Source organism: Apteryx mantelli, chromosome 1 (genome assembly GCF_036417845.1).
Source record: "Apteryx mantelli isolate bAptMan1 chromosome 1, bAptMan1.hap1, whole genome shotgun sequence".
Lineage (NCBI taxonomy): Eukaryota > Metazoa > Chordata > Aves > Apterygiformes > Apterygidae > Apteryx > Apteryx mantelli.
Window position 1 is genome coordinate 72,241,468 of NC_089978.1, and position 72,089 is coordinate 72,313,556.

The following is a 72,089-nucleotide window of genomic DNA, read 5'->3' on the forward strand; positions in this document are numbered from 1 at the left end:
TGAGTCTTAAGGAAATGTATAGTGAGCATTTAAATTCGTAGTCTCATGAACTGCTGAGATCAAAAGTTAGCAGTGGCATTATTTTTGAGATATGAATGATCTTTGTAAATCTTTTTCTAGGCTCAGGTAGTTTTGAATTGATTGAGCTTGTTGCAAGAGTTTAGGGACAGAGCTGAGAAGGGGTACAGGTGCCTCAAAATAGGACTTACCAGTGCCTAACCTGAAAACTGTGATTCTGACATCACTAGCTTAGCTGGTAGCTAACCCCTGAGGCTCATTGGTGGGATTCACCTTCGGCTTCAGGCATCTAGATTAATTTACAAAAATATAAGTGTCTATGAGTGAGATAGTGTCTAAGACCTTTTCATAGTCAGTGGGAGACCAGGACTCAACTCAGATGTCACCATACCATCTAATGACATCTAGAGTATCCAAGATATCTGGCCAAGCTTGGCAGATATGACACAGGACCTGTGGGAAACCCGTGCTCTCCTGGAGCAGTAGCAGTTGGCCAGGGAGGATATCAGGGCATCTCAAATGACACTAGATGCCTATGTTTAGGCAAAAAAATTGAGCTGTTGGTCAAAATAGCTCAGCTCACCCTAAAGAAAACACCTGCATTTGTTCTCTAGACTCAGGCAACCGTATTGACCCGATCTTGTATGACTGTGGGGGGGATTCAGTCTCTTATCTCACATGCAGACAAATACTTGTCTAGGTCCATAAGCATCAAACTTTCTAGCCTTAATGTTTCCAAAACATTTTTTTTTATTACTTTTTAAGGATCTTAGAAGCAGTTTAGTAAATTACCAGGACAAAAAAGCCCCAAACCTATCTGGTGCCTAAACCTGATCAAGATAAGATATTCCTTCAACCTCCTCTGATGAGCTAACTCTCACAAGGTCTCTCAGGATACATCTGGAGTGGGACACAATATTCAGTGACAGCTGGCTTCATTTAAAGAACAGTTGGAAAAAAAAAAAAAGTAAAACCACTGCTGTTACTATTCTCCTCTATACAATGTTCAAGAACTGTCATAGCATTCATCCAGGACTGGTAATGTCTAGGATCAGTTTTCTTATGTGACTCTGGAGCTTTAAGCCCAGATGCCTTCACTGGTATGAAATTTCAGATACATTTGGGAGCCTGCTGACAAAAAATGTAGTCAGCTCCCATTGCATCTCTAACAAATAGCTTTATTTCACCTTATCCCAAATGTCACCAACAAGACATTTCTCCAACACTTAACTCCCAGTGCATAGGAGGGCATGCTCAGGGATTCTGGTACCCAAATCATTCAGCCTAGCACCTCTGGAAGAGTGCATACTCAAGCCTTCTTTACGCAGAAACCAGGTTCACAAGGGCTAGCATAAGATCATGTCTCACCTCGATATAAAGGCTGGACCGGGGAAAGGTTTACATTTGCACTGAGGAACTGACTTGCTTTTGGGTCCTATAGCACAAATATATCCAATACATGTCCAAAACTCTGAAAGTTACATATATTTTTACTAGTTCATGAAGCCATCAAATTTGAACAACAGAGTATTTTGTCAAGGACATCATCAAGTTTCTTTCTTTGCAGTATATGATTCCATCATCCACCAAAGCAATCAGAATAATGATATGGTTCCAATGAACAGTGCTAAATGTGATATTAACGACAGCAGTCATAACTATTACAAGAGTTTTATATTTACGCTATAAAATAATACCCGGTGAACCCATTGCAATATTTTTTTACGTCACTATATCTGGTCTTTTAATAACAATTCAGAAGATGAAAAACAATGCCAGATTTCCATAAAAGATAGACATATACACATTGATAATCTACAAAGGCCTAATTAATTCAGTATCTCTGGGGTATGTCATAATTTACAGCTCTAAAATTATGGGGAATTGCCTTGTTAAAGTCCTTTGAACCTGACTACAGGTGTTCTAACAGTGTTCCAGTAAGAGACTTACTCAAATCTCATTCCCATTTCTGGTGGAATTTTTATCATTTGTGCGGCTATGTTTTGCCAACAAAAAATGAGAAAAGAGAAGACTCTGTTCACATTCATCTGTGGGGATTCAGCAATTAAATCAATTTGATTAACCAAAGACCCATTCTGCTGTGTATTTACATATTGTAATTACAAATTGGCAAATACTGGGAAAAGTGGGAGCGTGGGATAGCATGTTTTTATATCAGTTGTTCCAATACAATAACTGTTCCAATACTTCTAAATAAGCAGTCAGATCTATTCACTCTTTTAGCACCCCAAATGGGAAGGATCAAGCAATATCTTTTTAAGGGATTTGGGCTTTCTGGGGTTTCACCCAAAAACTCAGAAAATTAAAACATTCATTTATATTTAGCAAGTCTTTAAAAGTAAGTATTACAACTCCTAGGAATGGTAATGCCCATTCTTTGGACTCCAAATTTTCTTCTGACTACTGTACTACCAGTATAACAGTCAGTGTAATCTTGACTTGCCAATAATCCGGATTTGATCAAATCTGTTGTGTTTCCAGGATATTTGTCAGATGTCCAGGTTAGAGTGCAACTTTGGCTACTGAAAATCAAGTAATGCCCACATCAAAGAAAGGTGTGAGCAGACAAGCTCACAGGCTTAATCAGCATGGACTGCAGTGTGGATACCTGACTGTCAGGCTCTGACTGGGGGGCTTCCCATGTGCTTCCAGTGCAAGCTGAGCAAGAAGCACTTCAAGGGCACTGAGAGAACTATGTACTCTGTAGATTTAACAGTCCTGTGACATTTACGGGACTTGAAGAGCCAGACACAGAGATCTCCATATTTGGGTCCAAATATATTGAGCAACACTATTGGAATCTCTTCCCATCCAACTGGTTATTGATCTAGCATAACTGCTGAGAGATAAAGAAAGTTCAGAACCATCGAAGTGCTACCTTACACATTCATGTAAATGATCAATAGCTTTAAATCATACAAGAATACAAGCGTCTTGGTTAATACATGGTCTACACAGTCTCTAGAAACGTATATTTGAGCTTATTTAATTCTATATTCATCATACAAGGCAGCCTGCATTTTTAACTCTGAATTTAAATTACAATGGACACCAGTCTGAACTGATACTACTTGCCTAAGATTAATATGTAACTTCTGTATCGCCCAAGTAAAAAATGACATTTTCAGTATTTTTTTCATAAAACCCATAGCTTCTGTTTAAGTTTTAACACCTCTTTAAATATATTCAACGTCTTTACTTAAAAGACATATATCTTTAAATTAATATATTATTTCGTTACACTATGAATCAAGATACATGCCTTGATGTAAGATACAAATTACAATAAACTTTTTGATTGAAAGATTTCTCTGACAGAGAAACCACCACATCCATTTCAATGACTAATTTAATTTACTCTTATAAATCAGAGATTATTTTCAGTCTGTATTTGTGTAGCTTCAGCTCCTACTTATTACACCTTTATCTGCTAGATTAAAGACCCCATTACAAGAAATAATGTAGGTTCTTTTAGACTGTTGTCACCTCATTTCTTAACCTTTTTATACAAAAGAAATACCTTTACCCTTTTACCATAAAGTAGATTTTCCAGACCTCAAATAATTTCTTTATTTCTTTTTTGAATCCTTGCTAACTTGACAATATCCTTTTTGAAATGAAAGTAACAAAACTGGGCCCAAATCCTCCTCAGAATCTCCAGTTTTAGACTATTATTCCAGTGTCCTTGCTCTAAGTGTGGAGTATGCAACTTGTTTCTGGAAGTCTGAGCTTGTGCCAGACTGTGTTAAGTTTCTGAGTTATGTCATTCAAATGGACCCTCCACCAGCTCTGCTAATACAAGTGACTGCTTACAGTATCATACACATATCATACACATATCATTTTTGTGTCTTCTGTTAATTTTATTACAAGCAATAATTCCAGAAATTAATGAAAATACTGAATATCATTGAGTTCACAGTAGATCTCTCCAGAATCCCCCAAAGAAAATTCCCAGTTTGCATTTTCTCTAATACCTGATAGTTTGTCTTGTGCTGTGTATTTGGTTTTTTGCCTCGATTTTGAAAGCAATCTAATGTGTACCTATAAGGGAGCTGGTAGCCAGTGTTTTTCCCACTTTAGCATTTTTTTAGCCTCTATTTTTCTTTCCTTAACATTTTTTTCTGCCATATGAGTTCATGGAGGAATGTTTATGACTGTACACAGCTATTGCTGTCCTTCCCCAACGTGGTTAAGTTAATCCACAGAACTACACAAAAACCTCAACAGGAAAGCTGTTATTTTTCCAGAACAGAGTAGAAAGAAGAAAAATTACCACAGAAAGTTTTACAGAAAGCTGTCTTTCTAAAATCTGATCTTTTTGGTATAGTTGCTAAAGAAGCTCAGTCTTTTGCCTCCAAGATGTTGCAAGGTGATTCATTTTGGGAACTGAAAGGAAAAGACATTTTCCAAAGATTTTATGGGAATACTATTCCTCTGATTTAAAAGGTGAAAGATGGATAGAAAGTGTATTTATACCATTAGGCAGTCTTACCTAAAATAAAGAGTGATTCCAGTCTCATTTATGTCATACTTGCTAACATGTTGAATTTGTGTTCATGCTGAGTGTGTTAGCAAATGCTAAGGCTATTTGCACTGTTGTAGTCAGGTGTGTTTCAGTCAAGAAGTGGTTGAAGAGTTTGCCACTTCTCTAGTTTGTATCACCCCATAGGAATGTTTCCTGCCTGTGTATTCTAGCAGGTGAATTTCACCTGGTCAACTTTGCCTTGGGGCAGATTGGAAACTCTCACACTCATTTCCAAAATGGGAGGGAGGTAAGAGATCTACTCCTTAAGCTCTCAGCCCTAATTATTATCTTGCAGCAAAGACCTGGTAATTAACCCCATTCAAGCTAGCTCTGTCCCTTGCTTTTAGGGACACAGAGTGTAAAGCTCAGACTAATGATAGGAGCCTAGTGAATCTCCTCTCCTATACTACTCCACACGCTTCTACAGAAGAAGTGATTGTGGATGCACACCATTTCAGGGCTTTAGCAAGCTGTACAAACATCCCAGAACGTTCTTCATAAATCTCTCAACTGAAAGATAGTCAGTCACCAATATCTCTTCCTTGGATATCTCCACAAGGAGAATGAGCCATCTTTAGTCACTCACTGCTCAGTTTCCCTGATGAAGGGCTGAGGACAGCCTCTTCTTTGAAGATCTTGAATGTGTGGAAGCAGAGTATTTTTCTCATAACTTTGCTCATGGTCCTGCTCCAGTAAGCTCTATTACAAGCCATTTCCTAATTAGTAGCAGATACGTCGAGGATCATAGAAATCTCAAATATTTGGCCACTCTTGATTTCTGTGACTTAGGCATACCTACATCACAAGCACAAATATTTTAAAAGGGTGAAAGGGTAGCCTGATTTTCATCTGGTCATGTTTTTGGCTGGATCACTACTCATCATTATGCCTAGGACAGTGATGTTAAGCCCATAATAAGCATTTCTGATATTTCAACCCTGTTTTAGCATGTTCTCATGCCATTTGATTGGAATACAGTCACAAAAAGAGGCTGTATGGACCATATAATAGTTCAGACCCATAATTTGGAACTACATGGGCATTAATTCACAACAAAGGGAACTGGAGAAAGATGCAAATCTTTTCTCCAGGAATATTTTGTTGGAAAATTTGTGGGAGTGAAATTTCAATTTATGGAGCTAGACCTCTAACTGTATTTCCTGAGGACTGTAGCATCAAATGAACGTCTAAAATGACCTCAGCTACCAGACTGAAGTGAGGGTGAAGATGCATAAATGCACTGTGTTTAACAGGGGTAAAAATATAGAGAGAAGATCTGAAAAACAAAAAGCCAGCTTTCATGCCTGCAGATATATGCCTCTTCCTCAGTTTTTCAGAGTGTTATATGCAGTAATTTAAACAAAGCATATTCAACATTTGATTTTGAATAAATGAGTTATGTGACTAAAATGCCTTTTTTTATCAAGAGATTATCTAGGTCACTGCTCAAAAAAAGTGCATCAACAAGAAGGAGTATTTGCTGTGTTGATAGTCCTCTGAGCATCTTCAATGAGTGCCTGACTGGAGAATGAGAAACTGTTCTGTTGCCAGTTTTCTGTAACCATATGTTGTGTGTCTCCTGAATACTGACTGCAGAGAGGTGTTTTGGATCTTCTAGACACCAGTGAAAGAAAATATTTCTAGTTTCAGCAGATAAAATAAGGTAGACCTTTATCATCATGTTTAATTGCTTTGTTACCAGCAAAAAGAAAGCAGTGGATGACAAATCAACTATCCTCTTGTATCCTTGGTCAAAAACAATCTTTTTTATTAACATCTCTTTCTTCTGGACTCACCAGATTAGAATTTGATTACTTTTGTGACACTTCTGTGTGTTTTACAGAAATCTTGAATAGATACTTCCTTCTGTATCACAAACATTTTCACATGTGTCTTTTTGTGAGCTAATGTGATTGCCTCAAGGTATCTGCACCAGCTGGTCTTGAGACTCAGTGAACTGTCAACAAAGACGATTCCAACAGTTTTTTAATTTCTGTGGTCAGAGAGGTCGTAAACATAAATATATTTTAACATTACATTTTATTGTTTTACACTGAACAAGACACAAGAGTTCAAGTCCCCTCCTGTCGTGGGAAATAAAAAAAAGGACTAAAAGGCTGCTACAGATACTCTTTTTATTGCAATTGGTGACTCCTGAGGAGCTAGTCTGATGATAGAATTTGATTAGGTCTTAGAACAAACTTCATATGAAAACATAGGGCTTAGAATTTTCTTTGTATGAAGCTCATTTTGTCAGACTGGCAATATCCTCAAATGGCAGTAATCAAGTGATGTGACATAGCCAAGAACCCTAGCTGCAGCCTGTTGATCAGGAGATAGAAAACTGACCTCAAATGATTCAAAGCCTCTGATAGAAGCAGGACAAGCTAGCATCTGCTGGTCTTCAGTTCTAAAAGCTGTTACCTCTCACTGGAGAAAAATGACACAGGTTTATGCTCAGGTCCCATTGACTTTCACTTTTAAGAAAATAATTCTGTTCCTTTGAAGGGAATAATGTTTTTCCAACACATTTGTGGTTGTGAGTCCCCTCTAGGAGAGATGTGTGAATAGATGGATAGATATACACACACATGAATATATGTATAGAAATATATGTTTAGATATTCTTCTCATCAATTATCTTGCTTTTGAGACAAGCCAGAATGTTTTCTTTCTCTACCATTCTAGGAGAACTAGGAAAACTTTAAAGAAGTTTTGGCTGCAGTGACCATGAGATAGTGAAGTTCAGGATTGTGCAAGGAAGGAGCAGGGCAAAAAGCAGGATCACAACCCTGGACTTCAGGAGAGTGGACTTCAGCCTGTTCAGGGACTTGCTTGGAGGCCCTGGAGGGAAGAGGGGTCCAAGAGAACTTGCTGGCTGATATTCAAGGATCACCACCTCCAAGTTCAAAAATGATCCATCCCAACAAGGAGGAAATCAAGCAAAGAAAGCAGGAGGCTTGCATGGATGAGCAAGGAGCTCCTGACAAGACTCAGACTTAAAAAGAAAGTGTACAAGAGGTGGAAGCAGGGACAGCCGACCCAGGAGGAATATAGAGCCACTGTCAGAGCATGGAGGAGTGGGGGTGAAGACACCTAAAGCCCACCTAGAGTTGAAACTGGCAAAGGATGTTAGGGGCAACAAGAAAGGCTTCTATAGATACATAAGCAGCAAAAGGAAAGTTAAGGAAAATGTGGGCTAGGGAAAATGAGGCAGGGGCCCTGGTTACAAAGGACACAGAAAAGGCAGAGGTACTGAATGCCTTCTTTGCCTCAGTCTTTACTGATAAGACCAGCCCTCAGGAATCCCAGGCACCTGAGAGCTGAGGAGAAGTCTGGAGAAATGAAGACTTATCCTTCATGGAAGAGGAACCTGTATGGAAACACTTGAACAACCTGGACATACAGAAGTTCATGGGCCCTGATGGGATGCACCTGCAACTGCTGAGGGAGTTGCCTGATGTCATGGCAAAGTCACTCTCAATTATCTTTGAAAGGTCATGGTGCTCAGGAGAGGTTCCTGAGGACTGGAATATGTCACCCCTATCTTCAAGAAGGGCAAGAAGGAAGACCCAGGGAACTACAGGCTGGTCAGCCTCACCTTGATCCCTGTGAAGGTGAAGGAACAACTAAATCTGGATACTATTTCCAGACATGCAAAGGACAGGAAGGTTACTGGGAGCAGTCAGAATGGCTTTACAAACAGGAAATCATGCTTAACCAACCTGATAGGTTTCTATGATGAGATGACTGGCTTGGCAGGTAAGAAAAGAGCCATGGATTTTGCTTACCTTGACTTTAGTAAGGCTTTTGACACTGTCTCCCATAACATTGTCATAGACAAGCTGATGAAGTACAGGTTGGATAAGTGGTCAGTGAGGTGGATTGAAAATGGGATGAACTGCTGGACTCTGAGGGTTGTGATCAGTGGCACAAAGTCCAGCTGGAGGCCAGTCTCTAGTGGTGTCCCTCAGGGTTGATACTGAGGCCAGTACTGCTTAACGTCCTCATTAATGACCTGGATGACGACCAAATGCACCCTCAGCAGGTTCACAGATGATACAGAACGGGGAGGAGTGGCTGACACACCAGATGGTTGTGCTGCTATTCAAAGGGCTTTCAACAGGCTGCAGAAATGGACAGAGAGGAAGCTCATGAAGTTCAACAGAGGTAAGTACAAAATTCTGCTTTGGGAACGAAAAACACCATGCCCCAGTACAGGCTGGGAGCTGACCAGATGGAGACCAGCAGCTTCTCTGCAACTTTGCAGAAAAGGACCTGGGAGTCCTGGTGGACAACAAGTGGAACACGAGTCAGCAATGCGCCCTCGTGACAAAGGTGGCCAACAGCATCCTGGGCTGCATTAGGAAGAGTGTTGCCAGCAGGTCCGGGGTGGGGATCCTTCCCCTCTACTCAGCACTGGTTAGGCCACACCTGGAGTGCTGGGTCCAGGTCTGGGCTCCCCAGCATGAGAGAGTTATGGAGCTACTGGAGTGAGTCCAGCAAAGGGCTACTAAGATGATTAAGGGACTGGAGCATTTCTCATGTGAGGAGAGGCTGTGAGAGCTGGGACTGTGTAGCCTGGTGAAGAGAAGGCTCAGGGGGGATCTTATCAATGGGAGGGGGTAAAGAAGCCAGACTCTTCTCAGTGGTGCCTAGTTTGCCTAGTGACAGGATGAGAGGTAATGGGCACAAACTGAAACACAGGCAGTTCCATTTGAATATAAGATAACACTTCTTCACTGTGAGGGTGGTTGAACACTGGAAAAGGTTGCCCAGAGAGGCTGTGGAGTCTGCGTTCTTAGAGGTATTCAAACGCTGACTGGACCCAGTCCAAGGCAACCTCCTCTAGGTGATCCTACCTGGGTGGGGAATTGGATGAAATGATCTCCAGAGGTTTCTTCCAGCCTGAACTGTTCTGTGATTCTGTGAATCTATAACAGAGTGCAGTAGAAACATCTCTTGGGTTTCTACTAAGTTGTCCAGATATCTCCTCTGAGGACTTAGTTTTATCTTTTGGATTTTAAATATCTAAGTTCTCATACACTCATCCTAATTACACAGTCCTAGAATGTACAATTCCCCCATCCTAATTTTCTCTTTACCTATATTTTCTCTCATAGACACAATTTTTTCAAACATTTCTGAATTTATTATTAATCATTTCTCCCTCTAAGAATACCCACACTGATCATATTTTCAAACATCCTAGATTGGTTCAAATCTAGAAAGGCAAGAAAAATAGTCATAGCTTGCCTTTTGACTATCTTAGAGATCTCTCCACAGATGTCTCTTGAGAAAGCTTATCAGTGAGAGCTAGCTCAAAGGCTACTGTGGGCTATGCCAATTAAAAAAAAAAAAGATGTGGAAAATAATGACTCTCTATTCCTTTCAAACAGGGCAGCATCTAATTTGTGCATTTAAACTCTTTTTAGGTTCACTGTTACCAGCATAGTCAATTTTGTGTTCACTGAAAAATATTTAGAGTTCATGAGCAAGAGGTAAGTGCACAATAATCGAAGCACCACAGGTGTGGTGGGACATCTTAGTTGTAATCATTCAAAGCAAATATTTGGCTCTGTTTCTTTGGGTAATGTATCTCCTAGTCCCACTGCCAAATAGTAGCATAGTGAAACTTATACTGAAAAGGCAGAAGAAGAGGTTGATGGAGAAGTAACTCCTGCTCTGGGCTCTGGCAGTCCAACGTCATTGTCGCTAATGTCAAGCATCAAGTCTTGACACTGTATCCATGTGGCCCATGAAACAACTTAAAGGTTAAAAGCTACATTATTTTAGTCAAAGTTTTCACGCTGTGGATTAGAAGCCAGATATTGGACTCAGTTTAACTCTTTCACACTGCTTTCATAAAGCAGAGGGAATGGAACAGTCATATGACTGGACAGAGGGAAATTCCTTCAGTATGAGACTCAGCTTCTAGTCTAAAGTGAAGGTTTTTCCATCTCTCTACACTGGGTCCTCAGCACAGAGGAATGCTGTGATAGTGGTGAGAAAGAAAGGGGGAATAGCTTGCTTTCTGCTGTCCTTTTGTGCTCCCTGGGTAATGTCACGAGCACAGACGGTAGCTAGTGGAGCCTTTGGAGAAAACCGAAAGTGCCTACAACATAGGATGGCAAATCTATGCTCTGCTGCTGAGTTGGTTAAAACAGATGAAAATCCAAGTGAAAATGGTACACTTAGGAGTGGATAGTCACAAAGGCTAACTCCAGCCTTGTGAAGCTGAGCTTCCTAAATGCCCTCTACAGCCAGAAGAGACACATTCCTCTAGGCATGATTCAGAGCAGTTGTTTGAGTAGCTGTGAATCAGTCATCAGAGGAGACTGGGTTCATGAGGAGGAGCTTAGGAAGACCGAAGATTGAGTTAACTTGCTAAAGTTAAGCTTTGTGAACACTTTTCCTTGCTTCTGTTGAATGTGGCTCTTACGTGTGGAATCCCTGTTCTCTGGGCTGCGTGCCAGCTAGTTTGAACTTGGGCTCCAATACTGAGCAGACAAGTTTCCAGTGTGGGACACCTGGGATTGGACTACAGGCTAGTGCATATTAACATTTTGCTGTTACATGGAAGCCAGGTTTGTGCTGTAACTAACCTAATTTGCCCCTCTCACCCCCAAAGTGCATGCCTCTCTATTGTATCCCAACAGGCCTGATAGCCTCAGATACCCCTCCATATCTTCATGTCGTGCTCTGTATACCTCTCTCTTGTGGGGTACTAGTTTTGTACTGCACCACAGTACAAAAAGCATTGCCAGAAGACATGAAACAGTCCACTCCTTAGCATGCAGCTTAGACAAGCTATGGCACAGGCACAGAAAACTATGGCCTTGGGCTTAGAAGAAAAAGGGCTCCAGGCAACATCTCCATACCTGTAGCTTTGTCCTTGGGCAGATGTCTCAGCTTCATGCCAGAATAACCAAATATGTGCATTAAAATAAATCTAGTTATTGGAATCTATGTTTGTGTGTAAGGCAGCCAGCATCCCCAGCATGTATAAACTTTATTTGGAGCTGTGTGGGAACACCACCTGCTCACGCTGCTCCAAGAAATTCCACTTAGAACATTCAGAAGCAGCTGGGATGTGAATATTTGATTCATCTCATCAGAAGCTGAAATTAGGATTGAAAACATAGATCATGTATTCTACTAACATTCCAAGAAAATATTTATTTCTTAATATTTGCTGTTCAGTGAGATACCACAAACTGCTTATCATTTCCAGCTTGTTTATGCTATGGGTTGATGTGGTTTACATTAAACTTTGCAAATTACTAGAAGGTGGCAAATTTACAATGATTCTAGTCTGCTGACCTGCAATTAGAGTACAAAGTGCAACCAAAAATAGTTGTTCCCATTTTGATGAATAGAGGTATATCAGCTGGCTTGAGGTGTAGTATGGATAAAAATAAAATAATAAAAAAAAAGGTGTAACAGTATAAATCTGGCTGAGAGCTCAGGAGTTGCACACTCTCCAAAAGAGAGACCGAGAAGCATTTTGTTTCCTAAAACTCTCTGGCTTACTCTCAGGAAGTAAGCGCACCATTTCTTAAAAATATAAAGCAAGTAAACTCCATTACCCAAAGCAGGTACCTTGCTTCCTGGCCCTCTGCTTAATTGGGCTTTTACCTCTCTGAGGTAGAAAGCTGCAAAAAGCAAGGATTGTATTCACTGTCAGTCCGTATGTAAAAGCAAAAAAGGAGAAGAATTAATCCGCAAATCATCCCAGAACTTGACTAAATCTTCCCCTTTATTAGCATTTTTTTGTATTTCCTACCAAAAAGTCCATTTCCATGACTAAAACTAAAGCTTTTTTTCTAGATTAGCTCTTCAATGCTCTTCTCAGAGTGAAAAGTTAATACATAAACAAAGGGTAAAGATCAGTTCAATGCTAGGCGGCCTCTCGGCACAGAATGGTTACAGCACAAGAGTCTCTTCTTAGAGCGATGTGATTGCTTTTTTAGTCCCTCCACTCAAATGAACAGGATGGACTGTTTACAGCTGGCTCAGCCCAACACTGCTGTTAGCACAAACCCAGAGAGAGAATTTCCCCTCTGTTGTGCAATGCCTTAACCATTCTACCAACAGACCTGCCTACAATAGCTGTAATAATGAAATGAAACTTGAGTTCAGGCTCAGATCTGCCACTCAAGATAGTGAGAACAGTATTTTCAGAGGCAGTTGCCTGAAGTAGCAAGGTCTTTCAACAGCAAAAAAGAAAAAAATAAGTTGTATGTGAGCAAATAATTATTTATATGGCAGCTGCAAGTGCTTTATGAAACAAATTAATGACACAATTTTGCAATCTTTAGGCATATAAACCACCTTTGAGGTGCCATATAGCATTGCAGGTTGGGAAGCAATTGCCTGATTGTATATTTGTATTAGTCTTCTACTTCTGCAGTTTTAGCAAGCAACACAAGTCAGAGCAAGTTACACCTGCTGCAGGAAGGAGTAGAGTCTGTCAGGTCTCTGCAACTGGTAGCAGTAAGTCCACTGATCAGTGGCCCAAGTAATACGTTATTCTTTACCCAGACATAGGGAGAAGCAAGGTTCAACAGATACAAAGAGCTGATATGCCTGAGGCTTCTTTTGAAGTCTCACAGTTCTTGAAAAAATCTAGTTCCTATGCTATTCTGTATCTTTTTACCTTCTTCTAGTTATGCTATATACCATGTACTATTACTTATTTTCTATTCATAAATTAAAGGATTAACAATAACAATGATCTTTGGAACCATTTAACTGAAATACCAGAACAGCCAGGGGTGGATTCTCATTCTCCTGCTATTGTAATGAACAGCTACTTAGTGAAATTTACTTTAATCCTACTTGGATGTTCTCCTAAAAGAAAGAACACACCTCCTACAGCTACTAACTCTACTTGGCTGCACAGCTGATTTTGGATCAGAAAGTCTTGTTAGTTTTTCTTGAGATGGCAATAGTAAGAAAAACATCACAGATCACAAAAGTAGAAAAGCCACTTCTTTAATAATCCTGAACAGGTCATGCCACAGGGTATGAAATTATAATCTCTCCAGAAAGATTCATTTATTAACCCCTACTAGGATGGGTATCATCATTAAAAACTGTTTGTCAAGCTAACACCTGACTTCTGTCAATAAAGAAGCCATTTGCACCTCATTAGAGTAAGTGGCTCAATTTTCGTATCTCACTGGGTGAAAAATAAATGAGGAAAAGATATTAATTTTGTTTTTTTTCTTCTTCTTCTTCTGTGCATGTGTGTGTATGTATAAAGGCCTGCAGGCCTAAGTGAGTATTGTTATGTTTGGAGAGGCAGACAGACTTCTCTCTGAGGGATCAGGTGATTTTTAGCCAAAAATGAATCTTTGGAGAGTCACCAAATCTACAGAACAGTCAATGTTGGGAATACTAGGTCACCTGTTTACCTTGCTATTGGGACATTCAGCTTCCTAAATAAACTTATTCTAATCTGTATATTGAGAACGATTTTATACTACACAATCAACCTGTTCTGGATACCTTACATAGTCTGCTTGTTGCTGTGCCTGACTGCCATATACTCTACAATGTACTTATCTTCCTGGTTCCTTTAAGGCGAAGAAGTGCCATTACTCATGTCTGTACACGGAATATGGAGGTATAGACTAACCCAAATTCCTGTAGAAAGTCGATGGTGGAGCAGGGATTGACACTTGCTCCATTTGCTCTAATCTTCTTAGTGCTAACGCAAAAGCAAAGGTAAGGGTAGAGGGACCCAAAGACTATCCACACTTCAGCATAAGTAAGGAAAGAAGAGCCTTTTGCAATTATATTCCCTGGTTTATTCTCCAAGGGCACCCCTAGAGGAAAAGTGGCGGGGATGGACTGCATAACCTAAACCATAATCTAAGGCCTGAATCCCAAAGCACTTGGAAAAATTCATGCCTATCTTCTGAAATTTCCCTTGCACCAATGTAGATCCAGTTCCCTATCTACTTGTGGCCATAGTGTCATAGTTTGACCTTCAGTAGGTAAAATTAAAATCATATGCATAAGCTCAGAGAGGGTTTACAGTTTTTAGGAACTCTTTGGCATCAGATACTTCTGAAAATGCATGAAAGTCTCAGAAACCCAACAAAAAAAATCCCACAGTAACTTCCCTCCTTGATAATTATCAGTAAATTGTGACTGTTATTAGAACAGCATAAATCCATCAAGAGGTGAAAGTTGCCAGATCTCCTCAAGCCTGAATTTGAATGTGGATTCCAGGCCTCCTGTATGGAAAGCCTGCATGTGTAGTGTGTGAGTGTGCACTTCTTGATCTCTTTTAATCAAGAGAAAAATGGATAATGTAATAGCAGAGTTTTAGGAAAGAATGCAAATTGCTGCGCATTGCAATGAAATGTTTCCCCTTAGGATTAAAGTGCCTGGTAAGGCTCCTCTGCATGAGTCGTAGCTAATATATGAGGCTGTCACTTGCATAAAGGCAGATAAGTTAGAGCTCAGCTGGGCCAACCTTAGGGCTTGGTTATTTGTGCTTAATCAGGTAAAACACCTGCAGAAGTCAGAGAAGTTTGCCCCTTAACGAACATTACCTGACTAAATCTCCCTCTGCAAGGCTGGCAGTGTAATCCTGCTGTGGTAAAATGATGCATAAGGGTCCCTTAATAAAACTCTTAATTTGCTTTGACTACTTCTAGCACTTCAGGTCCACAATGGACTTGGAAGATATCAGTTGTACTTTGTTGGCTGGCATATTATATTCAAAGATAATTCTTCCTCAATGCTGTCTGCTGAAACCTTTGAAAGGACTCATGTCCTTTCTGCAGCCATCGACCTTTCTTCCCCCTCCTGTTTTTGTTTCTGTTCCCATAAAGCAGAGCAGTACTTAATATGAAGTTAAGGCTGGCATATAGATACAACAAATAATTATCAGTATTACTACATCATCCTACCGTGCCAAGCTTCTTGGGAAATCTGATTAAAGCAAAAATCCCACACCACTAACACCAACCCAGAGTATGGACAAACTCATTTCTGGCCCACTAAGAATGAATTAGTCAAAAAGCAGTGCAAGCCGAGGACATCAGCAGGAAGCAATAAACTCCACACCAGTGAACAAACCCAGATGCAGAGTGGGTGGAGCAAAAAAAACAGGCCCTGAGTAATGGACCTTGCAAAAGCTAGTAAGACCCCCAAGAATTGCTTGAGCTCCACCCAAGTACGGCATTACTTATGACGGAGAAGAAACATTTCCCCAGTCCTTCCCAGTCAGTCACCAGTCAGGTAATCCAGTCCACATTCTCTAGCGCAGAATGCCACACCATCTCAAATAAGTAACAACAGTTTTCTTAGTAGCATTAGCACTTCTTTGGACTACTGTCTTTATACAGGAATAATCTGAATGCAGCAAAGAAAGCTGACTGCAAATGTCTTTTAAGTAGCCAAAGCATTCAACATCCTTTAATACCTTTGCTATAAAGTGAGCCTCCTATCTGTTTGCCTTGGTGACATATATTACCTAGCAATTTTTGTACTGTTTTTTCTCCTAGTTTTCAAAGTAGAAATAAAGTTGGAAACGTAATTCACAACTGCAATGATTCAGAAAGAAACACAATTACCTGTATTTACTTTAAGAAAAGTATTCAGGAAAATAAGACTTCTCTTGTTGGTGGGAAAAACCTGTTGTCAGGGCTGCAAGTTTAGGGGTCACCCCTCACATCTATTGCTCTACTGCAAAAACTGGAATGTTACTATATGGCAAGCCTGTCCTGACTGCAGACTGTACCAGCAAATAAAGATGCTGAGCTCAGGTCAGACAAATTTCCACGCTTTCTAGTACATTTCTCTCTCCCCTGCCATCGAATTTTCTGCCTCCCTCGCCAAAGTTCACCTGCATGTTCCCAAACCCTGGAAATGCAGAGGAAATTGCTACTGGGAAAAAACTGTAAAAAAAAAAAAAAAAAAAAAAAAAAAAGTAAAATTCCCAAATTCTTTTTGCAGGCTACTGTATTGCCTGCAGGGGGCCACTGTGACCTCCTTAAGCATCTAAATTACTTTCAAAGTCCACGAAGCCAAAACCTGCAGTTACATAAATGTAAGAAACACCCCCCCCTTTTTTTTTTTTTGTTTTTGTTACAGGTTTATTATCCCACTCCCAAAACTTGTTAGCAGAACTTTGAAAAATTGAAATCATGGTTTTCTCTTATGTTTTGGGGAACGGGGCAGCTACATGATTTACCAGTAGAACTAAAATTCAGCCCTCTCCCCTTGCCCCCTGTGACTTTAAAAAGAGAGGTCTTTGGGGCTACTTCAGGGTAATCTTGGAGAGAAGATGGCTGAGTAATCTAGATGATACCCAAATAACCTATCCTTCCCCACTGCCTGGGTTTTTGCGCTACCCATGCCTGTCAGTTCCTTGCAAGCTGATAGTATATCAGTATATGTGTTATTGCCCCATATGCTGGCCCTCCTTCCACCTCTTTTGTGTAGTAATAGTACAATAACTTTCCTGTACAGTGACTCTCTGTATCCATAAAAGAAGGGGCTGGGCTTTCCTCTGAAGATCACATCCCAAAGTCTTTGCTCAGTCTTTACCCTTGCAAAATCTCATTCAAATCAATGGATATTTGCATGACAAAGCACTCACTTAAAATTAGACCTGAGTCAAATAGGGTTTGGTGAGGGAAAGGGGGAGGTAGTGGTGGGGGGTAATAGGTACTTTCACAAATTAACAGTGAAACATTAGATGTGTTTTGCTATGATTCACGGAATCATATTGTTAAGGATTTTATATCATTTGGGTGTTGGAGAAATTTGAAATCTTCTGAGTTTTATTATATGTGTTCACTAATGTCTGAAGATTCTTTTTGCAAGTTCATTATTTTTGTTAAAAAAACCCCAGATAAATAAAATCAAGTATTGTTGATCATTCAGCCAAGGAACATAAAAAAATACAACTTCATTGTGCACCCCTTGTCCCATATGGTTCTCAGCTGTCAGAGAGGCCAGACCCATGACTTGCCAACAGTCCAGCTGATGATAGTGTACTTAGTGAGGCCAAGGTTAAAAAAATGGGGAAAAAAAAGAGAAAAAAAAGAAAGCCTAAAAGTTAAGCCCAAGTCCTCCCTGCTACCACATTAATACTTGTTTGTTGTTCAAAAGTGTGAGTACCAAATGTTTCCAGCTGAACATTAATATAAGCTAATAACCTCACACTGCCTCCCAAATGACAAGGGATGACAGAGGTGACAATAAATGTAGTGACCAAAGAAGTCTGTGCTGTGGCCCTTTTTGTGGGTTGGAGATCGTGGATTCTACTCTTTATCCACATAAAGCTTGCCTGTTTATGCTTTATGCTGATGGAGTGAATTTCATCCTACATAATTTTGCCTACCCCAGCTCAAGTCACTTAGGATGCCTTTATGTAGATTTTACACTTAATTAACATAACCTCATCAGACTTGGTATTTTCTGGAATTTACATGAACTGGATGTCTTGAGAAACCCTGACTGGAGACAAAGTTGTAAGGATTGCTTTATTGAGAGAGGGGAAGAAAAATATTGTATACAGCAATAAGGCAAAGAAAACTTGGATTAGAAGATGGATTTAGTAGGTTAAGAAGTCACAGAACTTTGACAAAGCACAACTTTACTAATACAAATAAGAACCCTGAGCTACATTTGAATTCACATCACACCACACCTGGTAAGAATTAGTCTAGCACAGCATCATCAATCATAGTGTGGTTGTCAGTTTTGACATCCTTTAAGTCTACGTTGTGTGCTTAATGACTACATTACAGAAAATGTAAACAGACACCAAACACACAGGTATGCCCTATATTTTTTTAACATGCTGTATATTTAAAAATAATAGTAAAGAAGAACCAATATTGTTTTATGTATAAAGTGAAGAAGTGACCTATAATACAAGCTGTTAAATACAACCATAAAAACATTTCTAAAAACAAGGGAAAAAAAAGCTTGCAATATTTAGGAGCTTTCATTGCTCCAAATTGGGAAAACATGAATTAATATTTAGCGTGAATGGAGACTCCCTTATATTTTGCTGTTGTATATTTTCTTTCTCAAAAACATCCTGTAGAGAATAAATATTATTTTTACTATACATCCTGTGAACTCTTCAGTTTGATATTATGACCATGATTTACTAATAAGGATTCCAGAGTCACTTGTGAGCCCATTACAAGCCCTGTATTAATAATTCATAAGGGAAAAACATGCTGAAGAAGTGCTTGGGTTCACGACCTAAGTGAAATGCCTGAGTTCAAACTAAAAATCTCCCAAATTCCATTTTTATTATTAGCAGATTTCTAGAATTACAACACTGACAAGAAAGCCTTCAGTTCTGCAACACTGAGGGTTGCCCAGGTATTATGAATGTAAGGCCCCTTGTCTCATTTGCTTGTGTAATCTATGATTAAAACTTGCACAGACTTCAGCGAGAGCAGGATCAGGTCCCTCAGCAATTCATTCAGGGGGGAGCTTAATTTGAGATTTTAGTGAGTGTTTATTTTTTGGCTCAAGCGCAGCATATTTTGAAGGTGGGAGAAATGTATGCAAAAGAAGGGTCAAAATCCAGATGTAAGAATGAATAGCAAGGATATATTCAAAGGGTGCAGGAGTACTGAGAACTGTAAATACATGGCTGATCTGGTCTGTGGAAAGTAATGTTACCTCTTTACTGAAACTGCATTGTACTTTCTGGTGGTATGTGTATAACTGTCTCTGTAAAAGTATAAAAAGTGTTTTAAAATAAAAAGACCTCATTCTTTCTTTCAAAATTAGTTTGGTGAAGTTTCCCAAGTAGAAAGAAAAGCCAGAAGACAATGTTTTATTTTAATTTATTTGAATTATCTTCCTCTTTTCTGTGATCTATCACTTACAGATAAGAAACACCTAGCAAGTTGTATTCTTTCTACGAAATATATCATATTCAATTAGCAACTGAAGGTGAAAAAATAGACAATAAACCTTCAGGACTGTTTAAAATGCAAAGAAACGTTGAGTGAAATGCATGATACTAAAAACTGTAATATTTCTTTGAAAATGAACATTCATACAGAAATTACTTGCAAAGTTTTTACTGAATGTGCATCAAAGGCCCAAATCTGGTTTGATTTCAGTTAACAGGAGCAGAATTTGGGTTGGGAGCTGCCTCAGATATCTGTAATTTTAATTCAGCAATTTGTTTTCGGGAGTAATAATGTTTCAAAGCTTTAAAGTAGTTCACGTGTATTTTTGGAATTTTGATTTATTCCCTTCAGGATCCCCCATTCCATCTTTACAGAGCAAAGAAATATAAGAAAAAAGAAGCACTCCTGAAGTTTATTAAACCGTAACAACCCAAAGAAAGAATTTCTTATCTTTATTTATTCCAATTTGTAAATGAGAATTTTATTATGACAGCATGGCTTAGATAAAAGAATACTATTGAAATACTTGTATGTTCGTGTTTATCACAGGTCTGGATTATTATTTAAAATCTGAAATGCTTTCACAAATATATATGGGTGCTGCACTAACAAAGCATTGAATATTAATTACTATTTTTTTTATAAAGTGATTCTCATAAGTCTTTGGTCTAAGCCAACGGTCCTTACTCAAGCAAAACAACTTGAATGCTGTGGGAGTTTTACCTAGCTCAGTACTTTAATCTCCTCAGAGATCAATAAATAACTAAAAATTTTATCATACAATCTACTGTGTTTTAAAATTGACTCTTTTAATTTAATCTTTGCTTTACTTACTGGAGAAACAGTAAAGAATTTTTTCCAATGCATTTGTGCCTTCACCTCCTGAAAAGAACTCTACAGGAAATATCTAAACATACCGCAATGTTATATCCAGCCATAGTTTGGTTCTGAAACAGTCCTATTTTTGGATTGCTTTTCCTTTAACAACCTGACTACATTGTATGATTTACTTCCACAGTTCCACTGCTTCTCATTACTAATTCCAATAGCAAAAACTTGCCAGAACCCCTGAGAAGCAAACCTTCAAATCTAGAATTAAATAATAGAATATATTACACTTTGGACATTTTCAGGGAAACTTTACTTGAGGGAAAATAAATACAAACATCTTGTTCTGTGGTCTGTAAGTAAACTACTTTAACCGCTGTGCTGCTCTTAGAAAGGCTTCTGACAATTACTTCTTTCAAGCCAAAGTTTTAACAGCGTGTTTCTGAGACAGGAATATATACTTCATACAGTATTAATAAACGGTTTCCCGAATTAATGAAAATGTACCATGTTCACATATAATGAATAAGCACCTAATTAAAAGCACAGTAAAGCCAGGAGCACAGATATATATATATATGTTTTATTATTAATATCCATTGTATTAGTTTAGCCTTTAATGTGAGCCTCTTCAGCTGACTGATGCCCAAAGGGGAGCTAACAAATCGCTCAGCTGGTGGCTGACACTGGTCCTGAAGAAAGCTAGTAAGGAACACTTTGCAGTCTTTCAGAGCCTCTACACCAGCTGTCACCCAGCTATGGGTGCTGAAAAGATCCTGTCACTTCATCCAAAGGGATTTACTTGGTCAGAAGGAAAATTTAAATACAAAGCATGCAACTAAGAAGCTAGTGAAAAGGATTATGAGTGCACAAGAGCACATGTGTATAAGACACTAATACATCTTTAGGAAATTTCCGATCCCCAAAGCCAGGATTACTGCCAGAGGCAGGGTGGTATACGTATGCTGGGACCTTTACCGTTAGAGTTATTATCTCCTAACTATTCAACTTTACAGGGCTTTCATCATGTGAGGGTTGTTTTTGTTTTTTTTTTTGGTGGTGGTGGTGGTGGTGGGGGGAGGTTGTTTTAAAAAACACTCCCCTCATCTTCAGTCGGGAAATAAGAAAAGACATTCCTGTTCTATTATTCCGCAGAATTCACCTGCATGCAAAATACTCTGTAGCTTTTAGCTATTGTTAGACGTTTCATTTGTGTGTGTGTGTGTGTGTGTGTGTGTGTGCACCATTGTCCAAATGGACCAAAATGTCTAGCTTAATTGTTTAATCATGACTAAGGCAAACAAAAGCACGGAGCCTCACACTCACTATCAGAGCCGCTGCACAGAGGAGATGAACAAGCAGAAGAGGTGGATGACAGGAGCAGCCTGCCTTGCAAGCGGAAGGTTTCTGACTCTGATCTGGCCATCTTTGCAAATTGGCACTCAACAAAATGACACACTAGACCTGCGAGCTGAACTTGAAGGGGAAGGACACTGGGAAAAATGCGGCACTATAGAGAGTTGAAAATGCTGTACCATAAAAGAGTTGAAGGAGGGTAGTTGAATCTCGGGTCTAGCCTTCCTTTTCTTCTCCCCCCCCCCCCTTTTTTTCCCTTTCTTAAATGTCATTTTAAAACCACCAAAGGGGAGGGGGAAAAAAAAAAAAGAAGAGAAAAGAAAAGAAAAATGTGAAACAGAAGAGTAACATCTATAAAAACTTACATTTTTAGCCAGCTTAACATTGCAGTCAAACTCGACTCGAAGCAGCACCCATGCTGGCTGGCCTGTGGCGAGGTACTGTTATTCTATGTTAATAAAGCCTCTGGCCTGGCCTGCCGGATGCGGGAAAGCTGCTGATAGTGCCAAGTTGTCTAGAGGAGGAACGGCAAGTGAGCCCCCCAGCACGGGATGCCGGCCACCGCTGCAGAGCCCCAGGGGAGGGCCATGCGAGTCGTGGCTGCGGTTAGCTGGGGCGCGCGGCCCCGGCTGGGCCGCTGCCACTGCCGGGCAGTGTCACAGACCTGTGTGGGGAGAGGGAGGCGGCGGTGGGGGGCAGCGAGGAGGTGGCGCGGGGCCAGCGCGTGGGGCCGCTGGGCGAGCTGCACCGGGCGAGGGCGAGGAGGTGGTGACGCCAGCGTGAAGTGGGGCAGGTTGAATGGAAAAATCGCATTTTGGGGGGGAACTCCCCATGCAGAGCCTGTGAGAGCATTAGCATTGTGTGTCTTACAGAGCGTGAGATTTGACAAAAAGTGCTACACAGCTGAAACCATCTGCCTTTAGAGGTCACTAGAACATCACTGCAGTATTTACAAATTTTCCATGAAGGATTAGAAGTTAGTCTAAAGCCCTATATACGCTATATACAGTGCCAGTGGATGCTGTATACTATTATCTAAATTTCTTCACATAGACTATCATGTATCTGCCCCGGCAAAGCTGATTAGTGAAGCAGCTTGACTCTGACATATCCTTTATGCCAGCCACAAGCTGCCTTGCACAGCCACCTTATTCACTGTGGAGACAGGCCTGAAGCAAGATTGTAACACAACAAATGCAAATGAGATGAGCCTTACACCACTTAAACCGAGATGGCTATAATATGTAACAGCTTAATGTGCCCACAGAAGTGATTGATGCCCCTTCCATATCTCTAAAGAGCTTCAGTTTTGATGCACTGTTTTTTTTAACTAGTATTTCTTTTTACTCCTCTTCCTGGCAGTGTCTTTCTCTTTATCCTCTGCATGGGGGAAGGAGGAAGGAAACAAAATACCGAACAACTTCTCAGAGCTAGTTTTCTCCCTCCAGATCCTGAAAATTTGACGAAAACAAAAATTTGGAGGTTCTCTTATTCAGCTCCTGGTAGTTTATTTAAAGTATTCCAGCAGAAGTTTGGCCCATCATAAAGCAGTTATTAATAATAAAGAATGCTTCTTCCTATGGAAAAGCAGCACTATTTCTGATCTGACAGACTGCTTGTCATAGCACAACACAGTTTAAGGATCTCCAGAAGCCAGTGCTATTAATACTAACAGACCACAGCCCCACTGTCACTCTATCTGCCCAGCAGACAGCCACAAATTTGGGGAACATTTTAGACAAATCTCACATCCTGTACTAACCTAACCAAATGCCGCAGTAACCTAACTGGTTATACATTTCTAATCAGTATTCGTTCCCTGTCCTTAAAATAAACAGAAAACAGATTTCTCCATTTCCCCTAAAATCAATCTTTCACCGTATCTGTCAGTTGCTTTCTCCCAATTAGTATTCTAAATTCATTTATTTTTGTCATAAATTAATTTTTTTTACATACCTTGGCACGAGTTTTTCATTCAATACTTGTGAGTAATGTGACAGACTTAACGTTGTGTTGCTTAGCAGTAATAAAAAAATGTAACTTTGTTAATGAATTGAGATGAATCAAAAATACCTTATTAATTATCGCTTGCCTCGTAGGCTAAGCTTTGGCTCTTCACCTCACTGGCCCAGAGAACACTTCTTGCCTTTGGCCATGTCGGAGGGGCTCATTAAAACATCTCTTGGGAGCAGACAGAAATTGTTAGTGAAAAGCAATGGTCAGTGTCTCAGCTAGAACCCAGCAGGGAAGGGAATCCCTCATCACGGAGAACTATCAAGGCTGTATGTATTACACCTGTAATCAAACTGCTCTGAAAATGCCAGGAGACCACTGGGCTCTCTCTGTGATTGGCGAAGTTATCTGAAAATGCTGAATCCAATCCATAATTGATGTGCACACATACAATTACAAGCCTCCAGATATCAGTTAAAATGTTGCAGTTGCAAGCCTTAAGGAGTGGTAAACCTTAACATGCATGGCAAAAAATAAGGTGTTTGACATAATAAAAGTGAACCTGCTTTGCTTCCATGCACTGTCAGTTAATTTTTAATTGAATTTGCTACATTTGTTAACAGATGTAATTATAGAAAACCTCACTGAAAAACAATATACTGATGGACTTGGGTATCTTTTAGACATTTGGTGAATTAATTTGTATGTTTAAATAAAGATCTACATCACTGTTTTGCCTAAGGTTAGTAAAATTTACCATGACATGTAATGTGACCTTGGGATATTGAAGTCTGAGAATTGTACATGTTCTAAGCTTCAGGTCAGTATAAGGTGAAAAATTAGTATCTCCATAAGACTCACATTCATATCCAGCTTCTGTGCGGTCTCCTACGAGATTCAGAACTGCATCCTGTTTTCAGTACTTGGTTTCCAAGTAATTCGGCTTCTAGTAGATAAGAAGCTGAAATATGAGAGAAAAGATGAGCTAAATGAGCTCGGCAGATAAACTTAGAAGTCAGTGACATAACCTTCCCCAAACCAGTATATATACTTACTGCAACTCATCCTAGTCAGCCTCAGGTTTAGTGTTTTCCTTTAATTTTTATACTTGCTTGCTTCTTGATTAATGTATGAGAAAGAAACCCTCTTTTGGTGCCATAGATACTGTTTGACGTATAAGCAGATAATCTCTTCCTCTAGGTGCTGCAGATCGCAGTGGCTACTTCCTTGTTCTGAGGAGAGGGCAGCTGGGCAGCAGGGACACTGTGTAATGGCAGGACAGAAAAAGAGAAAGGGGAGAAAGAGCATGCAGAACTGACAGACTGCCCCCCTGCAAGTATGGGTGGGGTGCACCCAAAAATTCAAGGGGAACTATTATTATTGCTCTTCAAGAGGGTTGCCTAGCTTGTGAAGTAGTTTGATTTAAAACTATGGTAGGTGGATCTGAGGGCCAGTGTGAACCCTGCATCAGTAGCATTAAAAACAGATTAATGAGACTACCATATAAAGAACATCCTTTATTGACTCTAGGCTGTTCTTCTAAACAATTGCAAGAATAAGCTAAAATTTCTATCAGACATAATGAACAGGAATAGGCAGCAAATCACACAGTGGCTCTGTTCGGTGCATCTGGCAGTGTTTGGACTCCTCTCTCCTACACTTACTAGGGTGGGGGTTCCTCTCTCCAGCCTTAACTGCTTCAAAAGTTTCGTTGTTTAGGCTCCCTTTGTAGACAATGGAAAGGGATGACCATGTCCAAAGGGAGATTCATCCCACCTGTCTTAGAGTGCCAGAGTTGCCTTTCGGAGGCAGAGGGAGCCTGGTTGAATCTGAAGAGGGCTGGGGCTTAGGTAACATGAATCTTGACTAAAGTGACTTGCCCTTTCCTCTTTTTCTTCTTCTTCTTCTTCTTCTTCTTCTTTTTTTTTTAATTGCATTTGTAATCTCACTACAGCCATCAATGCTAAAATGACATTTTCTGTCTAGGTTTTTATTTCAGCAAGGCTTCATTTAACATCATCTTTTAATTGTGACCTGCTAAGAAATAAAACAAACTGGGGAGAAGGGAGGAAGAAAAAGTGCCGGTCAAATAAAATCTTAATGTGTTCAGTTGATAAGTGTAAAAAGAGTTCAAATACCTATTGACATTTACTTAAAGGCACATTTTGTTTGTATTTTATTTTTTATGTTTGAGACTGATAAGGGGAAAAGATGCAAAACCCCAGACCATGGCAGTTTCTGAACTAGGGAAAAGCCTTTTTCTTATGATTCCTGGTCTGTAAGGCAGGCAGCTGAGATCTAAGTGATTTTCAAAGTGTCATCACTCTGAAATTTCATCCTGTTATTGTGCCATCCAAATCAGAGGCATAAAGACCTGCTTGTTGTTAGGATTGCCCGTTTGACTAGGAGCACCATTTACAGTGGTAGTAGTCCTTTCTATTGGGTGCTGTAGAAACAGAACAGAAAAGACAGTCGCCACCCTCTAAGAGCAAATGGTTTAAGTACATCATCAAGTTTGTGACAAGACATCTGTGGTTTAATTTGGAGAGCTCTCCTGGTAGTATGAGGATATAGATATGGAGCCAAACTCTTCCCTGAATCACTGGCTACATTCAGATCACATAAGATGTGAATTTGACCCATTGACTTCAGTCGTGTAAATGACAGATGCTGAGGAAGTGGACAAAAGTGGCTTTCACCCACCTTTGCCCTCGCGGAGTTTCAGGGCTGGCAGAGGCTCGTCTATATAATTTAGCACACCTCAAGGCTGCTCTAAGCTCCACTGGCTTGTAACGATCTCCGAGGTGCTTTTACACTGCCGAGGGATTTCCAGCACATATGCTCTGGCCATGGCTTTGGGCCCTGCAGTGGGGTATGGAGTGCAGCAATATTGCCAGCTCTGCAGCGCTTGGAGGTTGTCCTGCTCCACACTCATCCCCCAGGCTCCGTTAGGGCAGTTTTTCAGGATCTTTGCACTGCTGGAGTTAGATCTGCATTCTGCTTGCAAAGGTGCGCCCTTGCCGCTACATGTTAAAGAAGATGACATGACATTAATTTATCACACTGGTTTTATTGCCAGCCCACATGAAGGTTTCCACCCTTTCTGATTATGACCTAGGCTTTTGCAGGGGAGTTGTGTCCACTTTCTCTAGGCCAAATTTTACCTCAGTATGACCCTGGTTTTTGAGTATTGCCAAATATATATATAAAACTTGGAGTCATTTTTAAAAAAACTGAATCTAATAAGCCTTTTAATCAAATGTGGAATCAGTAATATGAGTAACTAGTGACTACAAGTATGTCAGTGCACAAATAATTAACAAAGTAGCAATAATTGATATTTGGTAGGAAGAAAAATGACAAATGTGAATTACTATATTAAACTCAGCAATTGTGTATACCCGTACACGTAATATGCATGCATGTACATATGCCTGGGTATATGTGGCCTTCATATGTCCAGGTGTATCGACTCATATACATACTCACATACATGGTCCAATATCTGATCGAAACAAACAGAGCCCCAAATGATCATTTAAACTGCAAGCAAAAGATGCTTCCAGCCTGTGGTCCCTGTTCTGAATACAAGCAGGTGAGGAATGGTGCTAAATGCTTTTGATGTTGCCAGCTCCCATTTGCCACCCAACTTTTTTCTCCTCCAAAACCTCTTAACAAACTTCAAAGGCCTCCTTGCTTCTTGCCTTAATCCAGTGCACTGAGACCTCTAGTTCAAAGACCTTTCCTTAAACCCTGTTCTTAAACTGCAACCAAAACTTTTTCTTTCCTTTCCACAAAGTAGCAATTACAGCTCTGTTGCGTGGCAATTGGGCTTGGGCCGATCAGCTCCTGCTATTAATTAATCTCACAAAGGGGGCTCATTTCCTGGCATTCAAATTGACAAGAGACCGGAGAACAGAAAGCCCTTTCAAAGCAGTTCCAGTTAACTGAGGGAAGAGGTATCAGAAGAAAGAGCCCCACAGTATTTGAGGTAGAGGGCACATTTGATACTGCCTATGCTTCCTACTGATTGAATGATTTTGTTAAGGAGGGCTCTTTGCTAATAATCTTTTACCTGCAAAAAGCTCAAGAGCAAGTAAATGCAGCACAAATATTGCTAAATTGTGGCAGAGAGTCTTCACAGGCCAGGCTTTCGATTTCACTCTCCCAGTGCATCTTCTTGAGCATTACACTTACTATAAACAGAATGTGTTCACTTTACTAACCCAGAAAAGCTCTTGGAAGAAGGGGGGGAGATGAAGAGGCAAGAAAGAAGAATAGCAGACAAGAGATTAAAGCTTTTTATTCAGTATCTCTTTCGTATTCAAATTGTGCTAAGGGCTCTGTGAAAGTTAGAAGCAAGCTTGTTCAGGAGGGCTTCTAAAGTGTGTACATGGATTTCATGGGAATAGAAAAGAAGCCACGGACTGAGTAATGAAAGAAAGATAAGATGTCCTATATAAAACAACTCAAGAGTGGTTCAATTACTTCAGCAAACCATCAAGCAAGCTTTGAAGATTTGAGGAAACACTGTTAAAATGTAACAAAAAACTCATGTTGCAGGTTTTGTACCACTATACGTTTGTACACTGTGTGAATTACTTAAGCTATATTCCTTCTGTGAAAGCTGTTTACTTCTTTGGGGGTTTTATTATTATTTTTCTGGAAGAGCTATGTTTGTCTAAAAGAGTTATGGAAAATGAAACATGAACGTTTGATCTTCGTATCTCTGTGAAAAGGAGTGTGCCATAAAAAAAATGGCATCATTGTTTACAAAAATAAGCTTGGGAATTAAAGGTCTGTGGCTGACAGTCTCACGTATTTCTTTTTGCAGCTAAAGTAGTCCTCCTGACAAAGGCTAAATGGTATAAGAAATAATCAACCGCTTTCACCCAGGGAAAGGTCTGAACCAAGGAATATACCAGCTATAAAAATAAAAGTCTGCAGTTTAGAAAATACCTATTTTTAATTGCAGCTCTCTCTTTCTCTCTCCCTGTCTCCTTTCCTTCCCCAGTTCTCTGTGCCTTAGACTTGACAAGTAACATCAAACATGGCCTAAGAACAAAACTAACCAACCATGGCCTGCAGCATCCTTCAACCAAAAGTCACCTTTAGTCAAGCTCTGCCATCTAATTTGCAGTGTTTCTGTTTGTACTCTTCAAGCAGAAGTCCTAAAACTCTTGCAGTATAAAGCTGTCCTGTTTTCTGCTCAGTAAGATTGCAATGGGAATGTTGGAATGATTTAAAACTTTCAGAAATCATAAGCCACAGCCGCCCTAGTGTTATGACTTCAGAAATGCAGAGCTGAGCCCACTACTTGATTGCTCCTAAGTTTATTTTGTGTGTGCGTTTTTTTTTTTTAATTCATGCTGAATAATACATCTGTAAGACTCCCAATTTAATGTGCAACTTAATCCCCTTCTGTGCCAGTGTCCTGAAACATAGCTAAATTACCTTCATAGATTATTGTTTTTTTAATTTAGTTGGGTCAAATAGATGGCAATGCTATATCCCTTCAAGTGAAACACAGCAATGACTTATTTGCTTGAATCAAAGTAAACAAAGTCAGTATACAAGTCCTCCTCTCAAGAGAAAAAAAAAAACTTTACAAAACCAGAATGTCTAACAAAACTCATAAACTCATGGATATAATGAAAAACAAAGAAAAAAGCAAAACTTAAAAAACAGAGTAAATCTCTGTTTTCCTGCCCAGTGACCAAGAAAAATTATATAGAGTCATTAAACATAGCATTAGTATTTGAGAGATTAGCAACCAAGACTTTCCACTGGACTGTCAAAAATCTCATGGTTTTCTAAAACGTCAGAGCATTAACTTAAGACCTCAGATATTCATTAAAATACAACTTCTGGTACTTTACTCTCTAGCAGTCCTCTTGGCTTCACACATACCCAGGTAAGGTTTATATAAATTGTGTTTTTGCCCTGTAATAATTTCATCTCTTAATACCAAACTCCTGTGGTAAGCAAATCGATTCTGTCTCTGACTCTTTCTGAATATCTACTCTGATGGGGATTCAGTGATGTCAGTGATCTACCAGTTGGATCTTGGGTTTTCCCTGTAAAGACTGGTTGCTGAAAGGGACTGTGATGAGAAATGAAACATTGATCCTCTCTATTCCATATTGGATAATCCAATAAACCAATGTGGAAAACAAATTGATCCTGAAAGGCGAGCACCCATCATGGCAGAAACATCTTTTTAAAACATGGCTTTTCAAAAAAAACCTCAATACAAAACTCAAAATCATATCCAAGCCTCTTCTAAAATCACAGTGAAGAGCAAATGAAACTCAATGGAACCTGTCAAACTCAAACTGCAGAGGCAATTAAGTTCTAATTTGAATTCTGGTTTATCAGTTAGGACTCATGAATGTAGGACCACCTACTTTTCTCCATCTCTACAGGAAACCCTGTCAGCCACAGGAGGATAACTGTGAAGAATTGAAAGAAAAGTATGATTTTTGTGCAGTAAATGAACTTTCTCTGTTCCTTATTTTTTAATGATGGTCAATAGAATATGCTGGTAAAATACAGTTGCCATTAGGATGACTCCTCTTCCTACAGTTTTTTTTGCTTACTTGCCCCCATCCTCAATTCTTTTTGTTTATTTCCTCCTTTTGTGTATAACTATTTTTGCCTCTGCACTTTCTTCTCCAATAATTTAGATCCTAGTGAAATTATACCAGTTCATCCTCAATAGAAGATCTCGATATATTTTTCAAATATTGTCATTAAAGACCCTCAAATTCTTGGATTTCCTATACATATACAGGTCTTCCAATCCCTTCCAGATTTGTTTGGTATTCTGCCCTGTACATTACCTTTTCAACAGAGCAAAGCCTCCAGCGTACTTCCAACCTAGCAGCAAACAAGATAACTGCAACAAGCTAAGGCAAACTAAGACTTCATATACAGTTGCATGCCATTTGTTTTGAATATCTTAGTAATATCTGTCGGTACCTCTATCACCTTCACTGAAACAGTGAGAGATAATCTTTAATTACATTTACAAAAGCACTTGAAAGTTCCCCTGGCTTCTGTTGTCTTTCCTCTGTGCTCTCTTCTTCGTATCCTACTCCTTCTGTCTGTGTTCTGTTCCTTTACCTGACTGATTTAGGTTGCATACTCATTGAAGCATGACTCTTGTCATTTTGTAGGTTCTGCTTAACACATATGGATAAACTGCCATCAACTTGGATTTCTGTGTGGATGCATGCAGGTGGCATGTAATTCTGAAATTTACCTATCTGCCTCTGAGCAGTGAGTGGGTAAGTCTTCATAAATCAAAGTTCCTGGGAAACCCTCACTGGTGATGTGGCTTTAGTTCAGCCCCATTAAAGATAATAGCAAGCTTTCCATTGTCCTTAAAGGGAGTTAGATTAGGTCCCATACATAAGAGGAAATTATTTTTTTAAAATAAAACATGAGAGCTTATACAAAAAAAAAAATCGCTGGATTTTCTTGCTTTAGGTGTATCAGAAAGAAAAACAGCTCAGCAATTGTCTGAAATTCTTTCTGATTTCTGAAGAAAAGACAATTTCACAGGAAATAAATGAAAGGCCTCTGATTAACTGACCAACAAAGCAAATGTCCTTCTCTCTTCCCAAAGTGAGCAGCTCCCTGCAGCTTAATAAAATTGTCTGGGGCAATTTTGCTGGTTCTGAACTTGATATAAAGACAAATACCATTCTTTAGAAACTATAAAGCATACCTTCAGATCAATAGAGCATAGGAAATCCTCCAGAGATACAGTCTTGTTTATGGTCAAGGAAGCCTTTTGGGGGAGTGGAAAAGGAGGGTTTCACAGGATTCAGGTTCATTAGAGTAAGTATCAGCCTAGAGGAGCCCTAATTTCTTTGAGACTGCAAAAGAGATTCAATTGAAACCTAAGCTGTTTTTCAATTGTAGTACCAGAATAATAGATTCTATGGCAAGTATCTTGGAGACGGTGGAAACGGCTGCTCGCTTTTTTATGTATAGTTCACTGATTAACATCTGCCTGATTGAACCCTTATAAACTTGGAATGGACTGAAATTTTATTGACTAGCCTTGTTAAAAGGTCTCTGAAACACATCCATATGATGCCTATGGCATAAAATAGATGGGGCTGCATCAGGCACTACCTCTGCTACCTGAGCACTATACACATAATTGACAATAAAAGCTGCTCAGATGAATGCTGTCAGGTGGTAGGTGTCCCTCCATTCTCTTGCATTCTGATGGAAGTATATTATTGGACTTGGATAGAAAAATAGGATTTCAGTGATCACAGGGGCAATAAACATACAACAGTTATCATTGAAGCTTTCTTGTGCTTTCGCATAGGACAAATAGGGTTGCTAGCTTAAATGGTGTATATGGGTCCTTTCTATGAAAAGAAAGAGGGGGAAAAACAAATGTCCAAATGATATTTTTAGAAAGAATACGTTAAAAATTATGTTTAATTAGTTCTACCATAGTTAAAGCCGAGTTACCCCATTAAACATTGTAACTATTTGCCATCTTTAATGCTATAGCACCTTGAAAAAAGGCTCACTAGTTTCATAATGAGATTTGAATGTCCTTATTCAAACTGCATGTTGTCTTATTTATGGATTTCTAGGGGACTACCACAAATGAAGGGAACAACCACTTACCATGGATAAAGAAGTAGACCCTGGTCCCCCCAGCAAAGTCATTCCATTTTGGAAACCTGATGCCCCCATGATGCATCATGTGAACAAGTCAAAGGGAAAATGAGGTAGTCAGGAAGAGCAGGAGGAGACAGCACGAGGACTTCACTTGGAGGATGTTCAGATGGGCTCATTTCAATGATTGGCTGAACCAAACAAACATTCCTGTTCAGTTTTGTCTAAATGGAATATTTCAGATTTGGATCAAGTTGACTGTACATGACATATTCAATGGCAGTAAAATATGCCTACAGAGGTCATCTGGCTGAGGATGGATATCCAGAGTGTGAGAGAAGGAGTAGAGATGATGCATTCAGAAACAAGACAATGTAGCTAGCTGAATGTGAGGGAAAATGTGAGGGAAGTAAGAGCATCTGAGAAATGAGGGTCTGACCTAGCCTGGTTTCTTCTTGTTACCCATTGCATAAACTCTACATCATCATCACAACTAAAGAGAAATATGGGACTATGATCATTAAATACTGAGAATTTTTATCACTTCATGATAATTAGAAAAACACCTGTGTGGAAATAAATGTCCTGGCATATGCAGAAAATTCTTAATGTTCGATAGCCCTTAAAATTTCTCATTTTTCACGGTGATGGAATGATCTAGGTTATTGTTGTACACTGAAGTATAAGTGTACAAACAGAGAGGTATAAACTCTGGGCTTTTGTTTACTCATGTAGCAAGATTTAACACCTTGTTTAACAACATAGGTTTTGTCTCTATACTACTAGCTGGATAGTTTATAAATCTCATTTATAAAAATAATTATCACAACACATGAGTAAATGATGAACATGGTAAAAAAATGTGGGAAGACAGTAGTGGCTTTTTCTCAAGTTATATTCAGTATGTCTCTCTGAGAAGTATTTATACTGTGACTTGTAGAGTTAGAGATACAGTACTGGTTGAATATTATGCCTAGTAGATCATAAGAAGGGAAAGGTCATGACTTAAGGATGAATTACTGCTCAAACCTGAAATCTGGGGAAATTATTAACAGATCTGTGGTATAAATACTGATTTTCTTGGAAGAAGAGATAAAACAGGTGGAAGAGAAGCACCTACAATTATTTACCAAACCACAGAGAAAAATGTACACAAAACCATACAACTTCAAAGTTCCCTAGGTAAAAATGTTTTGTTGTACCTAGTGCAGGCAGCTGCTACAGGCAGCTAAGACTGCAGAGAGTAAAAATGCTCTATGGTTTTTAAGGGCCCTACAACTGACCAAATACAGGAAGGGTTGCAGATAAATCAAAGGGGGAACTTAAAACACCCCTAAAAAAGGGAAATAAAAATGTCCTGACCCAAAGATTAAAGAATATATATAATTACTTATAATTATCATGGTGATGTTTTATCTTGTTCACTATATTTCTAAGGATTTGCTGCTTGGAAAGCAGCTGCCATTTTGTTTGGCAGAAATGCTGAAAGGACTAAGTAAGCAACACAACTGGTGTTGAGCCTTTCCTTTGCACACCTTGGCTTTAGCAGTCCCCTTGACCTGAAACAAGGCAATAAGCCAAGCAGAAGCGATAACAATTCTCATTTACCTGACGCCATTAAGGAAGGAGCACAAGGAATATGGTAGAAGGTTGGTGAGATCTGTGATATTTAATTCAACAGCAGCTCTGTTTAAACATGTGCAGTATTAAGAACTTACTCTAGAAAAAACAAATTTCCTGCATAGCTGTTTATCTTTGGCCTACTCTAGTGTGGAGATGTTTTCTGAGTTCAGTGATACAGCTTGCTATGCAGCAACTTGGCTTGTTTCAGACCAAAGAAAATGGCAAAGCTACAGCACAAAACAAATATTCAGGTTGTAGCCACTTGTGGCTCTGTTAGCAGGGAAAAATCTGCTCTGGAAAAATCTGCATAAGATCTATGATTTGATTTTCTGGTCCCACAGGGATTGTTCAAGAGATTGAAGAGGATAACATGCTAGTTCTCTACAAATAAACATGTTTCTAATGCTGCCAAAGAGTCTTCAGGCCTGAAAAATCAGGCTGTATGGGCTTTTATCATGCTGTTCTCTCCAGAAGGGTGGTCTCCTCCCCTGAGATGAGCAGCTGCTGGCACACATGGGACCCATGGGTATCCCAAGAATGTGGCAATCTTCGTTATTCTAGGAGATGGGACCATTTGTTGAACAGCACCAAGGCATATAATCTTGGGAATTTAGAATAATCCACAGAGATACATAGGTTTCTCTGGAAGGCAGTTCAGAGCACATATGTTAGGGCCTTGCTCTGAATTTTCTGTTGGGTAAGACAGTCTCACTCCCAGTATGTTAGCATATATGGACATCAAGGACACTAGCCTTTCTATATACACCCTAAGTATCAGCCTGCTTCCACTGATGACAGTTAATCGCAGCTTTGGAGTTAATCATCTGTGTTTTGACTCTACATGAACCCAGAGGGAGTGAGACGGGTGTCTTCAGAATGCAATTCATCCTGCCTGTCACAGGTGTCTGTCTTGGGATGGGATTAATTCTTCTGTGAATTCTTGCAGAAATCTTAACAACTGTTTAAGATTATATGCCTAACTACTAGCTGTGGCATTTCAGTGAGATAAATTTTTTAGTTCCATTTTTTCCAATATTAGTTAAACTGCATTTTCAAGGTGGGTGGGAGGTGGACACTAGCTCACAGGAGATGTAGCTTGGCAGGCTCTTATCTCCTTTTCCCTCTGAACAAGGCCTCCCTACATATATCATATCTTCTACAAGTGTTTCAAGTTATATGACTTCCATGATGTTCCACATTAGCTTCTCCCATATTGTCTTATGGAGAGTATAGTCTTCTAGGGAGCCGTGCTCATAGAAAAGGATGGAAGCCTTAATAAAAAGTCCTGTGAAGCAGTGGATTTCATTTTAAACTCATTTTTAAAGAAAACTCATGATATAAAATAGAATACTTTAGATTAAAATTTTGGGGGAAAAATGATTTCTCAGAAAATTACACATTCTATTAGAAAAGTCTGTGAAAGGAAATGTTCATAAATCCCTTGTTCTAATAATTTTTATATTTAAAGAATAATGTCAGCAAAATAAGTTATCACTAGAAGTAATGATATGTAACTGAGCAAAAAAACCTGCAGTCTAGAAGACAAAAAGCTTTCCCAATGTTTTGCTGCAGAAGGCCATGCAACAGATACTTGCATAAAATAATGAAAGAAGTATGCATCATTTAAAACTAATCAGACATAATGCTTTAAACATCCAAAGAATATTTCTTGGTCAGTGATTTATATGTGGTCTCTGAGGTCTCATGCTGTATACACACTAGTGACAAACAATTAGTGTGCATTATAGTAAATAGACATTGAGAAGGAACTGTCTTAGAGAGAAACCATTTCAGATGTATTTTTCTTTGTACCTGTATTATGCACTACACCATTTTGATAGCCTGTTGATGATCTGAAAATATTTGAAATACGTAGTGGATTAAGAAATTAAAAATAAGCAACTATTGTGTTAAAAAGAAAGACATATGTAACACAGGATTCTCAAAGGTAAAAACATCTAATAGTTGGTATGCCATTGTGTTTCAATACTGTTTTTTCTCAGAATTCTACATTCCCATTAAACTGTTTATTCTGTTTAAAATGGTGAAAATAAGTATAGTTGCCTGCAATATACACTTTTCTATGGTATAGCAAAAGACATCCTACTCACCAAGGAGGTTACAACATAACATAAATCAACTTGAAACTCATAAAAGCAATAACTTACATATATTTTATTGCTATGAGCACATTTATTAGGATTAAAATTTTACAATATCATAATACCCATACTGGCTTACCTTAAAGTATTAATGTGCTAGGAACACTATTAATAATTATATATCATACAGTACGTATTTTCTAGAAAAGTGTGACTTTGAACTCCAGGTATTGTATTAGCCATGAAGAATTTTTAGCTGCTGTTCAATATTCATGCCCACTTCGTAAACAAAAATAAAACAAACAGGTAATCCTCACACACACAACATCAGTGTGCCCCAGACTGGCTAAACATTTGCACCAGTCTTCTCCCAGAAACACCTCCTTTAGCAAAACACAAAATCTGACTGCTTTTGGTGCTATCCTTGCAAATGGCTATTCCAAAACATATTCTTCCATATCTTGAAAAAATGTATTTCGCCATGTGTTATTTTCAATGCAGTGTTTTAAATGAGTACATCAATTAACATTTTTGTCAGTATCATTTTGGACATTTGCTCTTCAATATTGTTAACATCATTAAATCCATTATCATTGAAATATCAGGTAGTATTGCTACTTTAACAAAAGACACCTCAGTTTCCAGGGTCTATCAACCACTGAATAAATAGAGAAGCTGGAGTTTGGCAGCCTTCTTTTAGTCTTCCAGGTTTTATTCTCTCTCTTTTTCTCTTTTTTATTTTGCTGTTAGCAATTCTAGATGGCTGAATTGCATTCAACTTCTATTAAACCTCTGTTGAATCCTCTGTAGAACACTCCAGATGTTCTTCACCTTTGTGTAACATGCACTTTTCCAGCTGTTCATTATTGGTTGTCATGACTTCATTTTGACAATAACAGATAAAGTAAAGGGCACTTCAGGGGGATGTTTAATATAAAACTATAGCAGCCATCAACTTGATGTGTTTTGGGATGTTTATATAGCATTTGTTTATCTAATACATCACTGTGGGTGGGATTCATCTCACCTAACTTCGGACAGCTATAATCTCAGCTAGTCATCCCATGGTCTCCTGGAGACTGATAGGCACATTTAGGGCATCAATCAATTGACAAAATTCTACATTAGGAGGAGATGAACCATGCCCAAAAAAATTCCTACTTCTACCCACTCACTGATTATAAAGCCTAAGGTGATTAACTTGGATGCAGATGTCAGACTTGTAAACATCTACATTTCACATTTGTGTCTTACAGAGATATAAGAAATCTTTAAGGTCCTGTGTAGATATTTTGGAATTAGTGTGTTTGGAATGTGAAGTGATGCTGACATAAGAAGAAGAGGAGATAACTTGAACAATAGTGCAACTCAAAATTTTCGGGGGCACATATTTGGCTCAAGTCATTTCAAATATTTTCTGAATAACTGGCATTTGTCCTTAGGGATGTGGAGACCATCTGTTATATTTGCATGTGGCACTCCAAATGCATTGCTACTAGATTGGGACAAGCCATTCTGTGTGCAAGAGAGGAACCTACCTCTTCCTGTGGTGTAGACCAAGCCCCTCAAAGTGAGAACCATCTATCGGAATCCAGTCACTGAGAGCAAAAGTGGTGAGGAAGTCCATTCTTCACTGAACTGCTGAACAGGCTTAAATAGTTAGGAAGCCAGCCTTCAGGGTCTTCTTGCAAGCCTGTCTGCTCAGGAAATGTGTCTTCCAGAGGACCTGCTGGAACAGTATTGTTCTACACAACCAGTCACATAACTTAACATAGTGACCTCTTGCTACCACCTCCCTCTTTGCTATAGAAAAGACCTGCTTATTGGAATGAAAATGACCGTGAGGCAAGTTCTGAGTAAAAATAAAATGCAAATATATGATACTGTGATCATTATCAAGTGAGTATACAAATAAACATTGCCATCTGTGATAGTCAGTTATTTCAAATGTGATTTTCAGGATCTGCCTTGTTTTTTGTTTTCCGTGAAGCACAAAAACTGGAGATTTGTAGGGGAAATCTGGCCTGAAGTATTTGTCATCAGTATATACATTTCTTCTTTACCAGCAGTATTCACTTGTATTTCATCTGAGCTCTTTTCTCTTCCCATTCTCTTAGTCACATAAAATCAGTTGGTTGGAAGGAAAGGATGCTTACTGTGAAAGCAAATTGGCATGGTATTTTGCAGATCAATATTGATTTTTCCTATTCAGTGCATATATTATTGTTAATTGGATATTGGGCTACTCTTGTTTGGATATATGCAAATATTTCTGAACTTTAATTGCAAAAATAATAAAACATAATTTTAAAAAATGTACTTCAATATATGTAGAAAAACAAACCTAGTTTAGACTTTGGACAGATGGTCAGATTTGGTGCAGCTGAAAAATAGCACAATTAAAACCTAAATATTGTATGTTTCCACACTGCATGAGTCAGAGGTCAAATGTAGGCATTTATTTTTAATTTTACCAGAAGATCTTGTCTGCTGCACCATATAGAGCAAAACTAAACAAGATTAATGCATATTCCTGACTAAGTATGATTAGAACTTTCTGCTGGCATTTATACATAGGTTTAAATCCATTAAAATATAACTATCTAATATTTGTTTTATATGACTGAATTAATTACATTTGTAAATGTTAACACTCAGTGACAGGTCTACACAAATCACCTCATTAAAATACAAGTACACTGTGTGCCTGAACTCTTAATTTTAACTTGTTTTTAGCTAACACCAACATAACTGTTGATGTTAAAAGCATTAACCTATTGAGGAGATTGCTTACCATTTCCTGTATACCCTTCGTTACCAATAAAAGAATTATTAAGAGAACAAAAAGAATTAAGACAGGAAGCTGCCTGGACTTTGAATGGCAGCTATCAACAGTAGAAGAAGGTGAAGATATAGGCTGGGCAATGATTTTCCTTGTCCTAACTGAGAAAGACTGAATGCATCATGCAGAAACGCACATGCTTTCAAGCTTGTAAAAGTTAGAATAGAAAACAGAACAGCTTACTCTTTGTCCTTTCTTTTATGGTCTCCTTTAAACCAAAAAAAGAGATAAATTCAAGTGGGATTTAGCTGATCTAACATTCTGCTGCCAGCACTTGGTATGAGAAAGAGATATCCCCCTCTTGTGCTTCCTGGTGATTCTCATTTCTCCACTTTAATGTCTTCCTAAAATGTTCTTCTGCTGCAGTCTGGCACTGATAAACTGCCCCCAGTTTGTTTGTTTGCTTGTTTTTCCCTCCTTCCTCCATCAAAATCATTCAGTCCCACCTCTCCTTAGAACTGTACTGGGGTTTCTATCTTTATCTGTTTGTGATTATCCTAGAAGATTCTCAGACAAGAAACTGTGTTTTCCTCCAAGTCTCTCTGTCTTTTGTCTAGGAAAAAATAGCCAGTCAATTTTAACAGTACCTCCAGTGCCTCCTGAGACAGGTTTGGAAAAAGCATAAGTAAACCCTCTTCTGCATGAGAATAATATTTATCAGTTAGGCAGATGATCACAAGCCAGTGTATATCACACATTTGGATTAAACACGTACGCCAGTGGAAGAAAAGCTAGACATGCAGGTGAGCAAAGGGAGAATGGTAAGACTTAGCCCCCAAACAATTAGCCCAGACCTTCCTCTTAAAGAAAATGCCTCAGGAATTGTAATGCCCAAGTGGAATATACAAACAGATTTTCAGTTGCTAATGCCTAGTCCAAAGACAGCCACTTTTTGATTGCTTGACGTTCAAAATAACTAGCCTGAAAGTTTGAAAATGCTGAGTTTCTTCAGAGCTTCAGACTTTACGGTATTGTTGTTTCTAACCTTTTACTTAGATTTTATGTCTGATACTTTACATCATGTCCTCTGCCAATACTAAACACATACACAATAAATGATATATATGAAGTGTAATGTAGAGAAAGCAGTTATAGTTCATTATTACTCTCATACTGCTCTGCTTTAAAGCTAAATAGGTCAATGTAGACTACACTAAACAATGTGCTAATTTAGATTCTAGCTACATATCTACCAAACTACTTAAAGTTTGCAGTATACTTGCTTGTTTTATTTATAAAATTTTCCTGTCTAAGGAAATCTCTTTGATCAGCTGAAAAATGGAATAGAAGATTCAAAAAAAAAAAAAAGATTTGTGGACACAAAATTTTCAAAGAATCACTGTGTCATTAATTTACACAAAATTTCAAATTAATTTAGAAAAAATGACAAATCATTGCTGAAAGCACATTTGGTTAAAGTATGCAGAAATGTACTAAGATAGATGCAAAGATCAAAACTTGTGTGCTTCAATTCGAAAAATTCCAGACATACTCTTAATAGGGTAAAGATGCAAAGTTATGTTCATATACCATTTATTTGAAACTGTGATACTTGGTGTTAGTATTTATACAAGCCTTACACGCTTAAAGAAATGTTTGTTTAGATATACTTCTCTTTTGCCTCCTAAGCCAAAATCGAAAAGTGATATTTTGTAACTATTTGATCTATGGTCTATGGAAAGCAGACAAACATCTTTGATGCATATTATTCTGCAAAGCTTCAGACTGTATGGTATACATGCTTTATGTGAAGGAATATGAGTTATCAGTTTTGAAGTTTTAGCACTCCACACTAGTACTGGGAAACCTAGAAATACTGAATAGGTTGCTGTTGTTTAGGATATCCTATGAATGTTTTCAGGTGTTATACAGAATCCTGAATGCTAAGTTTGCTCAGAAATGTCTGGAGAGGTGGAAAATAAAAGAACAATGCAGAGACAAAACTCATCAAAATCAATCCTTGCTGAAAAAATATGCCTCCTGTGCCTACTGTATTGTAGGTAGCATATACTTCTTTATGATCTGAGGATCTCAAAAGAAAAATAATTCATTTAGTTTTCCTGTTCTGGCATGTGTTAGTTAATGTACAGTATTGCTTTCAGACCAGACACTTTATATTAGATCATCAGTTCCCAGATTACAGCCAAGAGGATAAATATGAGAAGAATGGCCTTTCTTGCAGTATTGTGGCATTTTCACTTAACCTCTCGGATTAAGTCAAGAAGTTAAAAAGGCATATACATATTTAAAGATATTTTTCTATTTATGCAGAACTATTTTGATCCAGTCTGAAGCAGGAGTATTTTCTGGTTTATCTCAGTTAATTCATGCCTATTATGCTAATTTTCCCTTCTAAGTATTTCCATTCGGAGCATCAGGGCACATAAACCAGAGTTGTGATTGTTTTCTTTTAAGAGAATGTTCCCTACAACTGTACTGTATGTGGTTTCATACTGAGTTGACTGGATAAAATCAAAGAAATATGAGGAGTTTGTCTTTTCATAAGAACTGAAGAGCTGTTGATTGATTTCTTATGGAAATCTTCTGAGAAGGTTTTGTAATCAGCTCAGCTGAGGAGAGCAATGGCTTGGAGCAATGATATGAAAGATCTTTGTCTAGGTTCATGCGATTACCTAATATCATACATACCTCATTTTACTTTCTAAAGCTTTCTAATGTAAAAACATTAAAGAATTAATTATTTTCATCATCATCTTGTAAGATTACTATGTATTTCATTCCTCCCCAAAAAAACAAAGCAAAAAGGTGAGGCATCAGTGTTGACAAGATTGATTTCAAAGCACCAAAGTTATTGTAGAAAAAGTGTTCACCTGTTCTCAGCCATTTATAAAACAAATCATGAAAAACCAACAACTTGGGTGACAGGGAAAGAAGGTGATTACTGTATGATATGGGCAGGTATATAGCTGATTCCTGAGTTCAGTGCTAAAACTTGAACATACAATTCAAAAACAATTTTCTCACTTGCTCTCTCTATTCTTTAAATGGGCTATACGCATGCTGGCCGTAATGTGGATGGTCTTCTGGGCATACTTTCTGCCTGACAGCAGACTTAACATGTCATAAGAATGTCAATATGGCTGTACTGTGTGAAATATAAGAGCAGAGCAAGCATATTTTCCTTCTTTCCTAGAATATTCTCCCAACCTCCAAAAAAGCTCAGGGACTCCCTGAGCTACTGGTGGGGTCTTTGCAATTAGCAATAACGTCTCATCTTTAAAATATGTATTGACTTCCGCCTCAAAGGATCCCGCTGTACTCTCCTAAATTAAAAATCAGATTTAGGTTCTCTACTTTGTGTTTAAGATGAGTTTTAGGCAGAATATAGATTCCTAAAGTCAAGAAAGTGTTTCAAGAAACCTGTTTTCCAGAGCTGTGAAGTCTTTCAGGGCTTTATAAGCAAATTGCACATTTTGGACTACAAAGTTCCCTGGATATTTAAACTTAGTTGCCAGTACTTTGTGATGGAATCTGAGAGAAGACTAAACATTTGTGCAGACATAGCTCCAGCTCCCAGGGAGAGAGACTGAGTAGCCAAGCTGTAGAAGAATTGTAACTGATGTGCCTCTGCATTACCCTAAATATAAATATCACAGGACCACTGAATGAGTAACAACTTCATTTTCTAGCCTAACAGTGAGCATCAGCAGCTGAGAGACTGGTGCTGGTCTTTGTCTTTAAAAGTGTTAATCTATTTTTTAGACTAATATGGTCAATCATTGGCAAAAGTAGAAGTCATGCAGCAACCAGAATTATCTCCCTGTCCGAGCTGAGGGACAACTGAGACAGACTCTTTTTCACTTGTACTCTGTTAGGCTGTGTGTGAGTTCGAATCCCTTTATTTTGAAGCTGAGTCCAGGATTTTTACTTCCTGAGCAAATTTCTAGCTGTTAGACTGCCATTATAAAGGGCTCAGCATGCTAAACTTTGTCCTCAGGATCCTGAATAGCAATGTTGGAAAAGATGAGGAGAGCAGAAGTTCAGATATACCTACCCCAATACTAAGTATTCCCTAGCTGTCTCTTGATAGCTCCCTGCATAGCATGCAGGAACATTGCCCTCTGCTTTGGAAGCTCATTGCTCTGTGCAGCCTGTGCACAGAGAGGCTCCAGCTCCAGCTGAGGCCAAGGACCCGTGCTTCAGTATTTGCAACACTTACTCTGGGCACCCAAAGAGGTTTCCTGTATCTGACTCTGATTTGCAAACTGTCATAAATAGGAGCTCACTATCAGAGCTCCAGATGACTGCCAGAGTATCCAGAATGTCACTAGGAATATGAAGGATCCATGCAAGAGGTGCAGGTAGAAGATGACATAAACCCTGTACAAACTAGTAAAAGATGCTGTATGGAATATTATCACATGGCAGAAATGATCCAGTGTTTACAGCAGAAATTATTAGATGCCATAATTGTTCTGTTCCTTTGTTGCTGATTCTTTCAGGGAGATATTAGGAAGAAATTCTCACCTAGGATGGCTACAGCCCAAAATCTTATTGCAACCTTAAATTAATTTCCTACATGACTGCAATCTTTACTGAGGAAAGTATCTTAACTCAGTATCTCTTCTTATAAGTTGTGATCAAGCCATATCCTACTCTTTGGAGAATAATCTGTCAGAAAAAAAAGTGAATAATATATATGAACTTTATTTTCCCAACATTCCTCATATTTTTTAAAGCTTAATACCTAAAAGAAACACTGCGGCACCACTTTTCAGTTTTCTGCTTTAAGGAACAGCCCTAATTGCAATGACAAAACACCATATCAGAAAGCATAAGATTTGTTAAAGAAAAAACATAAATTCCCATTTTATTGCTTCTTCTGATGGCAAATCTAACAAAAGTCCTGGAGAAATTCTTAAAGCACCTAAATTTTATGTGTGCTCCAATAGCTTTTCTCTTACCCCAGGGAGAAAAAAAAAAAACAACTCAGTAAGAGATAGTTTTGGGTCTGGAGACTCATTGTTTCCTCAAATATAAATCTCAGATTCCTTTTTTGACTAGACCAGAAATCATGTTCTAGTCATCTTTATCTGTGAAGTTTTGAATTCAATAAATGTACAAAACAGAGAGTCAAATAGTATTTTATAAACTCTTACTTTAATAAACTGAATAAATTGGTTTATACTTTTAAACCAGTGTAGAATGGCTATGTATCAAAATATGTACTCTATCCTTCCTTTTCATGTTATCATTGCTTTGTCTCCTGGGCAATACGATTACTATTGTCTTCAGAACCACAAATATTATTCACTGCTGTACTCAGAATTAATAGTGTATTGATAGGTGTATATTTATTAATAAGCAAACTTAATCACCTTACGTGTTTATTTTTACCTGTGGCTCACTAGATGTCTGTGGCAGGTTTAGCTGTGCATCATCATTTTGCTGGAAGCTCATACTCAAATAAAGATTAGGGAATACATCCTCAGTGAGTAACACAGATTATGTTAAAATAGATTAGAATCTGTGTCATCTGGCTTTTATGTTTCCACCTCATTTCAGGAGTGCAGCAAAGGATTTTGCAGTTCCTTGTTCTGGGCCTTGAATACAATTGATTTCAGTCATGATCATGGCTGACTCAGGGTATTGGATATTATTATTTGTGCAATTTGAAAAAAAAAATAGTCCCAGCTGGAAATACGTCCCACCAAGCTTAGTAAATGGCAGTACTTACAGGCAGCAGAAAAAGTAGGCATCTGCCTGGAGAAGTGGGCTGTGTGGGCCCACAGCTTTTGGCTTTGGGCCGTGATGGTCCCATGGCTTTTGCCACCCAGCAGGAGAATTGGGCTGGCTGCTACTATGGAGGGCAGGCTGGGTCTGACCCAAAAGCAGTAGAAGCAGCAGGCTCAAATTTCCAGGACTTGCCAGACCTTCCCTTCCCCCTTCTGTGTCCCTCACTCTTTCTTTTTCCTCTTCCTTTTTCCTTCTCATGGCAGGAACAGTTTGGCTCTGGTCTCAGACCAACTCCTCATCCTTGGATTATCTGGATTATCCTTGGATTGTTTATCAATGCTGCCAAGAAGCTTAGAAGCAACTCTGGCAAACACAGCATAATAGATATTCTTTATCCCAAAATGGGCAAGGAAGACGAGGAGTGGAGAAAAGCATGGAGATGAAGAGCCCACCTACTTGATGCTCTAGACACAATGCAGAGACCTCCAACCTAACACTCCCATGCAGTACAGCTCTGCACTCTCTTCAGGTACAGTCCTAGCAAGGTCTGACTGCAGTAGAGTGGTACTTGTGTCACCCAAAGTAATAAGCCTTGCCTATTGGACAATATCAAGCTGCTCATCCTCAGCACTACTTTGACTCAGCTATGCAGCTCCAGGTATGAAACATTCTTGGCTGGCAAACCTGTGTTACCTGCAATGACATGGTACAGACTCATTGCCGGAGTATTTGTAGACAGTCCAGGACAGGAGTGAGATTAGACGCTGAGCACCTCAGCCCCCCACTGCTACTTGACCTGTGGCAAACATCCTTGCCCACTACAATGTGGACAGCTTTTCGCTGATGAAAAGATTTTGCTTCCTGGCAAATGAACCTCCAGAAGGAGGAGGATGAAGGAAGAAAAAGATCTGGGAAGTTATCTGTCTCATCGTCCTGTCTGTTTTATTTCTGGAAAAGGCTTAACTGCCAGCCCTCTGTGTTCTGGTATGTTTCTAAGCTTTAATATGCCATTTCTGTGTGGGGATATACATGTAGAGTTGGGTTAAAGGCACCCCCAAATGTCCAGTTCTAGTTCTCTGTTCTGCCTATCTTCCTTTCTCTATTTCTTTTGAAGGATGAAAAAACAAGCAAAGAAATTATTTTTGTCCCAGATGACTGAACTTTTCGACATTCCCAAGTCAAGGCGACTACCTAAGTGTGAATAAGTTCCCCGTGCAGCCAATAACCTCAGTCCTGACCTATAAAGACCACCCTCTACAACAGCAAAGATATAATTATACTTCTGTGCTATTTCAGTCATGAACTTTTCCTGAGGCTGTCATCTGTGTAGACAAGTGTTTATTTTGACATGATACTTTTGTGATCTTGGCTGCTGTGTAGTTGAAATGAAGAAATACAAAAAAATAAAAGCTTCAGTTTACTTTACTCAACTGCCACAGCAGAGTGGCTTAAAATAGCATATCATGGCTCTAAGGTTTCCTATTAATCGTGTGATGTCGGTAATCTTGCTCCTACACTTTGAGACGTACACTAATATACATGAATTGCGAATTTGAGGTGCTGTAAGCAAACAATAGACACTTTAAATGAATGGAATAAAGATGGTACACAAATTCTGCTCTTTCCAGATGTGGAAAATACTGCTGCCCAAGTTAGAACTGCCAGTCACCGGGTCTAAGTCACTTGGTAAATCCGCAAGCTAAATATTAACAATAAATATGCCTGCAGCTGGGCCACCTTTGCTGTGACCTTGTCAGATCTTATTATTTATTAATTTGAAAGTCTAAAATGTAACTACAGGTGCACACATTGGGCTTTGGGTCTTTGTTCTGTAAGTAAAGGCACAAAATAAGTGGAAGACTTATAAGGGTTCTTTATATATTAGTAAATGAAGCCACTACATTTCTATATATTTTTCATTTTCAAACCATTGCAAGACATAAAGAAGACTGACTAATTTTAGCACTGCTAGAGCAGACAGGAGGAGGGCAAGTCTGACCTCAGCTGTAGAAATACATGATGATATCTCAGATAAACCCAACTAATAGTCAACAAGACAAGCTGTAGATTTTCACTTTTTTTTCTTTAGAAAGGGAACTGTTATAGGAAAGTTTTTCTGATTTTTTTTTTCAATTCTTGCTACAAAAGATACCACACTGCTCTTGATTGAGAGCTTGATGTTCACCTATCCACATACTAAATGATACTAAATAGATTCACTGGTAGGCTGGGCTTGCTTTTTGCCACTTTGGAAGGAAAATCCCTTCGGTGCAAGAAAATCTTTTCTGATAGGAGTTTTATTAAGATCTTGTAGAACTGGATAACACAGTCCATTGCAAAATTGAGGTATATTTCTGCAAATACAATGATTCCAAACTGAATGGTGTGCAGTTGGTAGGAGCCTGTGGTAGGTGGGAATTGTTTCCTGGGTGAGGAAACAGCTGCCAAACAGATAAGTATAACCTAACTGACAGAACATTTTAGAAGGTGACTGGATTTAAAGACTTTAATCTCCAAACAAACAGCTCAAATACAACACAGGTGAGCTGATTGGCTGAAAGCCATTATTATTTGGTCATAACACAGCTGCTATGGTATGTAAAACAATTTTGGCAGCTCCAGGTTACTTCCTAATGGAAAATATTACATTACAAGAATGTTGTAATGTAATGTTGTTATAATGTTGCTCTGTTGACACCATGCTACTTGTTGGCAGTCACTTCAGAGAGGCCAAAGATGGAACAGGGAAGGGGAATTAAATATGTTTTTTTTTATCTAAAAGTGCTTTATTCTCCTGGTCAGTGCTGAGGGAAGCTGGAATGGGCATCTGGGAAATCCTGATGACACAACATCATTCATAAACTCACCTCAGATTTGACCATATGACTGCAATTTTTGTACTGTCCTTTTAGCTATTGCTTGATATATATTCCATGCCTGCCAAATTAACAACTATTTTTGGTTTTATTCCCATCTAATCTCTGCTGCAACACTTTCTTGTTAACATGCAGAACGATTAGTTTTCAGTGATATCTCAGTATGCAGAGATTATAATGACATATATTTTAACTCATAACTTTATGCTGTGATTTCAAAATCATTGCTTTGCTTGCTATTCTTTTATAGCTCTTGCATTATTTGTCCTATTATTGTGAAAAACTGACAAGTTTCTGCTGAACATAATTATTAGTTAATGTTCATACACTATATAAGTGCAAACATTTAGTCCTACAGCTTCTTATACAAATAATGTGTTTTCATTGCTGCAGCAAGTACCAATTTTAAGCTTTAAAATGGGATCTTTATCACATGTGTGGGATTCCATTAGAGCTTCTAACTAGCAAGAAAGAGGCTGATGATGGCAAAGGGTAAATAGATAAAATAGAGCTGGAAAGTAAAGGGGAAAAAAAAACCAACAAATTTTTCACTTTGAAACAAATTGGAAAACATAGCACACAGTACCTTATGGTGCTGGAGCAGATTGGATGCACCTCAGAGAGTGATACTAAGAATAATGCCTGTCCCTATTGACTAGTTTTTCTGCACCATCCCTATTCAGGGCTATAACTTGAAAGACACACTCTGCCCCTTAGTCCTGAGACATCAGACTCATTTGATAGTGAAAGATGCATTGTATTTTTATATCAACTTTGGAATACATGCTGAGTTACAAATATCTTGCTCTACATGCAAGGAGGCCTGCTGAAGTGAGTGGGAGATTTCCATTGAGACTAAAGGTAGGGTACAGTATTTTATTCTTGACTACATTTAAGATACTGTCATCGTGCATTTGCTCAGTACCTTGTTGTCGCACTGAGTAACATGCTATGAGGAAAAATGTTCCTCCTTAAGACAACCAAGTTTCTGGCCTTTTTCCTTTTCTACCCTCATTTTTCTTTTTCCAGTTTCTCTACTTAACCCTCTGCTTAACCCTTCCTTAACCCACTGAGTCTCCCCTTTCATTTATTTGCCATTTCCTGAAATAAATTGCATCTTTGCCTACTTATTTCTTTCCTAATCACTTATCACACTGTGAAAACCTTGCTTACATTGCCAGCGTAAACATAATGGGCAGCATTTGTCTTATCTAACTTCATATAAGCTGGGGTAAACATGTACATGAGTGTAAGATTTCCCCTTCCCATTCTCCAGACTCCCATTATAGTCAATGGATAGAATTAAGCACGTTTAGGAAATGACAGGCTCATTTATGTTGCCTGAACATAGGTGCCTGCTGTTGTTTGAAAGAGCCTAGCACACCAAGCATTCCCACAGGACTGACTGAAGTGCAGAGACCTGCACCCTTTGGAGGACAATGACTTCACATAGGCATGCCAAATGACACCAGACAACTATGTTTAGGCAACTGAATTAGCCCAGTTCTTCTCATCCTACACTAAACACCTAAAATAAGGCAGATAAGTTGTGCACTAGGTATCCCATGTAGACATCTGCATGTGAGCTGATTGTCTAAACTATTTTTAGAGTCAATTGAAATCTAAGTCATTTTATTTAGAAGAATGTGAAGAGTTATTCAGCTCTCCTTCAAGGAAGCACCTATACTTGGTAAGCCAAATCACTCTGGAAACTCCTCTGGCTGAATTAGCTAGGTTACAACCAACTATAATGGGACTGCAGATACCTGTATTCAGGCATCTGAAATTACTTATCTACAATGCAGAGCTGTTGTTCAGCATTACGTTGCCTTGAATCCCACCCCTAACTTTTAGGTAGTTTAAGCAAGGTGAGATAAATCCCACCCTACTCCATCAGGAATAGCAGCAAAGTCCAGGGAGATACATAAAAGGTAGGGAAATTCTCATCTCCCAGAGCAATTGATTCAGGTTTTCCAGACCTGGAAGACAGCACTGTATCAATTCCATCTGAATCAATAAAGGAGCTTTTTAGGGTTCGAAATGTGCTTTTTCTTTCAAAATGACAAAAGATTTAACAGTATCGTAAACCACCCTGTGTATTCTACACATATATCTGGGGGGGTCTAGATGTGGCTAATCGGAGGTAGCTTTGTTTACAACTAGCACAATCTCCCCATTTTATGATTCAGATAAGATTGACAAAGATGTTGAATTACTGAAATTTAGAGATGGATGGAAGTTGAGTAGGTTATCTAGTTCACCTTAAAGCAAAATCAAGTTTTCCTGGGACATTCCTAACTTATACTTATCTACTTGTTAAAAACAGGAGAGATTTCTGAACCTTCATGGTCAGCCTTCTCCCATATTTCATCACACTAACAACAAGACGCTTTTTCTTAATATCTAGACTGATTTATTTTTCTTTACAAATTACACCTTTTCCCTCTAGTTTTCCACCTCTGACAATGAGGAAGAAATGATCACTATCTTTGCAACAATCTTTTATGTGGTAGAGGATGGCTGTCATGTTCTGCCTCAGTATCCTTCTTTTTTTTCTTGACTAAATTAATTCTCTCAACCCTTACTCACCAGTCATATTTTCTAAATCTTTTCTCATTTTTCATGCTCTCCTCTGAGCCTCTCCAATTTATCTTTCTTAAAATGTGATGTTCAAAAAGTGTACAGAGAACTCCAGCCTCACCAGTGCAAATTGGGCAGAATAACATGCAGTATCGTGTTGTACATATAACAACCTTGTTGATAACCCCCCCCCCCACACACACACACACAAATCAGAATATTTTTGGTAAGAAAATCACATTATAAATTCACATGTGGTTTATGACCCCACTACAAGCCCCGGATTTCTTCCCCTTTTCTGCCTGTACAGCCATTCCCCACTTTACAAGTGCCCATGCAAATTTTTGGAGAAAATAAAATGTGCTTCCAAATCTTTAGAATTTCATCTGATTTTGGAAATAAACAAGCAGACAATGCAAGGGGCATAAGATTTGTGAGTTTTTATCAGAGTAAATGTTTTTCACTTTTCAGAAAGTAGAGGAAGGGACTGAAGATCAAAGGACAAATTCCACTTACTGCGACCTATTCTTCATGATGTAAATTTTTCCATTGTGCTCAACTACTTTCAGGCTTATAAATAGCTCAGGAAAGGAAGGATGGGACAGAAGGAGCTCATCTGATCACCTTGGGACAATTGAGAATTACTGTAGAGCATTCACTAAGAGATTAAAATGGTTTCTTTCACTTCATATCCTTTCTCATTTTCTACACATGGATGAAAATAGCAACATACTATTCCAGAGTTATTATGTCTGGACAGACAGCTGGACGATTAGCTGAGGAGAGAGACTATGAGCCTAACAACAGAAACTAGGAAAAAGGTAGTTAGTGGAGAAAGCAATGGGTAAGAAAATATTCTTGATCATGCCATTCCATTAAAAAAATTCAGTGAGATCTGAATACGGACTGAAATATCAAAACTTGTCTTTATTTTTAGGATTGAACTTCTCTAACTATTAAAGAAACCTCTTATGGGTCAGGAGATATCCTGTCTTCACTAACATCAATGTCATTTTTTTCAATTGACTTGAGTGGAAGCAAGATTTCACTTTCTGATCCACAGTCTTGAACCAGAACTAGTCTTTTTCTATTACTGGACACAGACTTTTTAGAATTATAATGATCAACGCCTTACAGTCATGCTAACAACATTTTATTGCTTGTGACACCCTCTCCCTTACTGCTCCTTCTCTCTCTCTCTCTCCTGCCTCCCCACATCCTTCTTCCTTCCAAAACTCAGCATCACAGAATGAAAGGCCAAAGTCAAATAACTTTTGAAAAAAAAAGATTGTGTGGACTAGGGTAGGCTGTTTCCTGTGTTAATGATGCACCCTTAAAATGCAGAGGATAGGCATCAGCTGGATTTTTGGGGCTTTGATTTTGAAACTCCAGCTCCAAGATGTTTAGATCACTTAAATCAATGAAAGATTGCTTTGAAGCAGCAGAATGCTCCTGTCCCAAGATGAGGGAATGGAAAGGCAGGCAGGGACTGCTAAGAAGGAGGGATTTACTACTGTTTTTATAACTGTATTGTGGCTCATTTTCCAATAGTTGAGCAGAACGAACTGGCTTTTACCCAGCTTGTGAATTGAGCTTGCTCACACTAAATGCAGACAAGGCTGCAAGTGCAGGAGCAGGGACCTTTCCAGGCTTGGCTGGAGCAGAAGAAGTAGTGGGCAACAGGATGGGAGGAGCAGCACAAGTTTCTTGTCTTCCAGAGTTATTTCTCTGGGTTTTTAACCAGAAGGACCATTCTCATACGAGTACTCCAAAGCCATTGCCACTGCCATAATTAGCAGATAGGCCGTCTCTTTTCCTGAACAGTCTGCAACAGAAGCAGCTATTAAAAGAAACTTGGAAATTATCACTTAAAGTCAATAAAATTGATAGCTTCTACTTACCAAGTTGAGGCCTCAGTGATCAGCTGTAATAAGAGAAAGCTATACTCAACTCCTTATCAACAGCCTCAGACTTGGCAGAGTTGCATTTTGAAGTGAAACCAAAAATGACAAGTCAAGTGCTCCTCCTGCAGTGACACACAGTATGACTTTACTTTTACTTTATTGAATGGGGCTGAATTGTTGTTGATGATTCAGTCATATTGTGGTCCTGTTGCTTCTTTGCCAGAGAGAATCTTTCAATATAAAACACTTGCAGGCTAAAGCCTAATGCCAAACTACATTACAACTTTATTTCCTTGTGTGTATGTTTGTGCATGTGGGTTCACATGAATTTATTGTCATTCCGTCATCCAGAGTGACAGGCAGGGTAGCTCCCTGTCATGTCATGGCACCTTACAATGATGTGAGCTTTAAAATTTTATTATGATAAAATTTTACGATTATCTTTAACAATCAGTTAAAGATAAGTGTCTTAGCTTAGACTGAAATGGAATAAAGGCTAGGATGCCTGCAGTACTAACAGTTAGCAAAATGGATGTAGGCAGAGTTGACAACAGCCTTTTGGGGTAGTTTTCCATTTTCACTAATTCAATTCCACTGGTGGAAGTGCTGTTGGGAATATTAGTGGAAACAGTCTTTCTTTCCCTCCCATCACTTCCTCTAAAGCTAAGTGATATAATGGGAAGAATTAAGAAAAAAGAAAAACATTCCCTATAGGAGGTATTCATGATAGATAAATGCAGATGTTTCAGACAGACCTCTACATTTGCCCTAGCCATATTGGCTTTCTTTTATAAAGTGTTTCTGTATTATTACTATTTTTAGAAAGGTTAGATGGATTGTACATTGGAGATACTTCCCTCTGTTCTGTATGAAGGGAACCTACAGGGATCACTTCAGTCTTGAATGTTTAAGTTTTGGACACCTAATCTAGGATGGATCAGTTGTGTTTCCACATGTCTTAAAAATAAATTTCTCCATAAAAAAAAATAAAAAAAATCATCCACACCTCAAAGCCTTGAACCAGATTTGTAGTTCTTTATATATGAAGGGACTAAACAGGTGATCAAGGGCTACAGAACAGATCTTTAGACCCCAGAGACACTCCAGAGAGAACCATTTTGTAAAAATAAATTTCTTCATTCATTTATTAGTACTGCTTATCTTCTTTTTCGCCTGTCTAAAAGCATCTGGTTTTCCCTATGTACTACTTCTTACATGCAGACTGGAAATCTTAAGGTCTTATTTTTGACCAGATTTCTTTACAAAAGGTCCTTATACAAAATGCTGAAAGAGAGGGTACCTGATGGAAATGCAAACTCAGCATTACTTAGGGCAATGGTATCAATGGAATAGTAAATGGAAGCATGTGGAACAAGAGAGGAAAATACCCAAACCTCTCTTTGCTGATAAATCAACCTCAGATTCAATATGAATCATCAAATTTAATATTACCATGATCAGTATTCATGGAAAACAAATGGTGCCAAATATGCTTTAAGAAAAAAAAATCTGTTTAAATTGTATTAATGGTAAGGCATACTACAGCAAGGTGAACAACACTGATAATATTAAATTAACCCAAGAGGCTCCCTAATCAGGAACCCTATGCAGAAATCTGCTTGCCAACTGTCGTTCTTTTTCCCATTGGTTTAGTTAAGGGTTGAAGTTCTTCTTGAAGTTTCTTTTTTAATCATTAGATCCCGACCTTACAGTTTTCTCTGACTACTTTCCTTCAGGCTGTCTTTGCTCCTGTCAATTTAGGATTTCCAGGGAATTATTCTTCTTTGAAATGCATATTCCAGGCTTGAAATACTGGCATATGTACACTGTAGAGTAATTGTGGAGGCCAAATGTTTAATTACACATGACAGCTGGAGCTGTAGGAGTCCGAGGCATGCTTGAAAACAACTTATGCCCTATGCAGTCTTAACGAAAAGGAACAAAATAATATATATTTAGGTTTTGTGGCACATGGTAGCCGCTGTTCTCTCTCTTTTCACAACTGAGGGTGGTTTGCAAGAAGTTCAGCTGCTTTCACTTCTGTGTACTGTCTCTCTGAATATATCCTTTTTTTTTCTTCATACAATCTAGGCACAAACTTTTATATCATGCAATCCTGCAGAAAATGCTCAGAATTTTTGGTTCCTTTTTTTCCCCAAGTGACAGAGAAAAGGTTTTCAGTAATTTCTCTAGTACAACATTATTAATACAAATTTATTTCATTTTAGCTAAATGAGAAATAATAATAAAAACATATTAGTAGAAATGCCAGAGTAAAGTGTTTTTAATCAAAAAAGATGTAAGCAGCATTCATATTTTACCCTAATACATGAAGTTTACTTAGAAATGAATCAAATGAAATAACCTGACTTCTAAGGCTTCAGAAAATACTTTTTTTCAATCAGCACAAATATTTGTCCATGTTTATAGACAGGTAGATTTGCACATACACTGAAATGCAGATTTAATTGTGCTGATAGAATTTTGTTCTTAGGAAGACAAAGATAAACAGTTATTATCCATATATCTGTTGTCAATGTTCAGCTCTTTAGCTGGCATAAATTTGTATAGTTCCACTGACTTCAAAATTCCTGTGTTGGTTTACAGCAGTTATGGATCTGACTTAATATTTCACATAGCTTTTTTATATATATACATATATATCTATACACACACATTTTAAATTAATATTATATTGAATTATTATTATACTTACTGTGCAAAAGAGGCTAAAATTTGATATTGAAATTTTGGCAAATCAGATTTTCTTTGCGCATTGTGTTACCTAAGCACATCTTCATTAAATTATACCATAACATGAAAGGGTGTTTTTTTTTTTTTTTTTTTTTTTACTATAGCCCTACTTTCTACTGGATTGAGGTAAGATTTAATTTGGTAGTGGTGGCATTCATGTTTGACAGGAAAATAGCAAGCATTGTTTTAGCCCCAGAATGTTTAATTCCTCAGTCAGAAAAATATATCATTGGTGCCCAAGTTAAAAAAATATTTTACTCGTTGCAAGGAGAAGTTAATGAATAGCTATAGCACTTAGATGTACAAACAAGCAAAGAAAGAACATTTTTATATCATCCTGATGTCTTTTCTTTTGTGTAAAGATAAAAAGATGAGATTGATCTGACAAATGAACTTTAAAGGAATACTGTTCAGTGGTATTGGGAATGAACTGCTTTGTACAGTAGGTTAAGAATGAAGAATGTTGTAACTGAGGAAGTCAAAAAGAAACTCTCAGCTCCCACTAGCAAACAGTTAGAACACTTGGAGTCATTGCCATGAGTCAGCAGGGTAACCAAACCTCTCTTAGAAATGTGAAACAAAATTTTAATTTTAAATTACTTTGTATTTCCTGAACAAAGAAGTCTTTCACTGAGATAAGCATGCTGCTAAAGATATGAACTATTAAGAATCGCCTTCCTCCCCCATCTTTTTTTTTAATTTTCCTGAAGTTCCTGTGCCCTCATGCTGAGAATCTGAAGGTAAGCGATTCTGTCAAAATGTGTCAAAATGATTTCATGTTTTCCTGGGCTCTGATTATCTCTATGTTTAGAAAATAAAATGATTGTGAAGCCCCAACTTGATAAGGAGAAAATTAGAAATACAGCCAACAAACACTGTAATCCAGTACTTCACAAGTTAAGATTCCTAAAAGGTGGCCTCCAAAGAGTCTACCTAACAAGTCAGATTTGGAGGTGGGGGCAGGGGAGCATGCTGTGATGAGCCAGAAAGATCGTATTGTACAAATGCCTGCTGCCAAGGCACTGGTAGGGGAGGCCCAAGGACTCATCTCCCCTCGGAGCCCCAAGTTCCCACTTGGGGGCGAAGGCTTGTCCTAGCTGAGTTCCTCCCTGGCAGGGAAAGACCTGAATGTACATTAGTGAACATATGGCTGAAGGTGCTGCATTTCAACCAAAATCACACAATGCCTTTGGCAGTTCCAGCTCGACATATTAATACAATCAGCTCACAAAATACAGTATGCTTGGTATCAGACTAAAGTCTTTTCTCTCTTAAGAAAACTTGAGGTTGAAGTCAAATTGTTATAACAAAAAGTTGTGGCTTTTAGCAAGCTTTTTGTGCTTTTTTAAGTTGGTTTTGTTTTGTTAAGATGGAATAACATAAAACAGAAGGATCTAATCAGCATTGTATAGTGCAGAGAAAAATATCCAAGGCTGAAAACAAGAGAGATGGGAAAAATGACTTTAAAAAGTTTGGCAGAGGGAAAAATGCTTACACTGTGGGAGGATTGCATGTGATAGATTACATGTGATAGATTAACACATTTGTATCAGTCAGGCTGCTTTTCAATTGCCATTTTATTTCACTAAGTTCTGCCTTTATCTAGCCTTCACGAATAGCACTTATCCCCATGTAATATTGTTTTTCCACTGTTTCAAATTATTTGAACATTATTTTAAGTCTCTTATTTTAAGAATCAAGAGCCACTTAGTGTTATCAACAAAGCTCCTTGGGAAATACATGACAAAATAAAGACATTATGAAATGTTTTCCTTTTAATAGGTACTATTATCTGGAATTTGGAAATGAGCAGCTCTAGACTGGCTTTTAATTTAAAACAGGCATAAAATACATGTGTTGACCTATGGGCTTTGCCAGAGTCAAATAAGAACACAGGAAGTGGTACTCCAAAAGAAAGCCGAAACACCTGTATGGGTCACTTTTGGTCCATCATGCTTAACTAATTTTTCCCTGGCCTCTGACCTAGATTTCCACAGTGCCATTGGGATTTATATCTTTCATTCTGCAAACCCTACACCTGCCTTCAATCAATGAAACTAGCCTTAACTTTGTTTTCTGATAAACTGAGCTCACAGTTCTACAGAAACAATTGTTTTATTATTGCATTGATAAATTATCCTATTAACAATGGGCTACTTTGAAAATCAATTAAAATCTTGGTTGAAATACTCAAATATCACTGGAAAAGGTACAAGTGGGAATTAACTAGTGAATCAATTAACTGTTATTATATACTGTTCACAAATTTGGTGTGACCAGCTCAAAATCAGTGATTTGTATTGATAATTAGACCACAAAATCATCAAGTGATATACAGATTGGCATGATGCGTGATTTCATTTTTTTATTTTTTACAGACTATACCTGTCTGAGTAACTTGCAGTGTGTTTGAGAGGCACTTCAGAAATTTCTACTTCTCTCTTTCTCTTGCAGGTATTTTCATGCACTTCAGATGGAAACGCCAGCCTGCCGGCCTTCGGCCTCCATGAGAAGGCAGGCTGTTTTGTGGCGTAGAGGGAGTGGCCTACCCAAGTGCGTACTAAACCAAGTTCGGCTCCTTACAGACCTGTTTCTTCTGCATGAACTGGGCATGTTGCTGAAACCAATCTTTGTGTCAAATCCTGTCTACACACAGAGATACTAGCTTTTATTTCGCAGGGGCACTGCAAGATCGGATCAATCTGTGATGAGGCGATGCGGCCATGGGCATACGTAGAGTTACAGTGCTATAAAATCTATCTTAGAGAGCAGAAAAAAGCAGACATGTAGGTGGCTTGGGTTGTTAATAGTAGATGCTTCCACTATACTAGAAAGAGTTAGTCAATACATTTTACAGAGAGCAAAACAGGCTTCTTTTGATGCAAGCAAGGACTTTAGTAGGTCTGCTCTGAAACCCAGAGAAAAAGATCTGGCACTTTTTACTGTAAAAAAGTAATATCCTATTGAAGCACTTTCTGTTAATAGTCACTTGTACAATATCCTGGGATTTAGTTCTGCCCTCTTGACACCCCTCATAAAGTATGCTTTAAGCAAAAGCAAGTAAAATTATATGTGCTGTATAAAGTATACATTATACTTCAAATGATCTTAAACTATACCTTAAAGTGTGCTTTGGGGAAGCATAATCAGAAAAAGCAGCACCATAGAATGAGAGACAATAAAACTTCTAGGATAAAACTATACTTTCCCTCAAGATTATTATATTTAACAGAGTTAAAGACTTCTAAAACCTTTAAGCAGAATCTTGAAAAAAAAGTTTTACCTTGTCACTGAGTTACTGCCCTTGGAGGTAGTGTAAAAAGGCGTATATTTGTTTGTTTGTTTTTTTAATGGAGCTGGGGGAGAGAAAAGAAAATAAGAGAAATGGAAGAAAATCTTCTCAGGCAAATTTGGATATCTGAGTGTTTTTTAGAACTCTTCTCTTTTGGAGGGTAGTGGGGGAGGTAGAAGATGTGATTTACTATTCCATCACTATACATGCATATCTATCTCTCTCTCTATGTATGTATCTATACACACAAATATCTACTATATATATATGGAGAGAGAGAGAGGAAGAGAAAGAGTCACACACTCACGCACACACACACACACACATTTATGTACATGCATATACATAGTGGTCTGAGGAAACACATACTGACTAAACAGTGCGATGGTCTCATATCTCAGTTAAACAACTCTTTCCTCAGGAAAGACTCTTTCCTCAGGAAAAAAGAACAAAGCAGCCCTGGCACTGCAATATCAGAAAATGAAAATATTGAGAAACCGAAAAAAGAAATTAGAGCTATCATGCACCAGTGAATCATTATAAGTCTCTCAGCTGCTCTTTGGCAATGGCTGCTGCAGGGAACTCTACTTGAACATCTCGTTCACCGCCAACAGCTTATGGGGACTAACACTAAAAAGCCAGTGCATAAAAGCAAGGGAGATGGGTGGGTGAAAAATACTGTTTACTGACAATACTCACTATACAAATGACAAACTTCTCCACCTAGAAATGACAGTAGTTCATAATGTTGCAGGGTCATGGATTATTGCAAACTCTATTATACTCAGATGCGTACTAAATTGTTATTTACAAGACATTAGAATGTGAATTGTTTTTAGACTTTAATGTTTACTACTGCTATTATTATCATCACTTTAAAAGCGTGCTAACATCCAGAAGCGCTCATTAGAACCAGGCCCCATTGTGCTAGGTAGTTTAAAAATGAATTTAATATAGTGTAGGGTAGATAGCATTTCTTTTGTGTTAAGAGTATATATGTAGTTCATACAAGAGCCAAAGTCTTTTCTTTCTTATCAAATATTTTTCCTAGGAAAATTATTATTTGATAACTGATATATAAAATCCTTACTAGATTGTAGTGATTTTTTTTCAGGTAAAAGTAATGTGCAATGGCATGGAAATGGCATAGAAATGGCATGGAAAATTGGCAGATTAATTCATCCTGAAAATGAGGGAATGAAAAAAACTTTTCGTGATCTAATAAACGGTGTCAAAGATTTGAGCCTAGAGGACAACATGGACAGAAAGTCAGCTGGCATAAATCATTGTAGCTCCAGTCAAAGCTCTACAGTTGTAATAGTCTTCCAAACAAGCTCCTTCAGTTTGATCTCAGGATCTTAGTAAAATCCTTTAACCAAACTAGTGCAGTGCAGCAATTATTAAATGTATCTATTTCAGTATGGTGGAGAGCCACAGATTTACAGAGAGCCGCTTTTCTTTATGTTCAAAACTTAAAGGATAGAGCAATATTGCCTTGTTGAAGAGGATCTTGTATATTTGCAGAGAGCTAGTAAAAACTTTTGGACATTGTTCCTGGAGTTGATTAAGCTCTTTTTATATATAGATATAGATATAGATATGGATATGGATATGGATATATATGCACATTTTAAGAATTTGTGAGAAGACTGTGTTTGTTTTCCACAGGGTGGAATGGAAGCTGTGTACGCTTTCTCCTGCAAGGCTATTTTTAACCATTGACTGGTAATAGTCATAATGAACTGCTGAAATTGAAGACTGCAGTGTTGTTTACTATCAACCCATCTCAAGTCATTTGAAATACATATAAACCTCCCATGTTTAGCCCTCTGCTTGGAATTGACTGGCTAAGAATCTTTTGATGACATTTTTATAAGAAACTGAACAGTTTACTGTAGCCGTCCTTATGCTTTTTGTAAATGTATTCCTCCACAAGTCTCTGAGGTAGGGATGTACTTTACCACATGGAGGCTAAAGGATGTTTTATCCTTTGTTACAATGCATTCAGGTTTTCACTGTTGGTGCCTGATCTAACCTTTAGCTTTTGAGCCTTAATGAAAAAATCTGCTTTCAGCTCTTTAATCTAGCAGTAGTGGGTTGTTGCCATTGTTTAATACACAGGAAATAGCAAGGGATGTGCAACAGAACAGAACAGACAATAATAATTAAAAAAAACTTACAAAAATACTTGCAAATGTATGAAATGACTCTGCTTTATTTACTGTTTCACACTCAACATTATTCATTAGTATCCAGGCAACAGAAAGTTAATTCATGAAAAAGTTTACAAACCTCCAGATTCCTTCACCACTCTCATACGCAAATAGACCAGAAGTGCATCAGTCGTTGCTTGCCACAGGCTATTCAATGTTCATCATTCATCTTTCTCTGTTCTTTGGTTTTCAGAAAATATCTCCTCCAGTGAGAGGTCAGAGACAACACTTAGTAACCTACTGAGTTCCCCAACCAGACACACAGTTGAGTGAAGGGGATGACTAGTAAACTCCTCCTAGATGTTTGTGGAGGATGCAGTCCACCCCTGTAGCTACAGCAAGGTTTGGGGAGTACCTGATTGCCTCTTAACCATAAAATAGAGGTACAGGAGTGCATTTGTGGATGTAGCCAGGGAATATTCGGGATAACTTTTGTCCTCATGCTGTATGTAAGCATATGCAGATATATCAAGAGAATTCCAAATTAGTTTTCAAAAATCCAAGAACAAGAAAAAGGTTAAATGTACCAGAAAATGAATTTACAGCTTTAATTAAAAGTCCTCCACAGTTCCTCAATCTGGGTGTGTTATTTGGTATTCTTTTTCTGTGTCCCCTGTACGTACGTAAGAATCTCTCCATGCTTCTGACTATGTTGGTGTCTAGCTGTACTACATGTCACACCATTTTACTTATCAAAGGCATAGATCCAATTGCAATCTGCCTTTGAGGTCGCTGGGGAGAAACCTCAGTCTTGCATAAGCAGATGTAATTTCATTTTCACCATGAGACAGCAATGCAAGCACTTGTCTGCTTCCATTGTGCCCCTCTGCCATGTGGAAATGATTGGACTGTTGGCTAAGGCTATTTCAGTATTGTTTTCTCCAGAGACAGGCATATATGCTACAAAATCCTTGTCTTTTAATTCCTTATTCATATATACCATAGTTTTTTGAAGTATTTTTTTCTTTTTTTTCCCCCTAAATCTCTTTTTAATCGCTTTGATAGTCTTTTTTGTATCATGTGATGTTTCTGTATTCACTGGCTTTTACTACATCACTCATTTTGTATATACAATTGTGACATATATGGCATCATATAATGCATATTTAACTATCCTACAGGTACCATCAGCACCATAAGCCCAATTTACACTTCACAGCTTAAATCATCATTCCCTACATACACCCAATATGATAAAACATTAAAAGAACAATGATATACTCTGTCCATGGAATAAGAAATAGCGTACATTTTCTAAAACTCTGCATAACGATGAGTTCAGGGATACACATGCAGCAAAACTCACCAATTTTTCATAATGTTTCCTTCTGTAACTCCAGCAAATTAAGTGTGATAATAAAAGTGGGCAAACTTTTGAATTCCTCTGAGTTTGGATGATAGTATAACTAAACTTGCTTTCCCTTTGATGGGAGTGCCTTATGTGGCTCAACTCGGCCCAGACCTCACTGACTTCTGTATTCTGAAATTTTCAGATAATATCATCTGGCATCCATACTACTTTAGCATGCCAAACAATATCTATCTTATCTAACTCAATCAATCAGTCTGTCTGTCATACTTTGCATTTACATAACGCCTTCATCCAACAAATGCAACCTGCTTTACAAACTTTAATTAACTTAGGTGTCTAACATCCCAGGGAAGCAGGGAAATGTGATCTCTTTTTGTACAGAGAAGGAAACTGAGACACAGAGAAATTAGGGGTGGGAGTCATCTTGCCTAACTTTAGTTGACTAAAAATTAGACATTTAAGCTTTTGAAAATCACCCTAGGCTCTCTTTAAACTTATAGGAAAAAATTCATCTGGCAACTTTTAGGCACTGATTTTAAGATGAGACTAATTATCCTCTGGAGGTTTTTATTTGTGACCATGAAAGCAGCGTAGATGATTACCTTAGACTTAGACATCTAAGCTAGGGAAGATGATCCCTATCCAAAATGACTTGTCCAAGGTCAGTGAAGAATACAAGATGTGCACTGTTAAATGAAACCAAGCTCGGAAAATATAATGCCTGAGCTTTGCTTTTGGCAAACAGAGAAGACAGAAGGATTAGAAAGAATGGTTTTATGGTTAAGGCTATAGCCTTTCTACTCTATCATAGGTAAATCTGAAAGATGTTTTATCTTCTAACAAAAATCCACATGTTCAGTTAGGGTTTTACCTTTCCCCATGCAAAAATTTTCTTTACAATTGGTGGAAATTTTTGGAAGAAAAAAAATATTCTATACCTTTACTTGTATACTTTTAAATGTACTATACTTTTACTTGAAAATGTTGTAATACATTTCATTTTGGAATTTTCCTGCTTTTCTGAACAACAAAATGATGTTCCATGTCCCCTCCCTCTTTTCTTCATTCTTATTTATTGTTGTCTTTTTCAACATCCTACTGTTACCTTCCTTTTATGGAACAAACAAAAAGCAGAAAAATGAAAATAGGAATGGGGAAGAAACAGGGGATGGGAAAAAGTGTAGGGAGGTCCCAAGATAGGCAAAAAATGTCATAGAAACAAGAAAAGCATTTTTTTTTAAGTGATTTTCATGAAATGAAAATGCATATAATGTTTTTCATTGTTTGTTTTCCGTTTCTCCAGCTGTCTTTTCCCTTCATTTCTTTTCTTGAAGGTGCTTACCCTAACCAGATCTCCCTTTGAAAATTGCCTCCAACTCTTCCATTCAATGATGCCTTGTTAGGGTGCCTCTGGAAGGAAGCCCACAGGATTTTTGTCTCCCTTTACTAGACACAGAACAGAAAGAAAGGTTCCTCTAACCTACACCCATTTCTGCCAATATATTCATCCTCAGAGTCCAGCTTCCTCTAGGGTCATCCAAGGAGGAAAATGCCTCACTCTTCTGTCAAAGGCCATGAAAGCTTATAATGCATGTTGTCATAAATGTCATGATGCTCTAAGGCTTTTCCATTACTTTTGCCTAAGCATTCACTGGAGCTACCAGAGCTCCCAAGCATCCTGAAGTATAAATCAAAGGATTAAACTTTAGGTGGATGCCAAATGTGAGACAGAGGAAAGGCTCTGTTTCACATATATCTCCTTCACCTGTGAGGATGGGAGGAGAGCCTGTAGAAAAGTTTGATGAAGGGTAAGAAGACCTTTACGCACATCAACTAGTACCTGAAGAAGTGGTAGGGTTCAATTTAGGGAATAGGTTTGTTGTAGTTTTTAATCATACCAGAATCAACTGATTTTATATAATACAAACAAATATAATATAAAATTATTGTAAAAGAAAAAAAGAATCAGAAAAAGTAGGGACACAAAATACCTCTCTGCGCATTTTAAAATCCTTGACTGAAGTTCAATGGGAAGGGGGAATATGAACAAGCCATCTCCTGTCACCTGGTCCCTGGTGTGCATTAATTTATATCACTGGCAAAGAGTCCATCACCACTGATGGATCAGAACTCTGCCTTATTTCAGACCTGCTTTCTTTTCAGTCTAACCAAAATTGCTCTCAGCCTTCTCCTTACAGCTTCTAGAGCACAAATGGCATTGATAATGTACCAAACAACTCGCAGGCCTTCAATAGCAAAAACTCATCTGGGCAGCAAGGATCCTCACAGTCGCTGTGTTCCTTGTGCAGATTACTTTCTCGAGTAACTTTTTGTAGGAACCTGTTTAATGCTCTTGGAACAATTTTCCAAAGTATCTTCAATACCAAAAAAGTCAAATAACAAAAAGGAAAAATAGAAATATTTCCCAAATATAAACTCAGAGAGTGAAATTTTATTCCTTTTCTTTTTCATTTTAAGACGGTTCAATGAAATTATTTAGCCTTTTTAAAATAGAAAGTCTCTTTCTGTTTTTCTCAAGTAAAGAAAATGCACAGAAAATAACAGCAGAGTGTGCATTGTAACCACATACAGTATAATATCTCCATATGCTACAGTCATTACAATTAAAGGAAAAAGGTTTTTTTCTGTTTTAAATGGTTATTATTCATGAAATGCTTATAATATATGAAACAAATAATTATGACTAACACATTGTCTAATAAAGATGAAAAGCATGAAAATCCTTATGAATTTTTAATCTGAAAATAAAGAACATTAACAATCCTTAATTATATCATCAAATATTTAAAATTACCTTCTATACTAAATTCTATTTGAATCTAATATATTTATTTTTTAAATATCTGTAACACTTTTATGAGCGGGTATATAAAAATCATCAGCTGTTACAACAAGACACATCTTTACTTAATGTATTCAACATCTTGATCAAAATTTCTGTTTTGTTTATTTTTAAGATAAATCAACAACCTTTGTACACTATATTAAAATTTATATTTTTCTCAATGTAGTTGGATACATAATTAATAGTATTACAACTACAAAAATTAAATTGTGCTTGTCAGGCGAAACCTCACTTAGGCCCAGATTTTCAGATCCCTTTTATGCAAAATGCTTGCATAGTTTGTATGTTCCTAATTCATGGAATATGCTTCTAATTTTGGTGTTCATATTCCATACAACGCTACTCCTGTCATCTTCCACTGCTGGGACTTCTGTTAATACAATCATAAACCAGAGCTCATTGTTGCCCTTCAAACACATTCCATCACCTCATTCCAAGGTCGACTACCCATTTAGTTTCAGGTCTGCTGTAGACTACCTGGTGCCTATTGGTACTCACTGACATTCAAACGATTTGTAAGAGTCAAAGTAAGTCTTTCAGGAATTGAAATGGAGCTCTGTTCTAAGAAATATCTCAAGAACAAATAGGAACAAATGCTGCATCTTGTAGAGAATTAGAGCATCAGGTTACCAAAGAGCATCAGCCAGTCATTGCAGATCACATCCCAAAACTTTACTATCAAATTCTTGCATGAAAGCGAAAAAAAAAAAAAAATTGAACCCAATGCAATAAAATACTAAATGCATGAGTGATGTTAATGATGCAAGAAGTTTCAGTGCAGTCAGTCTCTTCTGTTCACAGATTTAATATGTGTTCTTACAGGCAAATCATTCATACAATGGCTAGTGCTTTTATGCTTTTGTCTAGGTTCATCTCAAATAGATCAGAGATTTCAAAAGGGATTATACATTCTGTTCCGAAAACCAGGTTCCCTTAAGGGCATCCGAAATTTTTGGTGTGCAAACTGCTGTCTCTTGTGTCACTTTGTCACTTAAAGATTGTTTTACTGGATTGGATCAGAGGGCTGAGTACCACTCAGGATGAATTTCTCCAAACTCAGTAGCATGATTTCTTGGCGATATGAAAAATTGCACTGCTACCTTATTTATTGTCTAAGCAGAATACTGAATCCTCTTCATGATCTCTTGTATCAAGGAAAAACCTAGCATTGGAGGGATGACAGTGACTCGACTTGTCTGAATATCTGAAAACATCTCACAGTCTTCCATAGTGGCCTCTCTTATTTGCTGAAGATGTCAGAACAGACACTACAGTAGACAGCCAAGGAAGCAATCTCCTTTTACTACTCCTGAACAAAACAATGTTGCGGTTATATTGTTCTCATCTCTCCACAGGCAAATGCTGCTGTCTGTTTAATGTTATTTTTTCATCAAAATGAAAATGTAACTTTGCAAGTATGGTAAAGCTATTCTGGGTGCAGTGTCTTCTTTACTCTATTTATATGTTTCAAATGTTTTAAATTTAAAATAACTTCATCTTTTTAACTATATTTAAGTTAAAAACAAAGAAGATGGAAATTTTGTGAGATTGGGCTGGCACCACGGTTTAGAGTGATAGCTGCTTATCTCTGAGAACTGGGTCAGAACATAGCTTAAATTTTACAAGTGTGATTGCTTTTTAGGCAGCTGCTTTGTTGATCTTGCTCTTATGTCACATAGGAGTCCCAGTCCCAAATCAGGATCCTAAAGAAGAGGGGCTGAACCAACAAAGAAAAGACAGTTTCTGCCCCAGAGCAGCTGTTTAAAATACACCAAAGAATTGCATAATCTGTTACAGTTTAGCTCAGCAGTATATCTGCCCAGGCACAACTTCCAGGTGGGTTAACAGGGGCGGCATCCATTCAGAATCCAGGTATATTGTTTGACAGACTTGCATGAGAAATAGGAGTTATGTCTAATCAACGTTGTGTCTAGTTTTAGGCAATGCTATTACTCTCTGACTTTCATGAGCATCCCTGATAATTTATTAATTAAAAAATGGAAAACATACGATTTGTGAAATTCAGAAAAAAGGAATGTATTAAAACATTGCTCTAGGCATGTTTTGCCGCATGTAAATCTGATTCCTTGTCATCCTATATAACATACCAAACCAACGTACTGCAGTTTTGCTATCTTCTAGCATAATTAATTTCTAGGGATGTGTGTGCATCCAAACAAGAAGCAGAGAAGGATCAGAAGGAATGAGCTTTTCTGAGTATACACAGACAATATACTTGAACAAACTTAACCAGTAACCTCATGCTTTCCTACCACCAAAAGTTCATCAAGATTAATAACTTTGGCAAAGCTTAATTAATAGCCAGGGAAAATGTAACCTGGGGTGGGGGGTGAGCGGAAGGTAAACTGATTAACAGAAGCTTTTTGTTTCTTAATCATGCTTTGAATTCTTCTCTCTTAGATCCTCCTCACCTACTGAGGGGCAAACTGCATGTAGTTTAACATTCACATTGTGTTCAAATAAGTCCCAGGCATTCAGAAGCTTATTCAAAAACACTTCAAACTGCCTTAACATTTCTACTTTGGCAAGGCTGCAAACTTTATATAAACAGATTCCATTTCCTGATATTTTTTGCCTGGTTGGACTCCTTAAGCACAGCTTTTTTTCATGCCTTTTCATGAGTCTTCTTCTATCTGGGTTAGGTTCTAAGAACAAAGACAAAAAAAAGATAAAAAAAAAAGAAGCCAACTGAGAAGTTCAAACGACAAGAGTGTTTGGACTGAAATTGGGGTAAATACTCACTGAAGAGTTGAGGTGACTGCTTATTTAAACTGTTTGAGGTTTGCATTCAGAACTGACCTTTTGGCCTTCCTCACATCTGGGTGGGCAGATGTGCATGTCCAAATGCAGCTAAATGCAGGCAGCCAGCAGGTGTTCAGCTTTGTATTTACTAGTCGTGGCTGAAAGAGAAAGCCCGGCAGGGTGATTCGCCTACGGCCGGTAAGCCGAGAGCGTGAGAGTCGCTGGTGACCCTGATAACACTCCCCCACCACAGGTCCAGGACCTGATCCAGCACCAAATCCCTGCAGCTCCATTGCTGGACAGTCCCCAAGTGACTCTGGACACAGTTGTAACAACAACGGTAAGAGTGGTAGCTGCTCACTGACATTATAGATCTAGGTAGATAGTTGGAGAAGGATCTATAAAAGCAGCTGTGTCCAGCATTTTTCTCTTTGGTACTATTTTCCCCTTTCCATTCGGCTTAGTCATGCATGTCGTAGCTTTATTTTTTCAGCAAGTCTTTGAGACACATCCTAGTTATACTTACACGCGCTTCAGCAAAGCAGCATCTTCAATGTTATAATAAAAAAGGAATGTTTCTCGCTCTTTCTCTCTTTCCCTCTCTTACCATGTATACGTTCACAAAACACAAAAATCTGTCAAAAAAAGTAAAAGATCCCAGTCCCAGTCCTCCCAGATATGGTGCGCTGTGGCCTTGTTCCTGCCAGGCACAGACTTTACTGTGAGCAAGCAGCATGAAAGCCCTGAAGCATGTTTTATGGTCTTTCCTAAAGTCAGTCCCAGCTGCCTCCTCTAAGCGCCGCAGAAGGCCCCGAAGACAACGGGGAGCAGCAGACAGCTCACAAGCAAGCCACAGGCTGGAGCTGGTTCACGTTCAGCAAGTCTGAATAACTACCAGCTACATGAAAAGAAAGCAAGCTGTTTCTAGACAGGTTTTGGAAAAGAGAAGGACTAACTTCATGAAATAAATGGGTTTCCTTGTGATTTGCTCACTCAGCAATGTAACAAGGTGTGGCAGGGATTCTGTGACTGCAGCACCTCTGATTAATGCAGGCTACCTATATATACACGCATCTTATACCCTGCGCCTTAGCAATCATGTACTGATTAACAAATGCTCTGATACTATGGCTATGTTTTTGTTTTCATTAGATGGTTATTTTTAAAAAGAAATACCCCGATACTTTTTTTTAAAAGTATTTAAAGAAATCTTTCTTTTTTTTTTTTTAGAAAACAATGATCTTTAAATGTTCATAATAGCTTATGTATCTAAGGTAAACAAATAGGTTACCTATCCAGGTAACCAAACTGCTGTCCAGAAGCTGCTGCTTCCCAGGAGGGCAATGGAAGCTGTCTTTGCTTTATCACCTTAATTAAACGTCAGCAATGCTTTCACAAAAGCACAACCAGGATGGCAGGCAGAGACTTCTGGATTCAAAGCAGCCCCCACACTTAATTAATGGGATCTGCCCAAAGCACCAAGCCCTTAGCCTCCGTTGCAATGGAGCAGCAGCTTCTGTAGTTCAGGGACCATGTGAAATAAGGGACTGGCTAAACCAATATTTAAGATGTGTGAAAAGTGTATTAATTATACCTAAAAAAAAAAAAAAACAACAGTTTAAAACACTGCCTAATACTGTTGTAGGTCTCTGAATAGAATGATCAAGGTTTCAGTTATTAACCCTCCTCTGTTGGGGTGCTTTTAACCTAGGAAGACACACTATTTTTAAGATCACTTGTAAATTCCCTAGTGAGCCTGCAGGTGGGGATGGAAGGGAGAGACTCCCTACTAGAATTGCTGGAACTTTCCTTTTTATGCATTTATCTCTGAGCCTAGAGGAAGAAGGAACAGTTCAAACAAACTCTTCTCTGGCTACTTTATTTCAGCACATTTGTGACCTAGATAAGATCATTATCTAACAGCTTGGAGTGAAGTTGAAATTATACAGTTGTTTTTAATGGGGAAAAAAAGTTATAATTTAATGTAATCTGTGTTTGTGGAATAGCTGTGATATATTTCTCAGACTCTGAGCTGTAAGGCAGAAAGGACACTTTCAAACAAATTATTCAACAGGTCAAATAAAATGGCTGTTTTAAATTACAGAGCTTGGGGAGTGGCACAGTTTTAGAGGGAACTTTATAGTCCTGGGAAGTGCTTATTTCTAACAGAGATTAATTAATCAATTTGCTTAGGGAAGATGTGGATTCTCTACCATGTTGAGTTTTTAAATCAAGATTGGCTAATTTTCCTCGAGGACAGGCACTTGATCAGACAGAAGATATAGACTTGGTGCAAGGACTTATACCAGTGACTACTGGTAAAAATTGGAGAAAGAATTATGTAGGTTAGACTCATTTTTTTTTGCCTTAAAATTCACAAGTGGATCAGGAGACAATGACAAGTGAAGCTGAAACTTTCAGCTAAGTGTGCCACAGGTAGATTCAGGCCATTTTCTCAGTGTAAAACGAGGAAATATCACCCCATCTGCATAATGAAAGTAACCTTGGGCATGTAGCTCCCACCATTTTGTGAATAAGGCAATGCTGTTTTCCAGAGTCACACCACTTTTCTTCTGAATCCTGCAATGCATCCTCCTCCTGTCAGGAAGAAAGGAGCTGAAAATGGATAAGCCAGCAGACCAGACCTCATTCCAGAAAATTCATGGGAGAGTTAACTCTGCCCATGCCTCCTCTGGCTTCCTCACAGCTTTCCAGATGCGCTTGGGAATTTCCCTGTGTGGGAGGTTTTGCGGCAGCCTTAGCTGTGCACCAGGAAGAGCCCAGCACTGTCACCTAGTAAGAGGTTTCTCCGGCTCAGCATAAAAAAGGGGGGGAAAAAGGAGAATGAGAAATCTGGTCAGAAATACAATCTGGTTTGTTCATGCCCTCCAAATGCAAGGAGTCTTAAAGTCTGACCAGGTGTATGTTTGCGCATGCGTGCGATGAGAGATCACACCAAACCCTAGGAGGTAATAAACACAGGAAGATGGCTCAGACAGTTGCTTTCCTTCTCTGTTGTCCCCTTCTGCAGGGTTTTTCCCCTATGTAAGAGGAAAATATGACCCTTGAACATGCAAACTAACATATTTTCAGTTGGGTTTCCTTTGTGCAGTTTGCCGTTTTGTGTTAGTACCCTGCTCCATATGTAACACAGTTTCAAGCTCTGCTGCTCAGCCCTGGTGCAGATGTGCTAAAGCACCATATTTTGGAGTCCTTTATTTGGGATTTCCCCTCCAGGGGTCTAGGGCTGCAAGGAAAGTACTTAGTGCCCCCTGCTGTCTTTTGGTCTCTTGCATTGATTATCTTCACTTTGAGACATTAGGGTCTGCTGTGACCTATTTGCACTTTCATATGGGACCATCTCTGCAAAAGGGGAAGACCAGTCACCCAGCTCCTGGGGTGAAGCTTCCTCTTTGTGGCTGGCAACTGTGGCCTGCTCCCATCCTCCTGGATATTTGCAAATTAGAAGAAATGGTGAAGGTCCATGGGCAGATACCCAGATTACTACTAGTTATTAATTGCTCCTCTGAAATGACTGTGAATCAGTGAGACAGGTTTTGACTTATATGGTGATGAAAGAGAACATGATCTGGCCCCCCTCATTTCAGTTACGGTTAATGAAGTGGCGGTGATCTAAAATACTAAAAGTGAGATCCAGATGATGTCTGGTATAGGTTTTTTACTCCCTCAGACTGATTAGAGAGCAGTTCTGTGGAACATCTATTTAAAAGAGAAGCTAGTATGAATATATAAGCAAATGCAGCACTGTGCCAAGCCACACCCACGTCTCATACACTGTCAAATATTTTGGAGGGGAATGGGATCTTTTTTTTCACAGAAACAATGCACTTGTCTTTCCATATAAATCACCTGCAGAGAAATTAAGAAAAAAGAAGAAAAGAAAAAAATGCACCTCTAAAACAAAGCAGCATAAGCTCTATATTAGGCATCAGAATAGCTAATTGCTAGAGAAGTCTTTCCCAGCAATATATATTGAGCAACCACCAGAAATATGAGGACTTAATAAGTAGCGAGAAGAGAATTTATACAAAAAACAGACATAACAAGCCAAAGTTAATTCATCACAACTTTCACATAAGCCTTTGTTGGGCAGTTGGCCAGGCCCATCACATTATCTGTTTGACTCACTGAGTCACTCCAGCTAATAGAATTTTGCCCCATGTTTGTTGTTGCCATGGCAATGCAATATTATCAGGCATGTCATGTTCACAGATCAGTAGCGGCAGCACTGCTGCAGACACACAACAGCTTTCAGCCTTTGACCATAAACAGGAATTCACTCCACAGTCAGTCTGTCAAAAAGGAAGTCGGCTGTGGTGAAGAAGCACTAGTGCCAGTACTACTAGCCTTTTCCTTTTTCCTTTGTGAGTGCATTGCTATTATCATTAAAATAACCTTGAATCGTCATGAATTCATTCATTCACAAACGTTGTCAAAGAAGGTGCAATAGTTCAAGAGAATCCAGAGGGTCAAAGAGAGGACTAGTTTTAAATCTGTGCCTATTGAACCTGGAAATGACATAGTCTGTTAGATATAATCTTATTCTTACCATAGCAAATCAAGCTGTGTTGACTGGCACCAATGTCCAAGTCAATTCAGCACCATGAAAGGTTACTAGGAGTAAAGAGGTCATATCCTTTGTGGCATTGCTTTGAGAAATAAACTTAGGCATGTGTGGGAATATTTTACAAAGAATAGCTTTTTCACCAAAAGTGAAAAACAAATCCTGTCAGGAATCTATAGAGACTGCAGGTATTTTCTGCCATAGCCATATTTAGTTTTTAAACCAGAGGTATAATTGCTAAGCTTTTTCTATATTTTAAATGTTTAATTGAGTCATAAATATTCCACCAGATATTTTAATTGCTTCCCATAGAAAATGGTTAACAATCTTTTCAAAACTGCTTTTTGAAATTGAGAATATGCTCCATAATGGGGTTTATAAGGATTTTCATTTGCTTTTCAAAATAGACATATCA